Source organism: Anas acuta, chromosome 3, assembly GCF_963932015.1.
Source record: "Anas acuta chromosome 3, bAnaAcu1.1, whole genome shotgun sequence".
Lineage (NCBI taxonomy): Eukaryota > Metazoa > Chordata > Aves > Anseriformes > Anatidae > Anas > Anas acuta.
In genome coordinates, this window is record NC_088981.1 from 60,410,527 (window position 1) to 60,482,615 (window position 72,089).

The 72,089-nt window shown below is 38.3% G+C and overlaps 2 long non-coding RNA genes across 2 annotated transcripts; one reads left to right on the forward strand and one right to left on the reverse strand.

Annotated features, from left to right (window-relative positions):
* Window positions 1–1,310: 1,310 nt before the first annotated feature.
* On the forward strand, window positions 1,311–13,140 carry LOC137854241 (uncharacterized). Its single transcript, XR_011095038.1, has 4 exons — window positions 1,311–5,516; window positions 6,713–6,875; window positions 9,096–9,187; window positions 9,605–13,140. It is a non-coding gene; the product is annotated as an uncharacterized lncRNA (long non-coding RNA).
* A 37,644-nt stretch (window positions 13,141–50,784) lies between these two features.
* Window positions 50,785–56,740, reverse strand: LOC137854242 (uncharacterized). Its single transcript, XR_011095039.1, has 3 exons — window positions 55,411–56,740; window positions 53,276–53,393; window positions 50,785–52,323 (listed from the first exon to the last, which is right to left on the reverse strand). It is a non-coding gene; the product is annotated as an uncharacterized lncRNA (long non-coding RNA).
* Between the last annotated feature and the right edge of the window lie 15,349 nt (window positions 56,741–72,089).

The following is a 72,089-nucleotide window of genomic DNA, read 5'->3' on the forward strand; positions in this document are numbered from 1 at the left end:
AGCTGAATATGATCTGAGGCAAAAAAGTGGAAGTACTTCTACTACAGGGAGACTTCATTAGAAGAAGTGCTTCAAAACCACTTCCCAGATCAGATGAGAGAAGCAGACCATTATTAGATTGAGATATGTTGTGTTAAGATTGAGGGATCTGACTGACAGAAAATGGCAGTGCTTTCAGGGACTGAAAACAGACAAGCCAAGGAACCACATTTAGAATTCAGGCACCGTCAAAGCAATTTATCTGCATTTATCTTCTTAAAACACCTGTGAACCCAGCCTGGATTCTCACATAGTCCAAAACTGAATAATCACGTTGAAAGACGATGCCTAGACTCAGCTGAGATATGGTCACTAGCCAGATACGCATACTTAGTGTTGCAAATATGAAGCATAATTAGGTGTTTTGTCTCACCCCCCAGATAGCATCTTTGTAGCACATTAGGTCAGGACACTAATGACCAAAGATTATGTCTGCGCTGAGGAAGAGATTGCTTACTGAATCAAGATCCTAGACCTCAGCAAATGCTAATATAAGTGTTTAACTTAATTCATGTTAATCTCACTGGTTGCTTGAATCAAGGAAATTCCAGTTCAAGCACATACATAAGCATTAGCAGCAAGGAGTTAGGCCATAATATATTTTGGTTCAAATTTATCCAGAAATGATTTTCCATTCAAGGACCATAGCCATCTAATTCACTGATGCTGAACTAATTTGAGCCAGTTTGCACTGAAAAAGAAAACACTTCAAAGTGGGAGGATTTTCCATTCCAGCTCCTCTCTCCATCTGACCTGCATGCATCCAACAGACTCTGTGTTTTCAAACACAGACACACGGTAGGGAGGAAATCAGGCCACCATCCTCCTATTCTTGTAACAACACAGGCTTTTCTAGCAGTGGCAGAATGCTACCAAATACATGGCCAGGTTCCTCATACAGTAATAGTGGTTCTCAGCTGCCTCTCCCTCCTATTACACTCAGTATCTTGGTTCACAAACTCTGTGCGCAGAGGATCTGTTTCTGTACCACTGACATCCCTAACATATGGGAAGGAGATTAGGAAAGGAGGGCTGGAAAGTGAGATATTGCAGTATCTACAACTTTCATCTGTTAAAAATCAGTGTGTTATGGAATATTGTAGATAGTTTTGATGTAATGGAAAAGACCAAGTATGTGCAGGTAAATGCAGAGAGCTTACTTACCTTACTTAGCTTACTTAGTTCATCTTCTGCTGTTTAGAGCATCATCCTCCTGATTTCCAGTCTCTACTCCTTTTTGTTCCTTGAAAGATAACCATCTCCTCAGCACTCAAGTGTGTGTTGGCTGCATTGTACTCACTGCACTGCAGTCCACAGCATGTTATGGCTGCTGCACCAGTAGCACAATGAACTTGGACAAGGTGACTGGTATGGCTAAACACAGTTGGGACTCCAAGTACATAAAAAGCTAGAAGCAACCAAATTGTAGGAGTAATTTCTCATCCTCAGTCTCATGAATCTTCTGAGCGGAAAGTACAAAACCACCTTAAAGCTTTCTATCCCTGAAAGCAGGGCAGGTCCACCTGTAAATATGCTGTGAAAGATCTGGTAAAATTAACGAAGAGGCCAAATGTTCTTGCATTATTCAAAGATGGTTATTGGCTACTGTAAGGAGTTTCTTTTTTGACTAAACATAAAGGCTGAAAGATCTTCTTACATGTATCTGAAAGATGACAGCTGATGAAGTGATTGACACACCTTTTAGCTTTAGAAGTGAAAGACTAATTTTGATTTGATGGGAATAAGTTTTCTGTTTTGAAGAAAAATTTTATGTAGTTAGAAGAAATTTAACCATGACTTCATGAGGCCAAGATCTTGCCACAGTCATCCAAAGCACTGTAACTGTGCTGCTGTAAAATCTAGTCTTTCAAATTATTCTTATGTTTTTTGTAGTATTTTATAATAAGTGAGGCAATATTTAAAAAAAAAACTTTCCAAATGGGTTTTTATTTCCTCGCATTCAATTGCACAGACTGAAAGATTGACACAAGTGTAGTTAGAAATAGGTTCCTTGGCCTTCATGCAAGGAATGGTTTTATTTTCCCAAAAGCTGGGTACCTTACAGTTGCCTCTGGAATGACTAAGTCAACAGGAGATGCCTGGATTCCCAGTGCTCATGAAATTCAATCTATTTCTTTAGGTGCATAAGTAAGAATTCAGGGCTCATACACATGATCTAATTATGTGGTTTAGCAAGTTGATACTCATCTTATGATGTGTGATAAACTGTCCCTTCATTTAACACAGCTCAAATTGGCCAGAGAACTCAGAAAGTCTTCTGTCACAGATATAAATGACAGTGGTGCCACTGTCTCGAGTGGAGTAACTTCACTACAAGCCCAAGATGTTTTACTTCATGCTGTATGTACATTGACATGCCTATACAGTGCTTGTTCTGGGTTTTTCATCTTTCCTGAAACTGGCATTTGTGCAAGTCTACAGATGCATGCTCTTTTCCAGCTGCAGCTGTGCCAACAAGAAGGTAAGTGCCCCAGCCTGCTCCTCCCTCCACTGCTGGAAGTTACACCCTCTGTGATCTCATGAGGCTCCTCATGTGACTTTCAAGAACTTCTTTCAGTCAAAATAAGCTGCTGTAACAGTGGCCATTCTTTAAGTTCTTAAAATTGACTCATCTCATTTTAGTGAATGTTGGTTAGAGGCCACAGAAAGAAGTTGACAAGTGCATAGGGACGAGGTGCCACTTCAGTAACCTCTTCAGCTGGTGCAGCTACAGCCTGAAAAGGTACATGTCCACAGCCTACATGCAATTGTTAATTGAATTTCCTGTTGTCAAGAAGCATATTCTGGGAACAAGCTGTCTGAAACAGCAAACTGTTTACATGACCCTAGGAATTGCTCCAGGCAAGATGAATGATCAGACTGATGAATGTGCTAATATTGGTCCTTTCAGGTTTTTAAAAGTTCAGTTAAAGAAAGGTAAGGGAACAGAAGAAGGAAAAGGTTGCAGTAGAACAAGAGGTAGCTTCTGGAAAACAGATGTGTTTATCCTTGAGGGTTTTTATTTTTGTGTTGTTTCATTTACACTTATAAAAAGTCAGCATCAGTCATATTTGTCTTGGTTTCTGGTGACCATTATTTTAAACTAACTGTGTACATTGTTGGAACATACAAAGAGCACTTAGTACAGAGAGCTTTACCTGGCTGATGACTAATTTCACTTTTAGTTCCTTTCCGGATTACTTTTTCTGACTAGCTTCAATGAAGATTACAGTTTATACCTACGGTAGTCAAGAGAATGTTTTTGTATTTCATTTGCTGTTTCTTCCTCCACTTCCTCTTAACCTGTGAGGCAGACTTCTTGGAATTCTAACTTAATGAAATTCATTAAATCAATAAATCCCAGCATTAGCAAGTGACCCATGCTAATCTTGGATTCACAATAAGACATGAAGCAGAAAGTCAATAGGCTACTTTTCACACTGCTGCTTGGTGAGAGTAAGACTGAAGTAAATAAAAAAAGTGTCTTTTCATATGAAAAATCCTTCCTAAGAATGAAGAAAGACCCCAAACGTCTGGTTCTGGTGGACTGAGGGGGAGGATGAACGTTTGGTCTCTTGTAGGACCAGAAGACAGGGCAGTGCCATATCAGCAGAACTATTTTATATCAAACTTTTCTTATATAATAGTACCCATCAATATGGAGGAGTGGGTAAGGGGTGGCAAAGAGAGGTTACCTCCATAGATCATTGCTATCCATTATTGTGTTATGGGTATCTTTTTTTTTATATGAGTATATCGCATTATGGGTACATATGGTTATGGAAACATGCTTTGCATCCAGGGATATTCTGAGGCTAGAAATGGGTTTTCCCTCTCGGTGATAATCATGTAACTAGAGGCATGGTAAGGTTCATCCAAAAGTTCATCTAAAAGTTCATCCAGAAGAGAGGTAGTTTTTATAGCAGAACCTGACAATGAATTTAATAGCTCTTGTGCAAAGAATGCTGCAAAGAAAACTTGAAATGGGGCAGTCTGTATTATTGCCCAGGATTATCAAGACTGGTTAACATTACAGTGTGGAGCTGACAGATCAAAACAACAAGGCAGATTTTGTTGTTTTTCAGGCTGAGTCATAATTATGTATGGTGCACTTTCCAGTAAGAGTTTATCTTTCATCCTTACAGACAGCTGACGCATAGATTACCATTCATCAAAGAATTTGGGGTTTCTGTGAATAAAGATAACTGAAAGGCACTATACCAAAATAATTTGTGGTCTGCGCTTAGTGGGGAAAACAATGACTGATTGCTGAATTACTGATCAGTTAGCCCTGATAAAGGCAAAGAAACATATCAAAATGAATATTGAAAATAATTTCCAAGTCAAAAGCTATAATCTCATTCCTGAAACTGATGTAAAAAATATGGTCCACTTCATTCTCATTCACCAACAGAAACAAGACTAACAATGATGTTTCCCAGCAGTCAGAAGTGTGCAGAATCTGGCTGAAGGTTCTGGCCATTTTGCTCAAGTAGTGCAATATTCTTAAGTCATGTTTTTAAAACCTGTTTTGCTCTATATTGTCTAATCGTCTTTTTAACCTGGAGGTTTGCTCTGACTCCTCACCATGGCTCTCATGGCAGCATGTTTCAGAAGTGCACTGCCTTTACCTGTTTTAGACTGAGCCCTGTTCTACTAGTCGAGAATTTGGGTGAACATCTTCTTCCTCACCTTCTCCACTGCCTTTCTGGTTATATAAACCTAAGTCATATCTTCTCAGCTCTCCCAGCTGAGCCCTCCCAGCCTTCTGCATCTCATAGCCCTGCAGATATTTTTAGCTGATCTCTTAGGCTTTTAATTCATGGAATATAAATGTCTTATGCAATGTAAAGCAGAGTTTTTGGATAAACTGTTTATGCCATAGTAACAGCCTGAAGACCAGTAGATACCTAAGGCTGCCATGCCTGGTTTTGAAATAATGAGCTGGCTCAACATTACCATGAAAAAATGATCCACAGACTGCCACAGTAGTGCATAAATGCACACCTTGTTGCTGGCTGGATGTTTTGAGGTATTTTGTTTTGGAGGAATTTAGATCTGGTGGTGAAATCAAGCAGCTGAAGCCCATGATTCTCCATGGTATTATTATATTTCCTCTTTTTCAGGAAAAAGTGGGTGCTCTGAACTTCCAGCTGAAAACAGCCTGCCCTACACAGCTAAGTAAACTGTTATTGTCAGGAATGTGGGCACTCTCCATTTTATGCCAGGCTGTGTGCGCGCTCCCTGCTAAAGCATTTCCTTTAGCAAAACAAATAAGCACCACAACGACAAATACTACAACAATCGGTCAATTGAGAGACTGAAACACTGCTTTGCCACAGTGAATTTTCCACATGAAAAACTCAGGGCCTGAAGAGATGCTTTTCCTGCATCTTATGTCAGCAGCATATTTTCCCCGTGATCCAGACCTCACAGGCATTGCTTCTTAAATCTCAGGAAACAGAGAAGTTTTTATGGTAACGTATTATAATATGTTTAAATCTGCTCTCATTCTCTCTTGCATGACATGAACCAAGAATCCTATTGTTTTCTCCTGGTAGAAGCATGGTCCTACCTGAATAAGGCAGCAGGGTATTTGCTCTGATGGTCTTTCTAATACTTTGCAGAAGAAAAGCATCTCAGATGGAGATGGATGTCTTGGAACAAAACAGAGATTTCAGCCCATGAGCCACTGCTGCCTAGTTTGTATCACTCACTTAGAAAATGTTACAAGGCACAAGGATATTTTCACTCTCTTAAAAGAAACGCACATAAAAATGTTACATTTTTATGGTACAGTGAACAACCATATGAAAAAAATGTTCTCTCCCCCACTAGCAGCAGTGGCTGTGTGGTCATTTGGTCTTCTTCTGTCTAAAAAAGTATAGTACATTCCTTAGTCCCAGCCACCTTGACCGCTAGCTGTTGTGCTTCCTATGTCAGAGGAGATGAGATCATTTATACCAACTGTAATGATGTCTGCAGAAGCTCCTCTTTTGTGCCAGGTCATAGTACTGGTCTGGATGAACTACAAAAAGGATCTACAGACCATTTAAATTGCTTACTGTTTTAATTGGCTATAAGATATAATCCTTCACTTCATTTTTTGGCTTCTTCCTGATAAAAGAAGAGAGAACCCTGTTGAGCTATCTTGGTGGAGGAAGATTTCATGAAAGCAGAATTTTGCAAAAAAATCATTAAAGAGAGAACTTAGCAAGAACTGAGAGGAAAAAAAAAAAAAGGGAAAATAAAATAGAAATCTGAGTGGAGAGGATGAAAAGGTAGATCTGCAAACGTAAGACCAGTGGAACAGAATTTTATTCAAATTATATTTTGTCATATCTTTGTCATCTTCAAGAGAAGGGTGACCATGTCAAATACTGCTGAAATAGATAGAAGATAGACAGGAATGATAAGGCCATTATGTGATTTATGTGCTGGAAACTGATTTTGCCATCAGTGTGTATAGCAATAAATTAGGTTTGTTGACCTTAATCTTTAGGAAACAAAGAAAGCAGACAAACACAGACAAACCTGCCAATTTATAGATAGTACATGAAACACCTAGCTCATTCTCCTGTGCAGTGCAGAGTTTGTTTGCCTTAAAATGAGTAATGATGTGGCTGCCTTTGAAAAGCAGCATTGAAGGCTGATATTTAACTCTTCTACCCAGGAGTGTCTGAAAGAGGCAATTCAGATCCTGGAACAAGAGAAACAGCTGAATCCCAGGGGGATGGCTCCTGGCAGTCTTCATGGAGGTGCTCTGATGAAATCTGTGGGCATGATGCTTCAGATGATCCGTGGTCTCCTGAAAGGAGCTGCTGCATCCTTGTGAGGTAAAAAATAATAGCAGAAACAAAGGATGAACTATTCTTTCATTTCCTGATGCCAGAAAGCAGAATGTTACAGACAACAAGCTTCTACAACATAGAATGAGCAATGGGAGTCTCACTATTTTAATTATCCCTCACCTTGGTCCTCCAGCTCAAGAAGGATGAGTAAATTTAGGAATAACTGAAAAAACTTTTCTGCAGAGGGTGTTTGTGAGGAAGCTGCCTAGCAGAATGAAGGCTACTTGCCAGTGTCCAGTCAGCCTGAAGAGGGTCTGGAAACATCACAAGGACTAGACATGATGAAAAATCATTTGAAGCAGACATATTATTATTATTTTTTCATTAACATGTGTCTTCCTCATTTACAGTTCAGTTAACACATGCACTGTGGCACCCAGGAGGAAATGCTGTGATACTCCAGGATACTGGTACAACACTGTATCTGGTGCACTGGGTTTTGGCAAAATGCTTCTGAAATACACACTGTAAAAAATGGCCAACAAAATGGTGTTTTCTAAACTCAACCTTCCTACCTTCTACATTCACCAACACTCAATACAGTGGTAATCAGGCTGTAATCTAGCTGAAAACCAAGTGCTTAAACAGATTCAGTTGCAAGATTTCACATACTGTCTGAAGACATGGGTTGCTTGGAACTTTCTGTTCCTTACACACTTTCTGCAAAATAAAACCTACAACAGCAATAGTCAAATGTTCTTACAAAATTTTCATGGATTTTAAATTATTCTTCTGTTTATTCTGCAATGCATTATTTTCTAATACTTAACATGATTTTTTTTAAAGGAATATAACAAGTATCATCTGAAGTGCTCAGTTTTTTAAGGTCATGCTGGCTCACAAGTTTTACTTGTCAGAATGTACAGCTTTGCTTCTGTGGATGTGGCCATCTGTCTTTAGTTTGAGGTCCAAATTACCTCTCAAAATCTGATTCATAAATACAAATAAGTGTTGTTTACAGCTGGATCTACTCTAAATGATGCTTATCAGCTGAACTCCTGGCTCTTGTACAGCTTTTAAAACTTCAAAGCACATAAAAAACACAATCTTGTCACTTTCTTTTATTTTGTTTGCCAATAGCATCTAGTTGTTGACTGGGGAGCTAGGAACAAAGTACAAGTGATAATGGAATGATATTGATAACAATGAAGAACAGCAATACAAAAATCCCAGTACTGCCCATGTGTCAACCAATGCACAACAAATAACCTGACATCTGGGCACTAAGTTCCCCATCCTTCGTCATTTTCCAGTATACTCCACTAAATAAGTCATGTGCTCCTCCCATTAATTTCAAAACTACTTGAATGTAAGCAAACTTTATTTTGAAATGTTTATGATGAAAGCTGAAATGTAGCAAGCCAAGAATTTTCTAGGATATTTACTTCAGCAATTACATTTTGAATTGCAGAGGTTGGGATTTTCTCAGTATGAAACAAATCTGTGTTTCTGTATCATATGCTTTTGTGAGATACCTGTAAAAGTAAGTTTACTGGCTTCACAGAGAGCTATTGATCCTAGTGGAAGTGGTTTTCAGTCTACCACAGGGTTGATGGTGATAAACAGGACTGTATTTAATAGTAGAAGTTTGTTACTACCCAAAACTCAGTCAAAACGATGTCTTGACAGAAAATTGTTCTTCAGACAATGGGAGGCTGTATTTGATATAATCAGCACAAAAGCACATTGCCCTCTTTCTGGTAATCATCAAATGTTTGGTTTCTTAACTTGGAAATAAACAAGCCTCAAGGAATCTGAAAATTTGAGGTTTCATACATTTCACATACTGGTTTGTGTGGTGTTTTGTGTTTCTTTGTGTGTGTGTGCTTTTTTTTTTTTTTGTTGTTGTTGTTTTGTTTTTTCTTTCTCAAACCTAGCTAAATTTGCAAATACTTTAAAACATGTGCAGCAAAATTCCATTCCAGTAAAGAATGGACATGGAATGGAATGAGAAGACAATTTATTTTTTAGTTGACTTAAATTCACTCTAGTTCAAATGAACTAGAATTCAAATTCAAATTCAAGTTCAAATGAATACTTGGGTGCAAGAGCTGCCAATGTTGCTTGCAGGACTACAGCACATTTCAAAAATGAGGTGGTCTTTAGAATGTGACAATTGAGCAATAACATTAAAGGCTCACATATATTATTCAAGCATCTTATATTATCAACCTTTAGTCTCATTGGTATTGTTTGATTTCACAGAATCACAGAATTGTAGGTGTTGGAAGGAACCTCAGGAGATCATCGGGTCCAACCCCCCTGCAAAAGCAGATTCCCTAGAGCAGGTTGCCCAGGTAGGTGTCCAGACGGGCCTTGAATATCTCCAGAGAAGGAGACCCCACAACCTCCCTGGGCAGCCTGTTCCAGTGCTCTGTCACCCTCACCATGAAGAAGTTCTTTCACACGTTGGTGCGGAACTTCCTGTGGTCCATCTTGTGGCCATTGCCTCTTGTCCTATCCCCACAAAACCACTGAAAAGAGGTTGGCCAAATCCCACTGTCTCCCACATTTAAGATATTTGTAAACATTGATAAGGTCCCTTCTCAGCAATCTGTAATTCATTTTTGTTACTCTTTGCCATACAATGTTGCATAGCTTTTGTTGCATGTCTTGAGGGATGGCCTGACCCTCTGCTAAGCATGGAGAGTGTGCAGCCAGCTGTATGAGTGATTGTGCTGTGCCAATTGACACAATTTTCCCTCTAATTGCAGACGCTGGTGTGGATTTTCTTCTGAGTGCAATGAATGTCAGACCTTAAACTGTTTTCTGCCACATGGAAATTGTGTGGGGGCCTGAAGAGAGATTCCAATGGAACTTAGTGGTAATGCAGGCAGGCCTTAGGTGTGTGAGATCATCCATAGGCTAGTGGAGTATCATAGGATGACAGGACTCTGCATCCCACTTCAGTGGAACCAGCTGCATGAGACTGATGGTGTGATGGGAAGTATGCTGCAACCTTCCTGTTTCCAGGAATATGTCTGGAAATAACCTCGTGATTTGGGAGATGTCTCTCAACATCTCCACTGAGGATATGAAACCAATATGCAGTAAAACACAACAGTCCAATTTTAAATGTGGATTTTCCTCTTTGCAATGATTTTTTTGAAGCTGTTTGGTGTAGGACTGTGGTTAGATTTTGTAGTTCACTAGCTAAACACAGTAGAAATTCTCTAAATGCTAGGAAATCCCATTGAAAAACTTGCTTGAAATGTTAAGATGGCAATATCTGTATCTCCATCATTAGTAAAGAACAAAGTTAAAAATCTCAACCTACCAACGTTGGGGCTATGCTGCTAGGGTAGTTTGTGGGGCTTTGATGTCAAAATTGGGCAGGGACAAATCAACTGCTATATAAGAGTACCAGTACAGGTTGATTCTGTTTTCATCAATAGTTGAGAAAGACAGCAAGAGAGCTAGCTACCTCTTTGACAAAGATTATAAACAAGTTTACAGTTCTGCAGTGCACTCTGACTGTACTTACATCCACAGATATTATCCTCTGAGGCGCTTGCCTGTATTTATATGCACAAGGTACTAGCATCTTTGAAATCCCATCTGGCTTCTCAATGGGCTATTGCCTAAACTGAAAGACATGTACTTTATTGTCAAGTCAGTTTATAAGTCCTATGCTGTTTGGGTCCCAAGAAAAATCAGAAACCATAATTCTTACTATGTGCCACTTCATTTTCTGGACTGTTTTTGCTAACAGTGCTTGGACTTAAGTTCTGGAACAAGGGGGTCAGATTATTTCCAGTAAGGACATTTCTCTTTGGTCATCTGTTTCACTACTTAAATTAACCCTAAGGATGTCAACTTGAAAAGTATGATGAAAAGGCTTCATATCTTCAGGGAAATTTTCTTGGGCATGCTGACAATAGAGTGACTTTTGTAGCAAGAATTTCAAACTATTTTGGTGCTGGCTTATATTACCTATGGTGTATATCATTCTGTGTATTGTCTGTAGATGGTCCTCAAAGACTGCTAAAGTAATACTTTCTGTTAATACATGAAATTAATGTTTAAGCACAGATATGAGCTAAACTAGAGTCATTCATGGATTATTATTATTATTTTTTTTTAAGATGGATGTGTTATTATCATTTATTTGCTTTTAAAAAAATGATTTTAAGTGTGTTTGCAATTATAACTGATCAGTAATAGCTGTGACTTTGATTAAGAACTCTGTCTCCTCCTGAGACTGTTCTGTCTTTACTCCACTTCTCTAAAACTATTAGTAGAGGACGTATATAAACATAATTCAACAAAGAAGTGTGCTAAGACACTCAATACAGCTGTTATCAATTGCCTAATGAATACATCCATCTTCCCAATAATGGGTTGATTTTTCCATTACTGGTAGACAAAGGGTAGTTTTGTATTTAAGGCACAGGACTTCAGTCAATTAAGTAAGGGTCAAATTTAGGCTTGAATAAATGGGCTTTCAGATTCTAGTGGGAATTGTGCACATTTGAATTATGGTCTGTTTTGTTTCCGTACTTGGCTTTATCTTTCACTTCCTCTGTAACACTTGGACAAGTTAGTTCACATATACGTGCCTCAGTTTCCATGTTGTAAATTGGGGACCATGCAGAAAATTAGCCCACAAAGCATTCAGAACTCAGCTTAATTAAAGGTTGCAAAGGCAATTTTGTTCCTCAGAAGAGAGGCAGCTTTTTATTACAAACTATTATCATAGCTATTATAATACACTGTAGTTACTAGTGTCTATTTACTTCCCCTTGTTTTCTGCCAGTGTAAATTATGTAACCTCCACGAAGGTTTTCTTGATTTAAAGCAAGGATGTTGGCTACATATCAGCTGCTAAGTGTCTCTGACCAGCTGTCACTCAAGCACTTCTCAGATTTTGAGAGGCATTTTGAGTCTCCAGCACTAATTTTATTTTTGTTTCAGTTTGCACAAGCTCATTGTGTTCGTTTAGAGAGGGCTGCAAGCAGTCTTGATAGCAATCAAGAGGAATGGCAAAAAATATGGTCCTCTTGACAAGCACTTATGGGAAACACAAGACTTGTAACTGGGAAATGTGAGATATTTCACTGTGCTGGAATGTGAGTAACAGAGGAGAAAGAGTCTCTGTGTTTTAACTCCCTCCTGGGGCTAAACAACATGTCCCCTCAGTAAAGGATATCAAAGGCAGCTGAAGGATATCTTATTAGAGCTAAATTGCCAGGGAAGGTGGGCAGGAATGAGCAGAGAAAACTGTGGGTTTGGATTCCTGCAGAATAACAAACTCCTGATTTCCTCTGTTGCTCTCTCTCTTGGGGATATTTTGGTAACTGGCCAGCCTCATCCTGGTGGTGGCCGAAAGGCAACTGGCCAAATGAATAGTCCCGATGATATGAATAATGATTAAAAGGTTAAAAAAGCCCCATGTGACTAGCTGGAGTCACAGGAGCATGAGTAGGCCAGGTATGCCAATAAACGCATGGCAACACTTCTACTGCAGTAATTAGATATATACACAGCATATAGGCTTTTACCCTATTTAGTACTTCAGTGCGCTTATCCCTCGTTGCTGTAATATTCTTTCATCAGCCTAAGTAAAAAAATGCTATTTGCTTGAACTGGGTGAAATAAAATAAAACCAAATCCCAGACTAGGAAGTTTTTCTCCAGATTCTTTCCACCTTCCTTGGCATCTTTGATGTGTGACCCTTGCCACCCACCACCCTCTCTTTCAGCTGGCCGTCCCTGTAATAGCCTCCGAATGAAATGATCGTCCCCAGGACCAAAGAGGAGGCTGTGGTTTCCATAGACGACTGCCCGCTGCAGGCACTGCTTACTTGTGGTGTTTATTTCAGTCCCTCCTAGCTACGATGCCTGGAGCTGGAAGGGTCAGTCTGCAGTTTGAATTGGCATATTTTTAAGGTCTTTTCTATTATGAAATATTTATGAGAGGAAACAAGGTTGGACATTCCTGCAACGGGTCCAGTGTAAGAACGCTATGTGCCTTCCTCCCCGAACATGTAAATGCAGTCAGTTATTTAATAGAAGACTCACATACCTTGTTCCTTTACATTTCAAGTGAGCTGTCAGAGGAATGTAAACATTTATTTGGAGCAAGCCCTCAGGTAAAGGATTACCATATGCCGCACAAGGAAATTCCAGCATGCCCACCAAAATTTATGCTGTGGAGAGAGCTATGAATAGAAAGTTTGTACACTGTTATGAATATGGATAAAATACATCACTCATGGCCGGGCTATGGCACGCAAAATTGAAAAACACATATTTTGGATCACACAATATTTTCAAAAATATATTTAAAAGAAAATAAACATGGGATCTTGTGTGTTCATTTACTGTTTGAAGTACCTTCAGGGAAGAGAGACATCAACAATTTTTCTTCCAGACCACTCACTTCTCTTGATAAAAGGGGGCTCTTTGGGAGAAAGGCAGTAGGCTAATTCCTGGGATCTCTTTGTTTCTTTAGCCAGTGACCATTTATTGGGAGTTTATTTGGTGTTCAGAGCTAGCAAAAGCAAATGCATTCAGAGGGCTATGTTCAGTTTTAAAGGTCAGAATTCCTCATTCTCAGCCACCTCACAAGGTGACCTTTTCATAAGTGTTACATGACCCTTGTTCACCTTGCAAAGAAGTGTAATTAACATTTTTATTACTATTATTCTACAGCCAACCAGTCATCGCTGATGTTTTGGCGTGGTCAGCATCAGTTTCTTTTGAAGTGAAAGAACTTCTGCTAAACATGTTAAAAAGAGATGTTAAAACTTGCATCCGTGAGGACAGCTCCACTATGCAAACCAATGGCTTCTAGATACCTCAGCATCTCTAGGTTACACTATGTAACAGTCATGTATGTGTTGTAAAAGCTTGCTAGGATGACCCCAGGCCACGCAGAACTTGTGCACTCCAAATCCTTATGTCAGCCCCCCTCTAACTGCATTTACAGCAGTGCTGCACAAGCTTCTTTCAGTGGGAGGGACTCACCGGGGTGATCTGCCCTCACTCTGAATATCTGTGGTTGGGCCAACTCATGGATTTACATTCAGGACCCTCCTGCTTCCTGCTTACTGCAACATCCCTTTCCTTCACAGTTTCTTTCTGCATATGTGTGGAAGTGACAGGAGAACAATGCTATACTTAAATGAGACCAAGTAAAACTACCTTGTTCTTAATGAAAGAGAAGTGTGAGACAGAGAAGAAAACAGTACTTGGCAGCAACAACATTTAGTGTGGCACCAAGCCCAAGATGTCCAGATTTATGTTGGTGCAGAGGAAGGGAGGAGTTTGATGTAGGATATCAACCTGCTTTGATTATCTTATACTTTTACCACAAAATTGGGTTTATTTTAACTGGAAATTTCACCTGACAATTGAATGAGAAACACTGAACAAAAAGTTATTGATTTAAAGTCTTAAGACTCCTACAACTTGAGAGATGGCAGCCCAAACCTAGCTCAGGGGTAGCTATGGCACCTATGTTCAAGCCGAGCATCAACAAGCTCCCCAGGAACATACACACACATACACATACATGCACACATGCACATGGACACCCCTACCCTTCTCTCCAGGCTGTTTATACCCAGACCAATTCGATCCATGAGTATCTTACACACACATGTCCCTGTCATCCTCCAGCACCCTGTCCAAGCACAGTCTCCTGTACTCATTGCAGGGGTACAGCAGAGTTCCTCCTTCATGGGACACTCTGAGTGCAATATGATACCTTAAGTTATTGTCAGTGAGGGACAACAAGATTTGTTTAGTGATGAAACAGCAAGGTACAGCTAAAGATGAACAACTTTGTTAGAGTATAACCATTGAGTAAATGCTTTACAGCAGTGTGGGTGAGTTGCTAGGTGAGGCAGAAGTGAAAAACCAATCTCAGTCTTTTTGCTAAAAAATCTACATCTTTTAGAACAGGGTTGGGAATACAAATTCTGAAATTATGTCTAAGAGCATTTTCCAAATGCTTCTTTAACTCCATCAGGCTTGGTGCTGTGACCATTACCCCAGGGAACCTGTTCCAGTACCCTTTATGGTGAAGAAGATTATTAAGAGCAAATATTTGGAGGCTAGACTGTGGGCTTATAAAAAAGATGGAGAGCAACTTTTTGCTTGGTCAGACAGTGGCAGGAAAAGAGGGAATGGTTTTAAACTAAAAGAGGGCAGATTTAGATTGGATATTAGGAAGAAATTTTTCACTCAGAGGGTGGTGAGGTCCTGGCACAGGTTGCCCAGAGAAGCTGTGGATGCCCCATCCCTGGAGGTGTTCAAGGCCAGACTGGATGGGGCTTTGGGCAACCTGGTCTGGTGTGAGGTGTCCCTGCCCGTGGCAGAGGGGCTGGAAATAGGCAGTCTTTAAGGTCCTTTCTAACCAAACCTGTTCTGTGGTTCTGGTTCTAAAAAACCCTAATGGTTGGCTCAGAATTGATACTTAAGGAAGCAAGGGTAGTGTTCAAATGAAATACAGTATCATAACAATTAAGGACTTCAGACTATTCAGTGTCATGATATTACTTATGCATATCTCATTTGTTGCATCAAAAGATCAAGGTGTTATTTCCGTTTTCTATCTGGGAAAACTTAGACAAGAAGCTTTTAATGGTGGCGGCACAGATAGAAACCAAAATCTAGTGTGCTCACTCCCAGGCTGCTTTTTGAGCTGGAGATTTGAAACCAGTTTGAACTCTTAACATCTGATGAATTTTTAAACATGCGGCTCTACATGAAATATATCAGTCTAGCAAACAGGATAGCCAGTTTGATCCTAAAGTGCATCAATCATGTCATTGTAGGTGCTGAAAAGTGGCATCAGAGTCCAGCACCCACATTTAAAAGCTGAGTGCAGGAGCCGGGAACAAAGAGACTTTCTATCCTTGTGCCCACTTGCACAAACATTGCAGTGCTCTGAGTCTCCATGCTCTTAGTGTGTGCCTCTGTGGGTGTAAATCACATGAAAGAGATTCTTGGAAGCACTGCCCCAAGGAAGGCTGCAATGTGCCCGCAGTTCCTGGGTGGCAGGCCCCTGGGTGAGGCACAGCCCTTCTAATTATGTCCCATGAAGATCTTTAGGGTGGACCCAAAGTTATTTTCACAGTTTGCCTGGAAAACATTGCACAGATCCAGCATACTCACTCTGTGGCATGAGGGCTGTCATTTGATAGGGGACCCTTTTTGTGGTGTGACAACCCACAAACACCCTTGGGCCACTGCTGGCAACACGCTTGGTGAGGGAGAAAAAGAAGGCACTATCCCAAAAGGCTCCTGACCTGCTGACCAAACAATGACCAGCAGTTGTGTTCTTGAGCATGAATTTGGCTATGGATTTTTTCTGAAAATTGTTTCTAAAAAACTGGTGTGCCATACAATAATTTACAGGCAAGCCTAAATCCCCAGGATCACAGTTGTTTCACTTGTGGGATGGTATATTGAGGTATATTCATAACTTTAAAAGGTGACCTAACTACAAGGTGACTGATGTCTGGTTCATGTAATTTGCTGTGGGCTCCTTGCAGACAACACGCATGCACATGCAAGTTGATTCCTCTCTGTTTGTACACCTAATATACACATTTTATCTCAAAAACTAAAGCCCCAGGGAGGAGATTCTGTTGGTGCTAGCCAACTTCTGGCCAGATAACAACCTAAGCTCTTTTGAGGTCCATTACAGCAGCTGCTGTAACAAAGAAAGTTGCGTTTGATTGCAGCTACAAATAACTGGCCATTCCGGAAGCATACTTATATCCATTGGGGGGCAGGTGAAGGTAAGTGGCAGAGAAAGGGCTTCAAGGCAAAGAGACAGCAAGGGTTTTACAGAGGGCACAAAACTCAGGCAAGGCACTTGAAACTCCCAATGCAGTATGTAATAATCCTTAATAATTTCTTAATTTTTTTTTTCTTTTTTTTTTTTTTTTTCCTTTGGTTCTTTCGCTCTTAAATAAATAAATAAAACCTTAAGATTTTTAAATTAATTTTTTGATTTAGTGACAGGAATGGGGTTTTCATTTATCATTTTTTAATGTTTAGAATATCATATTTATTATTATTGTATTATTATAAATTGTAAATTGTATTATTTAATGTATTTATTTGAATCCCCATAGTTGACAGTTCTCAATGGCAAATTCCAGGTGCACCTGTGGATCACATGGTCTTGTTTCTTCTTGTTTGCATAAACATTACTGTTCTTCCAAACAAACAAACAATAAATAAATAAATAAATAAAAAGGACTCAGAAACATCTTGCACAATAAATATATGTGCAAAATTTAGTATGTGGGAATGACAGATATTTCCAAGATCATGGAAACAGATGTCAAATAAGAAACAGTGTAAGTTTATACAGCTCAACAGTCTCGAATAGGAGAGGAATTGTAAATCAGATCTATTTGTTTTGCTCTTCTTGATTACTTTTGTTTTTTCCTTTCAGCAACTATGAATAACAAACAGATTGATTTTTGTGAAGTTGTTTTAACATTAGCACATGATTCAGAGAGTGAGCAGTGAGAGAAAGGTATCCTGCAGTAGGTAATAATTAAGGTAACACAACCTGTAGTTTTATGGCATTATATTGGTTTTTATGTACTTTCAGACCAGATTTGCAAATGCGTCAAGTTCAGATTGCAAAGGAAGGATGATCCCAATCTATTATTTTTATTTTTATTTTTATTTTTATTTTTATTTTTATTTTTATTTTTATTTTTATTTTTATTTTATTTTTATTTTTATTTTTATTTTTTTCCCCAATGGTATTTGACACCTTTAAAGCTTAATGTAATTATTATGAATATGCATGTTTATTGCTGGATATATAAGATACATATTAGGACATACAGCTCTTTCATTACTGAATTAAAGGCCTCAAAGTAATTTATGAGTAATGAGATTATAGTTGTCACGCTTTTGTCAAAAACTTGAATCCATTCCAAGTAACATTTATATTATGAATATGATGCAATTATCTTAGCAATATTATTACACACACTTTTTGGGGGGTTTTGAGTATAGTCATGTTTAAAATACTGTTTGTGACTACTGGTGACATGCTTTTGTTTTGTTTGGGTTGTTTCTATTTTTCACAAGGCATAGAACATTTGTTCTTACTTTTGCTGGTAATAGTGGCTATACAGTTTTCAAGGAATTGAGTTTGAAATGTGAAACTGTACGTGAGTGCCAATAATTGTATACCTAATATATATACACATAAATCAGCTAAATGCAAGGAACAAAAGACAGTTTAGAAGTACAAAAAAAAACTTTGGGCTTTATATGTTTCTATAGTGAAGATGCAGACGGACATTTTATGGTGAAATTCCTCTGACAGTTCTATAATGTGTGCCTTGTATGCTGTAAATGCAAAGGCAACCATGCTCTGTTGTTAGCAGTTGCAAAATGTTGGTTCTTTGGCTTGGCAATATGATATTTTTCTCTCTGAATCTGTGTCTCTTCAAGAGCAGCTAAACCTCTCAGTTGCATTTGCATCCTCTAAATAACAGTCTCCTTACTGGAGCCTGGTCGTAGTGTGTCAAGGAGGACTTTGCTGATTTACCATCTTGGTTGTGAATTCTCTTGGTAAGATACCATGACTCACCCTGATGCATCCCTGCTGTGGAGAGGTTTTACAATGGTTCTGGGCAAATCCAAAGCTCTGAAGTGTGCACACAAGAAATCTACTTGCACTGCTGGTTTAACATTCTGCATTTTGTCACAGGTCATACTGATCTGTGTTCAAGAACTGAGACTGTAGTATAGGTAAACAATGAATCAGACAACTCCAAATATGAAAAGATTTATTTTCTATAAGGTGCATCATGAATTTCCTGGCAGAGCTAGTCTAGAGTTCCTAAGTCTTTATAGGATATGACTGTGGTCACAGACTCCTGCAGAAAAGTTTTACAGTATAGAGGTGAGCTTGGAATAAGCTATCACTGGTCTTTTAATATTATACACACAATATCTTCAGCCAGCAGATGCTCCTGATGAGAACTCATATCTTCTCCTGAAGTCATTGTAGAGATGCTAGCTCTGACATGGAATATAATACTCCTGATTTCTGTAGATATTTATTCTTAATCACTGGTTTGACAGACAGCTTGTCAGAACAGAAATTATGATAAAGGTAAAGTTTATTGCTGCTAGAATAGAATGGTTCAGTTGGAAGGGACCTTCAAAGATCATCCAGTCCAACTGCCTGACAACTTCAGGGCTAACCACCAGTTAAAACATATTATCAAGGGCGTTATTCCAAATGCTTCTTGAACACTGACAGGAATGGGGCACAAATTGCCTTGTTAGAAAGCCTGTTCCATTGCTTGACCACCCTCACAGTAAAGATGTACAGTCTGAACCTCCCCTGGCATAGTTTTGTGCTGTTCCTGAGTGTGCTATCAACAGCTACAAGGAGCAGAGACTAGCACCTCCCTCTGCACTTCCCCTCCTCAGGAAATTGTAATAAGATCACCTCCTGGCCTCCTCTTCTCCAGAGCAGACAAACCTAGTGCCCTCAGCCTCTACTCATAGGGCATGTCTTCCAGCCCTGTAACCAGCTTTGTTGCCATCCCCTGGATACTTTCAAGGACCTTAGCGTCCTTTTTTTACATTGCGGAGCCCAGAACTGCTCACTATATTGCTGGTGAGGCTACATCAACACTAATATAGGGGGAGAATCACCCCTTTTGACCGCTGTGCTGTGTTTAATGCACCCCAACATGCCATTTGGCTGCCAGGGCACACTGCTGGCTTGTGTTGAGCCCACCATTGACCAGCACCCCCAGTTCCCTTTCTGCTGAGCTGCTGCCCAACCACCATCTCCCAGCCTGTGCCTGTGCCCAGCATTGCTCCATCCCGGGTGCAGCACCTGGCGTGTTTCTTCATTGAAATTCATGTCATTGATCACTGTTTTTCTACATATATTTCTACCTTCCCTGTTAGTTTGAAATCAGATATTTAAAAATAAAGACAGAAATGCATGCTTAGCATTATAGGTCTTCATTACCTCAGAGGAAGGAACTGATGACTTGAACTCCATTTTTGCCTATGCCACAAAGAGAACACAATACTGTTGGTCTCCTAAAAAGTCCATGTAAGAGTGAATGACATACTTAAAGCAACATGACATCCTAACCGAAGACTTTCCTAGAGTAAGAAATTAGACAATCACTGGACACCTTGTACTCATCTCTGATGTCACTTTTCCCTGAAGTGTACCAAAACTTCTAGTATATTGGAATGTCTGGTACACCAAAAACCACCCCTAGATAAACAATAGCTTTATAAAGTGTCATGTTAAAAAGCAGATTGAATTTTACACAGATTTGCAATAGTTTGTAGCTTTCCCTATCATGCAGAAATTAATGCTGTTATCTAGAAAGGGATTCCCCTTTGATACTGAGACTGCACAGAAATCTCTTCTTGAAAAGATAATCATTGCAAAACTGTGCATTGACTAAGAAAGGTGAATTATAGAAGAAGACAAATATTATTTTTTTTTCAACTTTTCTTTGTTTTAATGAAAATTCATTTTAAGCTGAGACCTGGGTCATTTCACAGGTTCTTGTCACTTACCTATGGGGATTATGTTAGGAGCTCAGATACCTTGCAGCAAATGAAGGAAGATTGACTTATTCAGAAGATGGCTCCTGGGTGGCCTGAGTCACTTTCTAGAGCTGCCTTCTTTTATGGCCTATAGATGTAACCAGTGACAGCCATGCTCTTACCCAAGGAGTCCCACATCGGTGCTGGAAGCCAGAGGGTTGAAACTCAGCCATAGGCCTCATCCTAGCTTCATCACGTATCATCTAGGGAAAAAGATTATTTTTTTTTTTCCAATGTGATCTGCATTTATATAAACTTATTCTGAATTTGCTCATTGTTGCTGGAATAACATACTCCCTTTTCTGTTAAATTCCACAGTCCTTCCTGTAAAACCCATTCTTCAGCTCTGTGTCATATTTCTCCTTGGTGGATCGACTTTCACAAGGATTGGACTAGAAAGATACCAGCAAAGAAGCAGATGTGATTTTATTATAAAATCATATATAAGCAATGTGATTTTTTTTTTTTTCCCCATTTTCACAGGATTTCTTCTGTGGCCATGTCTTGAGCTCTGTATGTCTGATGCTCCCAAATTCTTAAAATACCATCTAGTGAAGCATTGTGGCACACCAAAATTCTTTGTTACACAGAATAATGCATTAGTTAAGTCTCCTGAAGGACTGGAATTCGTTCCATTTAGTCCAAAATAAATTATAACTTTGTCCATACTTTCTACACATTTGCAGAACATGTTTGCATGTACATTCCAATAGCTTTATAAATAATTATGTTCCATGTATGATAGAAAATTTCCAGGGGAAGTATCAGGATTATTATTGAAAAAGTCTTGGAAAGGATTAAGAATAAATTAATTGGGTCTGATTTACAAATATTTAGTTATATTTTTCTAAACTCTGTGGAGGAATAGGGAGTATGCTAGGTATGTCTAGTACTGCAAATACAGAGTGCTTTCACTGTATTATTTTTGCCACTTAGTGGTGAGAGGCTACATTAAAATGATTTAGTAAAATTTAGAAACTTGCAGAACCTCAGTTAATGAGAACTCTGTTCATTATTTTTGGACCCGGCTCAGTTTACTATATGATGTGCATGTATCCTGAAGCTGTGATCTAACTATTGAAGTTGCTGGGCATCATTTTCAAGTTGGCCTTCTTTTTTATTATTTTCCAGGAAGATGAACTCTGAATTAGTATATATTTGCTTAATCTCTTTGCTATCCTAATTTCTACACCTATATCAGAATATCTTAACCGTATCTACCCTAGTATTCTAATGACTGCTTCCTCTGCAATAGACACCCATCCTTCTTTTTTTTTTAATGATTTTATACTTGTAAATATAATTATTAATTAATCTTAGCAGCGACTAATTGTATTTACAGATCTTGCAGGAAGACTCAAAAAAGCTCTACAAGCCATTTTCTTTTCCCCTTGAAGTTGTGCCACAACTTCAAAGAGAGAAAGAAAATAGGATTTTATGCATTTGGAATAGCTAATACCACAGTATTGGATTAGTACAGAAGCTAGTGAGGATATCTGAAGAATATGGAGGAATATTCTTTCTTTGAATATGCATTAAATCACTGATCTCGTTATTCATTTCTATTTTATAAATTGTAATACCTTTATATTTTACATTTTTCTCCTTTTTGAAATCTAGTAGGCCTCTGTTGGAAGATGTGGGCAGGGCTGAAAATAGACAACTGTATATTAACCACAATGCTCTACTTCAAAAGATGTCAAGACGATGTGGTAAATTGCAAAAGTAGCAGGTCCAGCTGCTTTATGAAAACCCAGATCTTCACAAATATTATTAATTCTGTAATATTTTCACAAAACTTCTTAATTTATTGCAAAAGGAAGGAATGTGATATTTTACTAGCATTTACTCAAAGCAGCATTATATTTTTAATGGCAACATTTTGAGAATAGTAAGTAACAGTCTTCTGTCATGCTTTTCAACAGCCTAGCACTGGCTTTGCACCAGAGTTTTGAAGTTACACCGTGTATATCATACTTCTATGTCTAACTTTGTCTCTTCCTGCTATGTTACACTGTACATGTTCAAGAGCAGCTGGGGTATGAAATCTGTCACTGAGACCAAAGGAAGGTGAGCCAGACTCCATGTATAATAGAAATCAGTGTCTTTGTTCAATTTATATGCAGCTTCTAAGAGGCACAATTGACCTCATAGTTTTACCCAAACTTAGAGATGCTTTGGGGTATAAAGCCTGCCTTGGGGAGTGGGAGAGCCTAGTATAATGTAGTAGAGTAGAGTAGGATAGAGTAAAGTAGAGTAGAGTAGAGTAGAGTAGAGTAGAGTAGAGTAGAGTAGAGTAGAGTAGAGTAGAGTAGAGTAGAGTAGAGTAGAGTAGAGTAGAGTAGCTCTGCTGTACTCTGGAGTTTGAAAACCTTCTGCAGATTAAACCCTGCTTTCTGAATACTTCAAATCTGTTTAGTTGTGCATAATGTACCAGTGGGTTTACTTTAAACGAGCTCCAATTAACCTGTAGTAGTTACCCTGAACAGATGAAAACCTCTAATGAGGCCACTAAAATATACAGCAGAAATATTCTCCAGAACTTTGTGAAAACATATAAGAATGTGATTCTCTCCTATTCCTTGCTCTAGTGAATTTGGTGATGATGTAACGTTTTTTTTGTTTTGTTTTGTTTTTGTGATGGTATTTCCCCCCCCCCCAAAAAAAAAAAAAAAAAAAAAAAAAAAAAAAAGCAGGAATATTTTTAATAGGAGAGCAGCAGTTTACCAAAAATTGAACAAATAGGTTTTTCTGAATTTGGGAGTTCTGTTTACACTTCCCATGAAAGGAAGATGGTGGTTAGTCACCTTCCAAATTACCAAGCCAGCTCTATATCTTACAGCCATTGAGTACCATATGGTTCTGTATTGTGTTGAGTTGCATGTGTCACTATGGTTATGTATAGCTCTAGAGCCCGTCTGAGAAAGCAGTAGTCATCAGATAAAATGATCTATACAGGACATGTTTTTTTTTCAACTCATTCTCTGAAGACAGAATATTTTAAAAACTTGGATTTTCTATTATCTCTTCGTAATACATCAGGAAACGTAAGCTGTTCCCAGCAACGATGAAAACATATTCATTGAGTTAACAGAAACTAAAACCAGACACTTCCCCAAAACAAACAAACAAACAAAGAAACAAACAAAACAAAACAAAACAAAGAAAGGGGAAGGAAGGAAGGAAGGAAGGAAGGAAGGAAGGAAGGAAGGAAGGAAGGAAGGAAGGAAGGAAGGAAGGAAGGAAGGAAGGAAGGAAGGAAGGAAGGAAGGAAGGAAGGAAAGGAAGAAAGGAAGGAAAGGAAGGAAAGATGAAAGATAACATTCATATAAATCTCAGGCAAACCATATCAGTGATACAGAAAACACATCAAGAGCTCATGAATATCTTGTCAACACCAGAAAAACCACATCAAGCATATGTACATAGCCTGAGAGATGTCAGACAAGGGGCAGGGTTTTTCTGTGCCACAATTATATAGTGTCAAAGTAGACGTCCAGGGTTCACTATTGAGACTGAGAAGACTGAATTCCTTTAAGGCAACTCTTTAAAACTCCCCTCACAATATTTATTTATCTTAATATTCTGAAAACCTCTTATTGACTACTGATAAGAAAAATACATATTTCAAAGAACAAATACAACAGAAATTGTGATTATTTTTAAACACATTTACTACTGGGAGATAATTCAGGAAAGAACTTAAATGGATTACCCACATGCAAGCCTATTATCTGTAAGATAACGTTATCAGTGCTTCACATTGTAAGTTAACACCATAAAGCCTATGAATCATTTAAGACTGGAGTCTAAAGCTCTTCAGTAGAGAAAAGATATGTATTGATGCAGTATTAGGTCCTGTTCTCACAGGAGACTTTAGGGAACTGTACCTAACAGAAGTGTTTTCTGTGTTTATGCCACAAATACCATTATCAAATCTTTGGACTACTGGAATCTAGTATGGTGGCTGCCATCTTAATACAAGCTATCCATCAGGATTTGCCTTGAGATTTCTGCCACGATTTTTAGAGAAAATCTTAATAACAGTTGGTGTGCTGAAGCCCCTGTTTTCAAATACTGCTTTCTCAGTTTCTTGTGCACTACTGCCTGTCTACTTCCTTAAAATATAAAGAGGGACGGTCTTTTCACCCTGTATTTGCATTGTGCTTGCCACAGGGACAGAAAGTTTTGGGCAAGTAAATGCTCTTTTTATCTTTATTCTTTCTCATTGTTTTTGCTTTTACTTATTAAAACAATTATTATCAAATAGAAATGGCTACATTTTGATTTATTACTACACAGAAAGGACTGGAAGACAAATCTTCCATCTGTTCCATCAATAGAGCCCAAATATAGCTGCTGTGATAGTCCACTATTGATTAGAGAAATGCCAGCTCTATTTCCTAAAATACCCAAAGGCTCCTCTAATGAAGGACTTTTCATCTTAGCTGGTGCCCCAGTAACTCTCTTAGTTTTTCCATTAAATTGTTTATGCACACTCTTAGGGATGGCTGTAAAGTTCTTGCTACATATGCGTGACTACATTTGCTATCCTGCTATTCCCAATTAACAAAAATAAAAACATTATAAATCTCATATCAAATTTGAACATTCCTCTACTTCATGAAGAGTTGATCATTAATGGGGGACAACTAATCATGTGAAAGAGTGGGCTTAGTAGGCTTAAACATGAGCTGAAACCCTGGGAAACAGCGATACCTGGGTTTGCCGGGTGACAAGCCCTGGCGGCTGGTTGGTTGACAAAATGAGACACAGTTGGGGTGGAGTAGGGCTAATCCTGTGCTCCTCAGCACCTAGAAAATGTTACTTTGACATGATACCTGGATCATATAGACATTTTGTCCCTGTTGGACAGGAGAAACGAAAAGGCAAGAGGGTAATTGGAGAACAGGTTGCCTACTTTGTGGTGGGCAAGTGAAGAAACAAACCAAAGCAAGGGCAGCTGAAGCAGCAAGAAAAGGTGTAGGCAAGGGAAAGAATTGTTCCTTCTTACTGGGCTTAAAATTCCAGCTTGGTTTTAGCCACCACAGGGATTTACTGCCCTTTCAGTTGGTGTGATGAAGCCCAGTGGGTGTCCTCTGGTGACCCACTTTTGGGTCATGCCCCAATGCTTGTAAGCCTTTGGTCTGTCAGATCTCTGAAATAGGAAGTTTATTCTGATGTGGTTCTTGCATGTTTTAGGAGATGTTTTGGAGGGAGGTTTGATGTAGGTCATGGAGCACTGATGTGGTTTGTCTGTGTTTTTCCATCTGTTTTTGTTCAGGGAGGGACTTAGTTTGAGTTCTTTTCACCACAAGGCAAGTTCCTCATTTCACAGATTTTTGCATGATTCCCCTGCATTTTAGGAATGTCTAAAAGCCAAGCTTGACAAAACGTAGGAAGTGTCTGATCCTAAAGAAATGTTGGAAAATTCTCGCCCAAGATTGCATGCCACCATTAGCAGCATTGGCTAGTTTTCAGCAACAGTGGCTATTTTTCAGAAGGCATTGTGTAACAAAACTTTTCCTTGGGTTTTCAGAGATGCCTAAGCATTTGACCTGTTTCTGTATATTTGAAATTCCTGTTGGTTGCTTTTTGGACACCAATGAGGATTCAGTGTAAGACAGGGACGTGCACCATTAGCTTATAGCAGTCATAGCTGGGCAGGTGAGTGCTGGGTGAATGGAAGTGCCTACCATTTCCTTCTGGAAGAGGTAAGTACCCTCTGGAAGTATACTGTCTTGTTGTATACAGAACTGGGGGAACACTGAAAGGAAGTTGTATGGGTCCTCTAAATATACAGAAAATGCATCTGTCTCTTTCCAGTTACTGAATAAAGAGATTGAACATATAGACTCAATCTAGTCCCTGAGAGCATTTTAAAAATCTGATCTTAGTTGATGAAAGGACAATTAAACCCGTTTCCTTCAGTTTAAGATTCAGTGATCTCTACAGAAGAAGCATTTAAAAGTGTTCTTTTTTTTTTTTTTTTTTTTTTTTTTTTTTCCTCCTAGTTATTCCTCTTCTATTTGTGTTCCTGAGTGAAAAAGCACAGTTCACATTAACTTAGAAATTTTCACATTGATGTAAAATATGGCACAAAAGTAACTTCTGGTATATTAGCAGAAAATCCATCCATCAGGTTCACCTAAGAGATGAAGTGTACAATCTGGTGTGTCCGGTAATGACAGAAATAGCAGAAAAAAATAAAGTTAGAAAATACAGACAACAAGGTTTTCTTCACTTTTGGCACACCAGCTGCTGTCCTTATAGTAGGGCTGCAAAACTGGGAGAGGAGGTAGGTTGGGTAGTATGTGGTGGCAGAGGAAAGGTATGAAATAACTATAATAATTATCTAATTTCCTTGGTAGATGACTTAAGAACTCGTGACTTGGGCTTTCCATGATGAACCAATCAGTGAATTTCCTAAAGATATTTGTAGGTACACACAGTGACATGATGTTTTTCTTGTCTTTGTTTCTTATTTCCACTTGTACAAACACATCACCCACTGCTTGGGTCAGAAGACCATTTGACTGACCTATAGCTAACCCTGGCTGTGGCAGATCTCACATAATTTGGCTGATAGCAGAGTGAGGAGCTGGAGAGGAAAGGCAAAAGATCTAATGGTAGCTGGTCAACCAGATCAAAAGGTCATTCATTTTCTTTCTTGTAGGACATTTCAGGGACAAGGAACAATGACTGTACCAAGAAGTAATATTAGCAGATAACCATGGACTTTCTTTTCCATAGTTTAGAAGTCATAAAATCAAGTTGGAATTATGTTACAGCTTAGTGTATTTGGGGATGGAGGACTGAACAGGGTAACTGAGGAGAGCTGTTTGATCCATGTAGATAAGAAGTATAATGTGGTGTGGTGTGTCAGGAACAACATACAGCTTAAGGTAGATGGTGTAAGTTTACCATTGTCTAACCTAACTAACTAACCTTTGCTATGCACCAGGTTCATGCAGCACAAAAAATAACTAAGTCCCTAAATACCAAAACAATCCACAAGAATCATGGCCATTCTGTCATGCTTGTGCAGAAGGCTTTTGGCCCATCTGTGGTGTCAGCAGTCTTGAAGAACATGTAGACTTGCAACATACACAAAAAAAAGACTTAAATGACAGCCTTGAGGTTTTGCCCTTAACTGCTGTAGTAAACCACCAAAGGGACAATGGTTGCTTCCTGAGCTAGACTGGTCTGTGCTAAGCTATGCTCACCTGATTGTCAGTGTATGATACTGGCACAATATCACCAAATAGAAAGCAGTACTCAGAAGCCATTTATGAGGCCGAAGAATCAGTACAATCAGGAAAGAATGTCTTGGCAATCATACTTGAACAATGTTTCAAGAGCAAAACTGAGACCAATCGTGCTTCCAAATACTGACTGTTCAGAGACTTTTTTTGAAAGCAAGTTAAATTTATTACAAATTATCTTGTGTTGATCCCTCTACTCTTATGCAAGATGATGTTTAAAATTGGATATTAAAAAACAACAACATAACATACAAACATAAAAACATAAAAACATAAAAACATGCTTATGAAAAAACAAGCAACCTGAGAAAAACGTGTTCCCAGATTTTGTTAACCACTGCTTAGAAGTGTTTTTGTCATGACACAGTGTAATTGCTACTATAGGTAATGGTACCAAAGTCTTTATTTCACTGACTATTTTTGAAAGAAGTATGGAACTATGTTTAACAATTTTTTTTCTTCCCAACTCACACATTTTCTATGCAGTCTGTGAGAAGAAACAAAAAATAATATATATATATATATACAAAGTTAGTACTGTTGGTTCAAGAGGTATCAAACCATAATCTGTCAAAGGAGGCGGGAAATACTACTTTCTTCCTCTGCTCTTACACTTTTTCCTGTTTATCTGCATTGAATAGTTGGAAAGGGTATTGGCTATATGGACCTTTGGTCTGACTCATGAGTCGTCTTATGTTCTGTCTCAGTTCTGGTATGGGAAGTATAGTAGTAAGAGGCATGATGTAAGATATTGCTGCTTTACTTCTCACAAAATCAAATACTGATGGTACTTATACCTTTTCAAGAATACAGAAAAATTGGACTTTTCTAACCTTAGATAAATATAAAATGTGTAGCATATGAAAACCATGCTGTCATCAAAGCCAATATAATGTTCATTGGCTGAAATAAAGGTGAAGTGATAACTCCTTAATAGTAGAAGATGGTTATATCTGACCACAATAAAAGGTCTTTTCTTTTGTAAAACAGACCAAAATGAAAGATATTTATTAATTACCCAATAATCCTATGAGGCAGGTGGTATTTCCTACCAGCACCTGACAATAGCAGGGACACACAGCTGACATGCTCCTATTTATTGATTTGAGCTAAAATATGAAAAAAAGGGCATGTAGGGATGAATTTTAGTTTTCCGTACTGTGACAGTTTCATCTTTTTTATCATTCAATCTTCATCTAGTTTAGGAGGATTTTTAGCCTGGGTTCTGTAGCAGACTTTCCTCCTTTAAAGAACTCCAGCTAATGTTATATTTCCCTAACTTAGTAAGATCAAAGACACTTAGTGTACATAGTTTTTGAGTCTACACACTGTTTTTGTCGTTATTCATATGCTATTTCTGTGCAAGCAGGATGCAGAGGTCTCAGTCACTCATATGCACCCATCCATTTGTTCAAAGCCCATAAAAGAGAAACACAAAAACTGAAACTGCCCTTCCTTGGAAAACTATAGCCATTTTCCGTGGAGTTCCTTGAACAGAAGGAAAGTCTAGATAAAAACATATACAACCTTTAGGTATGGTGAGCAGCTGTAGGATCACAAACTTGAACTGGGTTGAAGTGTGTAAACCTTCAATGGTCCAATATGCATTTGCAGTGATTGTAAGTTCCCAGAATGTTGTAGGTATTTCCATAATTCACAACTGAATACTGAAATGATAATTAAAATACCTTATAACATTACAGAAATGGTATTATTTTCAGTTACATTCTGAGGTCTTCATGCTCAGAGGTAAACTCTTCATGAGGGACAATGCTTCAAGAAATACAAACTCTACAGATATTTCCAAGTTGATACTGTGCGTGCTCCATAGCTGTACATTTCTATCCGTTTGACTGGGCTGGCCAAGGCAAACATACAGTATCTTGAACAAGTTTCTGCTTCCTCCAACAGCATGTAATGGGTAAATAAAATTCAAGCTAGTGGGAATTTATCTACATTTGAGGTTCTACTTCAGCTAGGATTTGGTTATGACTGATTATGTTGCACACGTCAAGATCACTGCTAATCTTTGGCATGAGGAACTGATTAAAAGGGATTTATTTTATTATTATTTTTGTTAACGTCAATTACATTTTCTTTAAAATCTTCCTACAAACAATCTCTTGGCATCACAAAATGTTTTCTAATCATTGATGGAGGTTGGACATAAGCAAACATTTTGACTGAGAAGATGCCAGAAATTTTCCTAAGTATGATGACATTCAGATAATTATATGCAATCTTTTTTTTTCCAATCTGTAAGAAGGATAGGTAATGTTCTGTCAAAACACTCACCCATACACTGTTTACACTTTTCTGAAAAGATTACCATACTTATATTTGCTCTCACAGATGCTGAGTATATTTCAAAAGAAAAAAAAAAAAAAAAAGAGGAAAATTTGCATTGCTTCTTCTACTGCCTATTTTCTGAGTGGATTCGTAAGAACCACTCATCATAAGATGGAATCAAATGCGTTATGAGGCAGCCTTACTTTCCCTGCCCCTTCGTCACCTTTGGAGCCATCATTTTGCAGCTCACAAATAGAGCCTGGCCCAAGAGCCAGAGACACTGTGAGCCATTATGCCACTCACCTTAAAAAGATTTAATACTGGTAGATGAAAGCTCACAGCATATTTCAGAGTTAGGCTCTTGTACTACTTTGGTGTAACAGAAAAGGGAGAATCCATGGTTTGAAACTGACAGTAAGAAAGGTAATGAGAGAACAGTGATGTCTTTTTGTGGGTGTAGGAACACAGAGATGTCCTGAGGGCTCAGGCATATGGGCAAGAATAGCCCTAAATAGTTCCTATCACTTTTCGGCAGATTCTTGCCATTAAAAAGGAATTATTTTGAAGTGAAATTCTAAGTGAAATATATTGTCATTAACTCTGCCCTTGGGGTTTATGACCATCTTGTAGGCTTTCTCCCTCCACTTTCCCTAAGACACCTGCTGTTCTCTGAATGAACTGATAACAGGTCTATCCCAGACTTGCTTGGGAGACTGTGCCACAGCATGTGTTAAGTCTAATGTTTCTGCTATTGCAAGTTTTTTCACTAAAGCAAATTATCACCACCAAATTACAAGGTTCATCTGAATATGAGGCCTCCCCTCAGCCTGCTCTGCTCTGGGCTGAGCAAACCAAGGGACTTCAGCTGCTTCTCATATATCTTCCCCTCTAGACTCTTCACCCTCTTTGTTGCTCTCCTGCAGAGTGTAGCACTCTCTAATAGTTTTATGTCCCTTTATACTGTGACACCCCAAAATACACACAGTACTGGAGGTGAGGCCACACAAGCACGGAGCAGAGCAAGATAATCTCTTCCCTCGACCAGCTAGCAACGCTGTGCCTGATGTACCCCAGGACATGGTTGGCCTTTTTGACTGCCAGAGCACACTGTTGACTCATGTTCAATTTGTCATTGACCAGAACCCCCAGATCACTTTCTGCGGGCTTCTCACCAGCCTCTCGTCCCCCAGTCTGTATGTATAGCCAGGGTTGCCTTGTTGTAGTTGAATCTGGAAATTTCACTTGTTAAACTTCAAATCACTGGTGATTGCCCCATCCTCTAGTTTTTCAATACCTCTGTACATGACCTCTCCACCTTCGAGGCAGTCAACAGTTCCTCCTAATTTAGAATCTGCAATCTGAATCTACTTTCTTAGTATGCATTCAATTCCAAAAAGAAAGTCTTAAAAATAATTTCATTAAGAAACTAAAGAAGTTTTAAAAGTATTCAGATGCTTAAATATGGAGTAATTTTTTCTTTACTTTTTTTTTTTTAAATATTTTAGTTGACATAGCATGAACTTCATTTACCATTTTTATTTGTCAAATACTTGACACTGATGTCTTTTCATTTTGGTTTTACTCCAATAATTACTTTTGTTTATATTTAATTCCAAGGGACTGACAAATCAATTATGTATGATGTATTGGTAATAATAAATTAGACAATCTGTTTAGTGGTTTCACTGCTAAAATAAACATGGCTAATTAGATACAGATGATACCAACAACTTCTCTAAAGCTAAATAGTAATCTAGTGAAAAGGATGGCTTTGTGATATCACCATTTGGTCAGGGCTTGGAAAACATGAGTTTGATTCCCAGTTTTGCTAGGCAGATCATATCTTATAACATATTTTGTCCCATTTAAGCTCATCACCCTGGCACAAATAGACACCTCTGAAGTTGAGTTGTTTTTCCTGTGTTAGATATCTGTCTAGGTTAAGACCTTCAGTGGATAGTTATTTCTCTGTACTGACTACAGAACTGCTGAGATTAATCCCCCTCTTTCTGGCTCAGGCAAGTCATTTATAATTGTGAGAAGAGAGCCTTCAGACAAAGATCTATTTTTCTTCAACACCTTCCAAAACTGGTTAAAGTAGTCTGCTCTCTGTCAGAAAACAAACCAGACTTTGTGAAGGACAATGGTGTTGTGTAGTAAAAAAGGGTATCAGTGTGATTACAATGGAACATCCTAGCCAACTAAAGAACAGTGATATAAGTATTTCAGAAAATTTGCCTACAGAAGATAGAAAATATCATTGTTAATATACGTTCCTTGCTATTCACTTCTTCTATGCTAAAAACAATTTTACTGCTGTGTCCAGAACCATGCATGTTTAAATCATAATATTGGACTTTCTTGTACATTTATTCTGATGCCTTTGTTAAATCCTTGCTTGGCCATGATGGTTAGCCTGAGCCACTGCAGTTGACAGGAAGATTTGCACTTAAGGTCTGGAAGAAGACATGTCTTTGGGATCTATGTGCACAGTGACAATGAAGTTGCATTAAAAAAAAAAAAAGCCAAAAAAAAGCAGTTCAGTTAACTACAGTGCCAGTGGTGGGGTTTCCAGTACTGATAAGCACTGATATTCTTTGAGGTTCTTCCTATAGAAATGTTGTGCAGGTGACTAAAGACTTGTTTCTTATGAGAAGGAAGCAGGCAGCTTGTGAAGGGACTGGAAGATATCACAGCCTCATTTTACAAGAACCAGCCTACCTGTGTTTACCAGTTCACCTTCTTAGCCCATCCCAGAGACAAGAGCCAAATATCAGGAAGAAGCAAGTCTACTTTGGGACTGCAACCTTTAGGGCCACAGCATGAAAGAGCAATTACTTTTCCATCATCCAAACCCAACGTGTTTCACACAGAAATAAAACTGCACTCTACACTCATATTCTGGATTAAATACTCAGTATCCTCTCCTGGAAAACCGAAAAGAAGAATTATTCTCACCTAACTTTATTCTGCTAAAAGATAAGTATCCTGTCCCATCTGGTTGAATGTCCATGTTGTCCATGCTGTTGAGTAGAGAATGATTGACACCTATGAGGATAACGTTCCATATCCTAGAAATGGTGTAACAAAGAAGTCTTCATACAGGCTAAATATAGCATTGTTTCTCTACGTTGATGACACAGGAAACACAAATGACCTGTTTAGACTAAAAATATTCCTCGAAGATATCTGATGTTAGGTGAGATAAATCCTACTTTCAGCAGTTTCAACCCACATACAGTCTCCACCTCATTCTCCACAGTTACAAAATGCAGTTATAAGACATTTTTCTAAAATGTACTCCCTCAAAAATGCTCTTGGTTTCAACATTTCAAGCTGTTGCTGCCCAAGGCTCCTTAGTCTGGGAAAAGTGATCCTAGCAGTTCTCAAAGATCTGGGCAGAATTCCCACAGATCATTGTTCTTTCCAGTCATTATTTCATGAGCTGTTCTTGAGTAAGATTCTGCCCTCATATATGGCACATAAACATAGTCAGTCCCATGCATGCATTACAGGGCAGAAGTGTTACTACGGAAAAAGTAAAAGCCATATGAGACCAGTAAGTAAGAAACACTTTACTGATTTCTGGCATCATTACTGATTAGGAGAAATTTGGGGTTTGGGGAAGGGTTTCTAGTTTGGCATTTCCCTACTTAAGTCCTAAAATCCTAGCTCACCCATCACAATTATATGGTAGCCTTACTACTCAAGTGATTGGAACTTCATTTTATTCAAAATTACAGCTGTCTCAACATGGTCTGCACAAATTGGTACAATGTCAAGTCAGTACACCCAATGCAGGTGCAACTCCAAGATATTGAAGGCTGAGGCAATTTGAGACTCCCAGTACACAAACGCCACAAAATTAACTACTACCACTTTTACCCTTTTACTTTTATAATTGCCCACATCCAAAACTACCTTGGGCATCTGTTTCTCCGGAATGCCTTTCCTGGCATCTTCAGCAGAGAAGCTGAGAGTTGAATAGCCACAGAAACTGGACTGTATTATCAAAGGTAAGGGTGCTTCCACAAGAGCAGACTGGAAGCATATTGGTAGTATGAGAAAGCTTGCACATCCATTGCAGGTGCTTTTACTATTCTGGGAGTTTATAAAGGACTTAATGGCTACCACTTCAGGCCTATTTCTGAGCACAACATTCACTTTAAATTATGTGTATACCCACAAATATGTGTTTGTCTACTGAACAGAACTATTGTCATTGCCTAGAAAGGGGTAATGTAGTTCAGCAAAAATAAGAATTGTTCCAGAGCTCAAAGATTTTGAAGCTTGGAAGATGTATATAAACACACAGATAATAACAGCTTTTTATTTTTTGGACCATTTCAGAGCAGTCAGAGACATAGGATACCTGGAATGTGTTCAGGAAATCCAGATCTGATGAAAATGCTTGCCCATTTCTTGACCAACAAGGCTGGTAAATGCACCGAAGCTTTCAAATAGTTAACTAAAACTGAACTTCTTTAGCAGTATGCCCATTAATAATGATTGGTACCATGTGAAACACTCATTGTGAAATTCAGAAGGATGAAAAAGTCATCTGGTTTTACTACAGAGTTTAAACTCAGCCCTTTTGCGCTGAAAAACATACATCCTTTTTTAGCTCTAACAGCCAGGGGAAATTATACCTCCTCACATCCATAATGACAACTGCAATAGTTCCTTGTTAGAGCAAGCCCAGAGAAGGGCCATGAGGATGATCAAGGGGCTGGAGCACATCTCCTGTGAAGACAGGCTGAGGGAGTTGGGGTTGTTCAGCCTGGAGAAGAGAAGGCTCCAGGGATACCTTATAGTGGCCCTACAGTAACTAAAGTGGGCCTACGGGACAGCTGGGAAGGGACTTTTTGTCATGATGTGTAGTGATAGAACTAGTTGAAAATGTCTGGCCATCACATGGAGGGTGGAACTAGATAATTTTTAAGATCTCTTCCAACCCAAACCATTCTGTGATTCTATGATAAGGTGAATGTGTTTCAACAAAGCCTGTTTCAAAATCTAAACACAGTCCTTTTTTATTATTATTTTTTTTTCCCCCCAGAGGAATGGCAAGTTGGAAGCAATGGAATATAAAAAAAATAATATTTACACGAAATGTTGAATGCTGTATATTTCTATCCCATTGCCTCTCATCTTTTTACAAACAGCTTTAACCTATTTTCACTTACTGGCATTTTCAACATCAGCAGTGGTTGCAGTATTTGCATAAGTCAGATCATGTGTGGTCTTTGTCTTGTTCTCATTAACTGGAGGTCAGCAAGAACTTAGTGGTAGATCTTGCAGTTCAGATGAGTCCTCATAATAAGTTAGAAACTGTTGAGCATTAGAGGAGAGAATTTGAACAAAAGAGAGCAAGTCCTCAAATAAAATAAGGCATGTGGAATAACATTTTCTGGAGTCTCACATGAGTGCTGCTCCTTGTCAGGAACTGAAGTTCCTTGTACTCCTACACCTCCTTTAGTAACACCTTGTGCACCACTACCCCATCTTCCTGAACTTCAGGAACTCCCTGAAGATCTGACAGGTTCCCACAGACCAGACAATCTGTTGATATTCTGTTGATTGTTGACAATCTGTTGACAATCTGTTGATTCCTTCTTCCTGCTGAGGTCCTCTCTTCTTCCTTCTTCTCTAGTACCCACCACAAGAGGCACCCTGGTTCCCTTATGTCTTTACATCTTTCAGCATCCTCTGTATATCAATAGGCTAACATTTTGGGAAGACAGTTAGATATGGGATGGGAGAATTGAAATGTGTGAGCATGTTAATAGCTGTAAATTTATTTTGCCTAGAGACCAATGGAAATTGGTACCAAGACTAACTGCTTCACTTGACTACCATCAAAACCATTTAGGTTCATCCCACTGGCATCCAGATTATTTCAGAGTTGATTCTACTTACTGAAATATAGAAGTGTTAGGAAATGGAGATTAGGGCTGAATTGCATGCAGCCAGTGATTATTTCAGCATTCAAATAAGAGTCTTTAATAGAAACCTGATAATGACAGTGTAAGACCCTGGCTACCGCAGAGGCTCTTGGTATGCACTGCTATACATTGAGCTTGCGGGATCTTCTTTCACGACTTTTTTTTTTTTAAACTAAGAATTTAAATTTATATCCATTCTGAATTTTTCAGGACAACAGCTCAGCTTAGCCTTGGCAGTTCCTTTCCAGCTCTCCACAGCAGTGGGTCCAGGTGACACCCCAGATGGACACCCTGAAAGTACCCTTAGGAATCTAAAAATGTTTTGAAGGGACTCATTCTCTTCTCAAAAGTGCCTGTGCAGCATACCACCCCCTTCAAGTTCTGCTTCTACCAGTGCAAAATGGTCATCCTGCACAGAATCTTCTACAAATGTTTCTGTTCTTATAAATGACCAAATAAAATGCAGGGGAAAAAGATAGGCCCCTGGAGCAGAGGGATACCTTGGCAGTGCTATGTCCCTGGTTTCACTTCAAATACCCTCAAATCTCCCAGAGGGTTTTTGGGGAAAATTATCTCCATTTCACAACCTACATAGTGTGTGACTTTTCCCCTCTTTACTTTTTTAGAAGTAGTAATGAATATGTATTAGTCTAGGTGCATAAAAATCAGCTGCTTGATGTAACTGGTGTGCGTCCTGGTGGAGCAGAGACTCCCGGTGCACCCAGCGCTGTTTGCTTACCTCTATTCCTTTATATTCTTTTAATAAATCCTATTTTTTTATTTAATCCTAATTTGAATCCTGAGCCATTTATAACATTTGTCTTCCCACTTTAGCACAGGAGGAAGGTGAGGGTGCTGAGTGTCCTGGCAGGTGTGTACATGTATGTCAGTGACCTCTGGCTGCATGTGACATCTGGGTGAGCAGGACGGCATTGTAATGAGCAAGTGTTCCCTTCTGTTTATAACTTTTTGGTGTGGCAGCCCCGTAAAAATGCAGACAGGTGAACACTAGATGGAGACAGATGCTCCTGCCTTTGGGTTTAGGAGATTTCCTGGGGTGAGCTGACATTTCCTATAAAAGAGCTAAAGCTAATGAGGTGCTGACTGTTCTGAAGCAGCAGAAGGATTTAAGCATTAGAGAGGTTTTACTCCTTTCACGTCATCTCAGACCTCAGCAAGTAGCTTTCTAAGGGCTAAATTTGAGCTTTGCTATCATGTGAATGTTGTATTATTTCACAGCAGAATATATGGGATGTTGCATAAAATGTGTAGCTCCAAAAGGGTGACTTTCATTAACCTCTTTCTACTTTGTCTGTGCTTGCAATTGGTGATCTTTACCAAAACCAATGTTTTATTTAGTGTTTGTGACCTAGCTTCACTTTTTCTTAATATATTCTGAAGATATATACACATTGCAAATCTGGAAATAAACCATATAAAAGAATATGTGGGTGAAAAGTTTGGAGTTAGGATGAGACACACATCTGGAAGTTTAGAGATTCATCAGAGCTTCTCAAACTATCCACCCACCTGAAACTTTCAGCAGTCTTGATGTAAAATCCAATGTAAAAAAAAAAAAAAAAAAAAAAAAAGGCACTATAGAGGGAGATATATTAGTAGCAATTCGCATTATAGAGGAAAATATGTTAATAATATTTCTGGGTTATAGATGTCCTTGTCTCTTGTTTTAGTAATTGATAAACAACTGTGGAATGGTCTTTTCTGGAATTGCACAAGAGCTGGCCTGGTGGAGGCAGCAGAGCCTGGCAAGGGAAAAGTGGGCTGTTCCAGGACATGAGCCATGAGTGCGAGTGACTCAACAGCATATATATCATCAGCCCTGGCCACACTCTTTCATCTTGATAATTGAGCAGTAGCTGGCATCTACATTTGAAAAAGGGAGATGCACTAATGGGCAAGGATGTAAAGCAAATAGGTGTCATCTGCCAGCTGACACCCTTTCTCACCTAAGAAGGTGTCTTTGTGCCTATACTTGGGCCTCTGAGCTCTGAGCTCTGCCCTGGCCCTAATCAACAATGGGACTTTGAGTAAATCTTTTCACTAAGATGGGCGTTCTGTTGCCCAGAAATGGAAAAAAAAGAAAAAAGTTAAAAAATGTCAGTTCTGCCTGAATCAAAATGAAATAAAAATAAAAAAAAAAACCACACAAGGATTTCTCTTGAGGTAAATGGAATCCCCTGAAATGTGGTAGAAAATCATGGCGTACCTCATGACAATATACATGAAATACATGTATACAACAGAGGGGAATAATTCACAAAGCTGAATCTTTTTTCAAGTTATTTGTATTTCCAGACACACTTGATTTTTTTAATTTTCTTTTTTGTTCTCTCTCTCTCTCCCTCTCTCCCTCTCTATCTATCTATCTATCTATCTATCTATCTATCTATCTATCTATCTATCTATCTATCTTTCTAATCTATCTATTTCTACGGACGGGGAGTAATAGCATGAGTATGCATTTACGTAAGCATGCTTAAAGCACAAGATTTTGGAAATCCATCTTTACCTCATAAACAGGTGATGCTTACCTCACAAACAGGTGACAATAATGACCAGCTAAGAAGAAAATGATGTAATGGGGATCAACTGATAATAGAATTGGTCAGATTATTGAAACCATTGTGTTTCATGGAAATGAGACCAATGAAGAAACACAGCCTAGTGGAAAATACACTACTTGGAGGTACTGAGGTTAAAGTCCATTCTCTGCCTGACTTGAAAACATTTGGATTGAAAAACAGGTCTGATCCAAACAAAATTGAAGACTTGAACAACTTAATTTTCTTGGAAGTACTGTGAAGATTTGGTTATCTTTCCACTGCACAAAGCAATACCTTCTGGACAGTTCCACATGTTTTTGACTCACCTATTCCCTGCCTCCCCCATTTCCTGGCTCTGCAAGGAAAGAAAGTATGGGGAAGCTGTCCACAGAACACACTTGTTCTTTGGAAGGAGCACTCCGGTTCCCAGGAACACCTGCAGCTCAGCTCTGAACTTTATTCATGCAGTCAGTAAATGACTTCTGTAGCACTTGTGTTGTGAGGTAGGTTGCTCTGATACAAAAAACAAAAGAAGGGAACTGCAATGAACATGAAAGTAAACTTAGAATCAGAAGATTTACAGTAAAATCCTTGCACTGTTAATGAGTGCCAGCAGGAGAAAAGTCAATGGATCACTGCCCTTCACAAAAAGAGATTTTAAGAAATGTTTCCCTTTTTTGTTGTTTTTTGTTTGTTTGTTTGTTTTTGAGTACTGAGAATTTTGTGAATTCTCCTGAGAGAAGTAGAAGAAAATAACTATTTTTGTATGTTATATAATATGTTATGGCATATGTTATATAATTTTAGAATGTGCAATGAGAGTTGGGGCAGGAACTTTGGATTTCAAAAAGGTCAAATTCATGTATAGGCAGTCACCTGCTAATCTAATCTGCTACTTAATCCCATAAAACAGGATGTTTGTTATGATCATAGCTTCAAAAGTAGAAAATTATTATTTTAAATAACACATCCCATCCTTTCTTCTTAAAAATGCACTGATATATATATATATATATAATATATATATAATATATTTAATATATATTAAAAAATATATATATATTAAAATATATATATAATATATTTAATTTATTTATTTTTTTCCCATATAATAATTCTCTTCCTTGGAAAATTGTATAAACCTAGCTGAATTGGCTTTAGCTCATGGGACTAATTAGTTCCAATAGAGATAGTTGAAAGTCTTCTGAAGTTTAACAAATATTTAGAAAACTGTTGCTTTTTTCAAAAGTTTCAAACTTGTCCAAACTAGATGAAAGTGTTTGCCACAGAAATACTGAAAGACTAATCTTGGAAGCCTTTCACTAAATGCTTAAATGACCACCCTTCTTGTAGTAAGAGATGCCTGATTGCTACAAACAGCACTGGAGAGTATTTGCTCACTTAGCAGTATTCAATGTGTTTATCATTCTCTCCCTTGCCCACATTTGCACAGATTTTTATTTTTTTTTCCCCCTCTCATGTCAATGTTTGAGAAATGTCAGTCCTTCATTTGTGTCTATAACTGGAAAAGGGTGCTTAAGCAAAAATAATTAATTTCCTTAGAAACTTTCAGCAGAGCAGTCAGGGAACAAAATGTAGGGAACAGATCCCACACTTGAACAGTGAATGCTGAACAGGCAGAACCAGTATTCATGAAAATCCTAATCAGAGAAACAAAACTACTACCGTGTGGATTACTATTGCCAAATACATATGCAGAAACTGAGATTACTACAACAGTTTTTTTGATCAAAAGGTTTAAATAAAACAGATTTTTTTTTCTCACTTTTTTTTTTTTTTTCATCTTTGGTAATTCAGACCTTTACTTTAGCCCTTCTCTGAACCTGAGACTATGAAAACTGTAACAAAGGAGGTTTAAAGGGTGACTGTCACTGTTTTAGTTTTCTGTGCTTTAAATCCTGCCTCACAATGCCATTCGTTGCTCTTACACTTTATTTTGGATTCTCAAAGGACATACGTATTTTTGAAAACCATTTGTCTCTGACAGATTTACAGTGTCAGGAAGAGTCTTCTCTGATGTTACTGGACCAAAGCCTTAGAGAAATGCCAGGGAAAAGTGTTGAGCCACAGCAGGTCAGCTAAAAGTGCATTAGTGTAGAAAGACAAGGGCAGGATTTAAAATTTATTTACCCCACCTCAAAAGCAAAATAAGCCAAAGACTGTGGTGAAAATACTCAAATTTCCATGAATTCAACTGATACCAGAAAGTTGGTCCACTTAATGGGCCAGTTGTTGGAGTCTCAAGGAAATGTTGTATGATGTTGCTGTTGGGAAACAAGGCAGCGTTAGGGAAATGCCATGTCTCAAAAGACAAGCCCCTCTGTGGGTCAGGCATGCTGAGGGGATCCTGCTGTCACAGTGCTACCTGCTTGAGGATGGTGCCACCGTGACACTGTTCACAGAAGGGCTAAAGAAACTACTGTCTCCTCGAGTCCTTTAGGGCAAGTCCTGGGGTGATTCACACTGTCTCCTGTCCTGGACAGTGGCTAAACTCATAAAGTGTGAATAAGCAGTAAGACAGACAAAAGAACAAATGGACTGGCTATTTAAACTACAATCAGCGCTTATTCATAAGTTTGTTTTTCCTTACAGATCCCCCCCTTTTTAGGTGCAATGAGGCACTCCAGCTATTTGGCAGAGAAGAAGGGGAGCATGGTTTGTAAATCAGAGAACCTGCTTCCTTCCTGAAGCTGTGTGTCATTGCCTTGGGGGACTGTTACTGTAACCAAGCTCTGAGCAAGTCAGTCCTGCTGTCTAGCCACAAAAGCTTCTCTTAATACAAATACCACTGCATGCTGCTCCTGAGCACGGCAGATGTCTGCAATCAGCTATTGACTGACTACTATGTTTGTCTCGTCAGCTGGCCAGTACTTTTGGTTGATAATAGATATCTAGGCCATGAAGTAATGCTGCTGAGAAGAAGCATATAGACATGGAGGTTGGTACTGTCTCATAGGAGTTTACTAATCCTTTTGCAGCACAGTCAGAGACAGCAGACATGAAATCAGCAGTAGGAGTAAGCTCTGGAAGATTTGATTATGATTAATCTTTCACGGGGGATGAGTATCCTTCTGTAGCTCCTTTGCTCCTGTGTAGCTTTGATAAAAACTTCAGAGATATATTAAAGCATTCCCCAGCAACCTGATAGACTATTACCAGCTCTAATAGTTTCAAGCAAAATACCACACACCTTATCCAGTTTCCACCCAATCTTCCTTTGGAGCCAAGAGAAGTTTGTTTGAATGGGATCAAAGAACCTAAGTATCTTGCCCTGCTTATCCAGGGGCTGTCACCACCAGCACCTGTGAGTGACTGCAATGTCACTGATGGCAGACAGCTCACATTCAAAACCTGCTTCCAGCTCAGCTGCCTTTCCCATTAGCCCCTGTTGTCATTAACATACCGAGTATTGTATTGTCAGGACCTTGTGCAAACTGTGGCAGAGCAGAGGCTGCTCTGGTGGCAGGTGCAGGGATTTCGGCAGCACCCAGTTTACATCAGCAGCATTCAGCTTACATCAGCAGATTTCTGATTTTCTGATCAGATTTCTTACATCAAGCTAGATTTCTCTGTGTCCTCTGTGTTTTAAATGTATTTTGGTAGCTGCTGAATGACCCAGACAGGGTGTAGGCCCTGCTGTGTTGCAGCTAGGCAGGCAACTTCAGTCTTCATACTGCAGAAATTACCCTAATTTGTGGTTACTTTCTACATTCCCACTCACTGTATTTTTCTCAGCAACTGAGTAGCTTGATGTCTTTGCATTGTGCAGGAATCATTCAACTGAGATAAACTTTGGCTGGTGGAAGCTATCACAACTCCACAAAAGGTGGAGTTCTGTAACCTTTTACAGGAAATGAAATCCTTTTACCTAGAAATATTTTTCCATATAGTTAGAATTATTTTTCCACACGAAAATTGGTGTTCCATCTTGTGAACAAGCTAAAGCTGTTTTACTTCAATTTCACCTTGTTTCTAACAGTAGGTTACTCACTGCAATAACTGAAGTAATATCACAGGATTTAGCTAACCAACAAGGAGATTTCTGAATAACAAATGCTAAAAGAAATGTTTTTCCATGGAATATATTGTGTGACTTATGAATGAATCTTGTAGAGTAAATAATGGGCATGCTGATGAAACAGAAATCTGCCTTACACAACGTGTGAGCAGACAATAGTGTTAGATCAAATAGATCAATAAATTATCCAGCTGTTGCGGAAAAATATTAGAGATGCAGGAAAAGGCCAATATTATGCTTTCAGCTAGTTACATTTGTTTGACTTGTTCATTTCACTGTTATACTTCTACAAGCACGGAGTGTGCTTTTCTGGCTCCAACTACCCACTGAGGCAATTGCAATCCTGAGCACTTTGTGTGAACAGCTGACCATGGCAAGACAGCACAGACCCTCTTGCTCCAAACACAGGTGATCCCTTTAACAGGCTGACTGATACAAATTCACAGGACACAGTTGACTACAAGATCTGCATGCAGCTTGTGTGCATGTATCCAACAAAAATAGTGGAAATATTGAGAATAAGATGTGAGGCTATTGATACACCTGCAACTAGAAAGATTTTGAGGCTCTGCACTATGACAAAATTCAGTTCGAGTCAATTGATGAAATACGGAATTATTCATTAGATGCTCAGCAATGATGTCAGGACTAAAAAGCAGAGGATACTTGTTTGACCTACCTTTTCCCAACTGTTTTGTTCTCATACAGTCAAACTCACATCCCTAAAATGTAATTGGTCATTTTATGGTTAAGTCGCCTTTTTTGATTGGCATAGAAATGCACAGTTATCACAACAGGGCTGTACAGGCACACGGTTAGATGCACTGAGTACATAGGAACAAGAAGTCTCTTCCTGCCAGAGGTGCCAGAGAAAAAATGAAATAAGTGAATTGTCTCACAGGTTAAACACTGTGCAACACGTATCCAGTGGCTCCTTCTAGGTCTTGCCGCTCACAGAGCATGTTGTGCAGGAAATGGTAAGATCATTATGATAAGGGCTGGATGAGCTCTACATGGAACAGTTTGGCATGATAGCTTTCCAGATAAATCTAGGAAACTGCTGGTCTCTGTTTCAGAATGAGGTGGTCATAAACCAAAATTAGATCTTATGGTTTACATGTAAAACTGAGCAATACAATGAAGCGATTTCTATATCCTTTGTTTGAGGGAAGTGAGGAAGAAAACAATGAAGGTGGACAAATATATGTACAGTGAAGTATGAAAATTAAGGGTAACAAGAAGGAGGGAAGTTAAGAAGAGAGAAAGGCAGAGAGTATATTTTCAGGCAAAATGCTTTTGGGATAGAAGCTTGCAAACAGTGAGCAAACACTCTTTTATCCTGCTGTGCTCCAATATATTCGAAGAAAAGCAAGACTTTTTGTGCACTTTCTTTCTGAAGGAGTTGAATCAGAGAAATATGCATCTCCATGCACAAGCTATGACCCACAAGTTCTGAGGAACTTCAGAAGTAGGCTAATTTATCAAGTCAGGAGTGGCAACAGTATGTTCTCAGCATGCAGCATCCTTTTCTGCCTCTTCTCTCATTAAAAACAAGATCAGTTAGAGCACACTGCATAGGAGACCTTTTAACTTCTTAATGTATCCATTGCCTTTCATGTAGATATTTCCTGTGCTGAAAATGTGCCAGAAATTTCTGAGAAATCTCCATCTGTTGTATGACATGCTGAACACCACGAGATAGCTAAATCCATTATCCACTCTGACTTTGCCAGGGTGATGACTCTGCATACAATATGTGAAACTGCATGGGCTGGATTTCTCCTCCAGGCACATGGCCACTGGAAGACAGCTGCTTTCAGATGAACAGGACGCTCCATGGGATAGCAGACAGGCAGTCCCTCCTTGTATCCTTTGAGTGACCTGGATTTGCACTCGGCAGTCTGGTATCAGTTATATTTTTCCTGTCTGGGAGAAGTTTTACAAGGTGAACTAGAAGGGTTAAAAGTGGTGAGCCAGAGAAAAATATAAGAATATTTTTCTTTTGGACATGGTCCTAGGCAATCTGCTCTAGGTGGCCCTGCTTGAGCAGGGTGGGTGGACCAGATGACCTCCATCAGGAGGTCCTCCATCATTGTCCCTTCCAACCCAAACCATTCTGTGATTCTTCAGGAAAAACTGCCTCTCAATACTTGCTTGTCCATTAGCTAGTGAAAGAGGACCCTGAGCCAGATCAAGGACTTTGGAGTCCTACTACTGGTGATCAGTAGTCACATAAACTCACAATTATGAAAACAGTGAGGCACAGCTGCTCCATGTCCTTGAAAGGTAGTTAAGATGTTTCCTTTGAAAGATGACATCAAGCAGACATTAACACGAATGTATCAGATTTTTTTTTTTTGGTTGAAAAATTACAATACCAAGACAATTTCAATCGTATTTTTGCTTGCCTGAATACAAGAAGAGAGATTTGAAAATATTGGCCTGGATACTGTCAAGTTCCGCATATTAAAGACCACATGAGATACAAAATGCACTCAAGATTTGCTGCTATTATGCAGAGGATTTCCAGAAAACCCAAATAAAAATATAGCCTTGTATCACACACTTTAATATGTCTGATTCCTTCCTTCTGCAGCTGGGTGGTTGTCTCACACAAATGCCAAGAAACGCAGTACAGTATGTACTGTACCTGTAGTTTATGCATCTATTATTCGTGCAGATTTTTTCCAGGAGTAGATCATTTTGGGCAGGAATTGTTTGCCAGCTAGGAGAAGAGTGAAGGAAAAACAAAATAATGTCCCTTAGGGTGGGTGGTACTGGTAAGCAGGACGTTATTGGTCTGTGCAGGCAGCAGGATCTGGGTTTGGTGGTGTCACTGACATCTTCTCTGAGCATGTCAGTAGAGGAGAACTATTACAGGAGCCACAAGTCCAGCATGCAATTAGGGTTAGGTAAAGGGATTGAGTAATCCTGCAGTGGGTACTGTTATATAACTTTTAAGACTGTGCCCAGGAAACAGAGATGTAACTTGACACTACAGCAGCAATACTTAACACTGTGACTGCCAAAGGTTAATTGCTATTTCCATTAAAAACCTTGTTTTGCAGCTAATTTATATCCCAGACACTTTAATTAACAACAGGCTAAAAGTTGGCATAGATACTTTTTTTTTTTTTTCCATTTGGAAAACTTATATTAATTATATAATAATTAAAAAAAAAAAAAAAAAAAAAAAAAAAAAAACACATTATAGTTACTGTTATTGTTAATTTAGATCCAGAGCATTGGAAACAGCAAAAGGAGCTTAATTGCTTCAGACTTTATTTTCTTCATTTAACACAGGTTCAATTTATATCTCAAAGGATATATTGAGTCAGTCAGTATACTGGAAGCTTCTTCCTTTGCAGTCTATTTGCTATCTATCTATCAGTCTACTTAACATACAATTAATTTACATCCCCTTAATTAATATTGAATCTGATACATAAGTTCAAGTTCTCAGTACCTAATAATGGAGCATTTGAAAGAAGCACTATTTTTTGTTGTTTTGTTTTAGAAGATTGATTTTTCTCTTTCTTGTTCTACTTTTTTTTTTCATGCAGGTTATCATGTTTGCAGTGTTAACCATTATTTTGCAGCAAGACTTTTCTTTTTTAATTATCTAGCTACATATCTTTATTACAGTCTCAGTCAATTATAGAAATTCTAAGTGCGTGGAAAGACTTAAATTGGGTGTTGACTGAATTTTCCTTTATAATGTACTTTTGCTATGATTACTTTTATTACTTTATTATTTACTTACTTGGCATCTAGCCAAGAGTAAAAATAGGAAGTTTTCTGAACTTGGCAATCCTGGATAAAGCAAAAAATAAAGCTCATCACACAACAGGAGATTAGATTAAGATGACAGAACTGGATAAATTGTATAATCATTTAATTCAGATGGATTACACCTGGTCTGTGATCCTGAGCAAAGCTACATGGTCATGGGGGAGGTCTAAGGGGTGGTGTGTTCCTCATGCCCAAAGGTAGGCTGTGATTTCCTGTGGGCACACAACAAACGTGTGGTCATGACAACGGATCTACCACAGCTGGATCTGGAAGCCTTAGTTTTAACCTCTCTCTTCTCCAACCACACCATTTGGGAAGATCAGGTATGGTCAAGGAACAGACTTAGGGATGCTATGTGACTAATTTTGTGACTAATTTTCAAGTTAGTCACAATACTGACCCCAGAAAATAATGTCCAAGGACATGGCTCATTAACCCTACTCTTTTGAAAAATCGATGGAACTGCATAGAAATCACTTGAAAAACATGGAAATCCAGAAACTCATCAGTCTTTACTGTGAAGAAGTTAGACTTTTCTCCTGTTTCTCATATTGAACAATGCCCTGTCTCAGTAGGTTCAGGGGTACTTTTCTTTGAAGACACATGGGGGAGGACCATAGTCTGTGTCTGGTAGCAGTTCCAGGATAAGGCCATAAATTACAGACCATTATTGCACATACAACATTTTGGTTGAGTTGGGGTAGCTCATTTCATTTTCAGTTTTTTTTTTATTATTATTATTTTTTATTTTTTTATCCTTGAGAATTATTAAAAACAAAATGAGCTTTCTAAGCATGACTGGTGAACATCATCACAGTATGCAGGGGAAGATTACATGAAGCTAGAAGGCTATCCCAAATCATATTATGAAGGTTCCATGTTTATATGAGTTGCATAAATTTATAGCCAGTATCTTCACAAGAAAACATGCAAAGGATTATTTATAGATTCATTTGCTTTCAAATGTGCTTCTGTGATAGTGCTGTACTATATCCCCCATGCCTTAGCAAAATGTTTTGTTAATAAGATTTTTCATGATGTAATTATTTAATTGGTGTGCATGTTTTCACATGGTATTCTGTGATTTACAAAATAAGAAAGCCAGGCATTCACAACATGAGAAACAGACTTTGAGTGCTAGGTACAAATAGCAAGGGGAGATGGAAAGTGAAAAGAGTTAGTCAAAAGCTGTTGTAATCATTTGGCCCCAGGAGATATTTCATTTGTTTTTTGTTCCTATTCCAATGTATTATAACATTATTGAGATGACTTCATAGTTCAAATGTCACTAAGAAATTGTATGTTTTACTTAGCATACTGAGTTTCAAACCTGTCAGAGAGTCAATATTTATCAGAGACACTCAATTTAATATTTTTATTTTCTACATAGCTTAATCCGTACTCTAAAATTGGGAACTCAGTCAGTGGTCCACTCAGTCTTCCTTATCTGTAACAGCATGTACTGATTCGAACTGCTTGCTGCTAAATGTATGGCAGAGCTGAAGAGTTTTTAAACTACTGTTGTGTTGTGGATCTGCAGTGTATATATTACTAGACATGACCAGATTCAATTTCTGATGGTGTTTTTAGTCCTATTTTGGGGTTTCCAGTCTGGAAACTAAAGAGTCTACAAGTGGTTTTAATATGCATTACTAGGAAAAAAAAATGTAAACTATTCAATGTGTTTCATTACTTTAATCAGGTGCATTTTATTTCTTTGCTCAGGCACAAAAATAATAACAGAACTTCCTTTAAAATCTACTGTGATTTTGAAATGAGTCATTTTTTAGGGGCAGCAAAACCTTCTAACACTGAATCCAAGAACAGTCTGAATTGTCTTCATCTTGGTTTTCATTTGGAGTTCCATTTCTTGGTTTTAACTTACCTTAAAAATGTTAGAAAAGATCAAGTCAGAACACAATTCCAAGACTTCCAGGTTGTGGTCGTTTTACCCAACTGGGCAGGTGAACTCGAATACAACTGCTCTCTCAATCCCCCTCCTCAAAGAAAAAGGGGGAAAAATACAATCAAAAAGAGCTCAAGGACTGAGATAAGGATGGGGAGACCAATTATCATCATGGGCAAAAAAGACTCAGCAAAGGGAGAATAATATAATTTATCACTTACCAGTAGTGGACTAGCACTGTGAAAAACTAAAAAACAATGACAAAAAAAAAATTTGTTTGTTTGTTTTTTTCCTGTTCTTAAATATGCTCTCCCAGAGTTACAGACATCATTTATTCGGCTCTGGACAGTGGTGAGTCCCTTTGGAGCTGTCAGACTCGGTTTCTTATCAAACATGGGGCAGCTTCTGGGCTCTTCTCGCAGAGGCCACCCCTGCAGCCTCCTGCTACCAAAACTTTGCCACATAAACCCATTATACCACACGGTGAGAACTAGAAATCTCACCAAAATGCCTGCCCAATGCGCAAGCACATTTGTGGATTAACTCTTGCCATTACTTATCCAAACCAGATGAACTTCCATCTGAAGTCCTTATGGAAAACTAATTTAAAAGAGTGACTTGTTAATCACTCATTTACTCACAAGCCCCTACTTAAAGTCTTATATTGTCACTAGGTTGAACTGCCAATAGAGCTGTTTCCACTTTCCTTGAAGTTAGTGTTTTGACATTTGGGATTCTCAGAACCCAGCATGAAGATCTAAATATAAAGAATTTTATTTTATTTTCCCTCCTGGTGAAACAGCCATGTATTTTTTCCTTCTGACTTCACAATGTTCAGACTTAAAAAATTCTGCTTTTAGCAACTGCATTTAAGAGCTATCTTTGATTGTGCAATGGTAGAACAGCAAGGGCTTTTAGGAGATGGACACCACACAGAAGCAAGGAAAGCAAAGCCGGTATGGAGTTTTGTTGCCCTGATCCAACCCTTTCATTGATATTTTCATTTAGTGCCAAGATGCCCAAAGAACAGAGAAAGCCATCGTTATGGAAAGCCATAAGTTTCTGCTATGTTTTTAATAGGTGTTATCTGATACCACTCAAATGTAAGAGTCAAGGGCAGGAAAAGAGGGTACAAGGGTGAGTCATCAGACAAACTTGCCAGCCTTCCCTCCGATCATAAGAAATACTCTGAGGTCAGCCACACAAACCCTCCATCTGTATCAACAGCTACAGAAAGCCAACAGTACACAGAAAGGGCACAGGAAGGACTGCAAATTGCACACGATTCTTTCTGAAATCTGTCAATACCTTCGTAGACAAAACAGCACTTCAATTCTGAAGAAGACAGAAACTTAGAGTCTGCAGCTGGTGACAGTAGTTGTTAGAGGCAGTGTCTTTCATACGAAACAGTGAAGAGAACAGGAATGCTGAGCAGATGTGATGGTGGTTTTCAAAACATGGGGAGTTATAGAAAAAGCATGTGCACTCTTATATTTAGCCTTTTTCATAATACAGGAAAGATGGAGGTCCAATGAAATTGAAAGGCAGCAGATGTGAAACAAATGGAAATATTCTCAGAGTTACTGATTAACTTGAGGAACTCACTGTCACTAGACATCATTGAGGTCAACAGCTTAAGCCCAGGCCAATAAGAAAAAAAAGTTATACTCTCATCTGTGGCTCCAGGGGGCCCCCATCCTGCAGAGTGCCTCTGCTCCCTTTAGAATTTGAACAACAAATAGGTTAAGATATTTCTTGTAAATACAAGTAAGCAAGGTCATACCTGCTGAATGTGATCTCCAAATAGAATTAAAACCACACTTTAGAAATTGTTATAACTGACAAAATTATCTGTGACAACTGTTTTCAGCACTTTGCTATCAAACATTCATTGGAAATAGCTGTTGGAAACATTACTCTGATTTCCTAGGACAACCTTTGTCTTCTTATACTATTGGATTTCAGGTAAAAGAAGAATGTTTCTGCTGCCCCTTGCATGAGTCTAGAAGATTAAAAAGCTGGGAACTGCACAGACATTTACTAAAATCTTAAGAAAAACAAGAGCTGAAATCAAAGTTTAATGTTCCAGCTGTCTGCAGATTGAAGAATAAAGTAAAAATTTAAATGAGCTCACCAAAAATAATGAAGTCTGGCTGAAAACCATCTGGGCAAGAACAGAGTTTAAAATCTGGAGTTACTCTGAGTACTGAATCTGATTCCAGTAAAGCTTCAGTATGATTCCAGCAAAAATCTAATTTCCCTGCAGTTGTTTTCTCTGGGAACTACTTTTTAAAACTAGTTGTACCCATGCCACCCCTTCCAGAAAACAGTTTGAATTGGCTATAAATAAGGATAAGATTTTGACCACTATTCTCCCTTTTGAATGTACTGATGATTGGTGTAGGTTTAAAGAACATAAGAACCCGTTTCCCCCCCTCCCCCCCCCCCCAAAAAAAAAAATATATATATATTATTAATAATCAAAAACACGTATCAAAATAAAATAAAATAAACACTAGTGTCTAAATAGCTTGCAAAACTGAACTACTTTGGGTTGTTTTTCAGTGAAGTCTGGGCCTCCACAACACAAGTGAGTAGACACTTCCCTAAGTACATGTTTCTTTTAGACACTGTTTACTGCAGAAGCTTCCTACTGAAGGTTCTTGCTCCATCAGAAAGGACTTTTATTAGTACGTTGACACTGTAGTTGAGCAATTAAAAATGACAAAGAGCCTATAAAAGTGGCAAAGATGGAAGCGAGTAAAACTGAATAATGCTAGAACCAACGCAGAAGGAGCACAGGTGACGACTTACCTGAAATATATTTTACCTGTAAATGTGCCAGAATAACCCAACTGGAACAAAGCTGAATGCCAAAGCCACAGTGTCCTGAAAATTTTCAGGTGCATCAGAGATACTTAAAAACACACTGCATGTAAAAACACAGAGTTATGTGTGCAGAAGAGAAAGTACTTCGTAAGGCAAGTTGATGTGATGGAAACTTCTGACAACTTAGCAACAGATTGTTTTCAAGAAAGTCCTATTAACACAATAAAGAACTCATTTTTGATGTCCACAATGCCTGAAACTGCTAGAAAGTACCTCTCAATAATTGCAAATCAATATGGCATTCAATAAAGATTGCAGGATGATATGAAGTTCTCCAATAAGTTGTGAAAATTTTAGTAGAAAATTTTAGTAGATATAAAAGGACATTAAACAGAAAAGCAAGAAAACAGAAGTCCTTATAATTTTAAGATTTCATAGCCAGAGTAGTAGTATAATAAATTCTTCAGTAATAACAGTCAATAAACTTTTTATGGAAAATCATTTGACATGTTGTAGGTCAAATGACAAAGTCTGCCAACACAAAGTACAGGAAAAGAAACGCTTGCCCTGTGAAAATAGGAGAATGTTACAGTTTCTTAAAGTCAGATTAGCAGGATCAAATAAGGGGTGGAATTAAATCGCCACACTGGAAAGGAAGAAAACCTTATACAAGTAAATGGCTTTGAAATATGGAATTATTGAGACTGTTACCAAGTTGAAGAAAAGGTGACATGGAATACTTGCACAGACAGAGCAACTGTGGGATTTGTCATTCTGAAAGCACGCTCAGATATGAGTTGACTAGAGAATGAATTCATTTTGTTCCAAACTAAATGAATGGCTAGTATAACAAAAAAGACTATGAAAATGAAACATTTTTGATAAATCACCAGTGCATGTTGTTGATAGATTAGACCATATGCTCACTCAATGGAAAAACATTGCCAAGAAGTATTTAAATTGCTACCATTACATCAGCCCCAAGTTATAAAAAGAGCCTAGTACTTTTTACAGATAAAGTCATTTTTAATTCAGCAGAAGGAAACAAATTGCACAAAAACATTATTGCAACACAAAACAGGCTTTTATTGCCCCCCCAAGGTCTTGGGATTTTAGCAAGGATTTACTGAATACAATCACAGAACAAAAATGTGAGCAATATCTTTGCCAAGAAGTATCCCATTGACATTGCTACCAAATTTGGAGATGGCCTTGGAGCGAGAGCTGGAAATTTGAAAATAAATTAATATATAAACAGGAAATGTCAATATTAAAAATAAAATGCATGAAAATATGTGCCTGATTAGAGCCACTGAAAATACTTATAACATCACAAAAATTCACTAAACATCAGAAAGTGAAGGTTGCTTCTGAACCATATATTTTTTACATTTTAAAGCTGTTTTAGAGAAAGGTGGTAAAAAAATAAACAAATGATGCTGCATGTGAATACAATATAGAGAGATTTTTCAACCTGAATTTTGGCACATTTTCAACAGAGAAGTGAAACTTTCAGCTTCATTAAAACAAAGATCTACAGAAATTGTATTATTGTCTGTGGGAAACATGAGAAGGACTAAAAGTCTTGTAAATTTCTTGGCTGTACTGATAAGCTCCATGGGCTGTGGGCTACACAACCAGGAATGAAAACAGCTCAAAACATGGCTCATTTTCCCAAATGCATTTTACATTTCTTTTCACATCCATTTTACTTTTTTTTTTTTTCATGAAATAGGCAATGATGTTTTAAATGTTACTCATATTTTTCCTTCAAAAATTTTCAGAATTTTGTTTGCATCTGGAAAAAAAAATTTTTGGCAGGAGGAAATGTAAAAGAATTTTGGAGATAATTTCAGAAGCTATGTAGACAAATATTTCATACAATGTTATGGGGAGGTAAAATGGGTCACTTAAGTCCTAGGAAATTGGGAACAAATTTAAAACTCTTATTTTCTATTAAATACTCAAGGAGCACTAGCAGGCATGCAGGAGGTACATTCTGTTCTGTTCCCAAAGTAAGTCAAATCACTCTTGCCTGCTTTTTCAATAAGGATCATGTGCCTTAAGACAGGACTTGGTTGTGGTGAATTTATACATCTGTCCCAGAAAAAAAAATAAACAAAAAATATAAAATGCATATAAAAAGCATATCAGAGCAATAGAGTAATAAAGGCACCTTTTAATAGTTCTTCCACGTGCTAAATGTCAGGTGTTCAATTCCAAAGATAAAAACAATGCATTTGCATTGGCTATTGTTGTAGTGCAGTTGTCTTCATCACACATTTCTGAGATCCCTGTAGAGGGAAAATCATAGAGGTATATGCAAAAAATACCCTGTGTCTTACAATAACTCATTGTAAACTATTTTATCTGTGAAAAGCAAAAGTAGCTTTCAGAAGATGACATCATAGTAGGCAGCAAGACGAGATCACATGAGAAAACAGGCATTTTGCTGCATTTTCTGAAGGACGTATCTGTGCAGAAAGCAATTTGAGGAGGATGAGCTTCCAGATGACAGAAGGATAAAGGTGGGATACTGATCTCTTCATTGCCAGTGAGAGAACAGAAAATGGCCAAAAACAGTTGGAAATACTCATGTTAATGGACTGCAAACCTTGAGAGCATTTTGTAGCCTACTATTCATCTAAAGAATAATTGTATTTGTTTTGTCTCATTGGCTCCTCTGACAATTTTAGCTGAAACCAGTCCAGATAAGAGATGGAAGCTCATATGTAGTACTTATAGCTGTCTTTCTTACGGACAGAAGAGCAAAAACAATAATAATAAAATAAATAATAAAAATATAACAATATAAATAATAATAAATTATTAATAATAAAAATATAAAATAAAATAATAATTAAAAAGGCTAAATTCTGTCAGCAATATTTTTGTTTATTTATGGACTTGTTTGTTTGTTTCACAGGTGCTACTCAGTGTACCCATGTCTCACCATCAGAAAAATACATGAAAATAAAAAAATAAATAAAAAAGGACTCCTGCTGAAGGAAAATAATATATTTTTTTTCCCTCTCAGTAGGGGATTTTCTGTGAGGCCAGCCAGGTAAGTGGGACTTTTTGTTTTTCCCACAGTATTGTGCTTTGCTTCCCTTTAACAGGAAATGTTGCCTTCTGTAGTAGGAATATAACTTGGTTTGGAAATTGTAATATAACTAGTGTCTTGAATCAGATTTTGTTTGAATTAATGTAAATCTAAAATAATATCAGAAATAAAAGTCTGGAAAAAATACAGAAAACAATCATGTTTTCTACAGTTTGGAATGCTCTCTTCATCACTTGTTATTTACTGGTGATATTTATGCCATGTGTAAACCTGAGGTAAAAATCATCAGCAGATACTGCTTTTTAAAACCACGCATAGTGACTTAGTTTAGTAATCTCAGCACTAGAGGGTCTCTAAAACATTCACCATCTCCATGAACTAAATGTGTGTTTAAAATACAGGATCTACAAATATCAACAAGTAATCATCACAGAATCACACAGAATTTCTAGGTTGGAAGAGACCTCAAGATCATCGAGTCCAACCTCTGACTTAACACTAACAAGTCCTCCATTAAACCATATCACTAAGTTCAACATCTAAACGTCTTTTAAAGACCTCCAGGGATGGTGACTCCACCACTTCCCTGGGCAGCCTGTTCCAATGCCTAACACTTTTGGTAGAGAAGTTCTTCCTAATATCCAACCCAAACCTCCCCTGGTGCAACTTTAGCCCATTCCCGCTCGTCCTGTCACCAGACACGTGGGAGAACAGGCCAACCCCCACCTCTCTACATCCTCCTTTAAGGTACCTGTAGAGAGCAATAAGGTCGCCCCTGAGCCTCCTCTTCTCCAGGCTGAACAAGCCCAGCTCCCTCAGCCGCTCCTCATAGGACTTGCTCTCCAGGCCCCTCACCAGCTTCGTTGCCCTTCTCTGGACCCGCTCAAGCACCTCCATGTCCTTCTTGTAGCGAGGGGTCCAAAACTGAACACAGTACTCGAGGTGTGGCCTCACCAGAGCCGAGTACAGGGGGACGATCACCTCCCTAGCCCTGCTGGTCACGCTGTTTCTGATACAAGCCAGGATGCCGTTGGCCTTCTTGGCCACCTGAGCACACTGCTGTTTCATATTCAGCCGACTGTCCACCATCACTCCCAGGTCCTTCTCTGCCTGGCAGCTCTCGAACCACTCATCTCCCAGCCTGTAGCTCTGCTTGGGGTTGTTGTGCCTCAGGTGCAGGACCCGACACTTGGCCTTGTTGAACTCATGTTCAAATAAGAATAACAAAATACTAGCACTAGATTTACCTGGATTTAATAAAACATTTGTAGCATAGAAAGCTGATGTTTTTTCCACAGCCAGCTAGCAACAGTGTGTACTGGATGTCTGTCTAACCAACACTATTTCTAAGAGAGGATATGGTCTCATCTTAAAGCTTTTTGGTGAGAAAGTGTCAAGAAAATTTTTCAGGTGTTCCAGCCACATGATGCTCTGAGATCTTTCTTGGCAGTCTGGAAACACAAATAAGAAAGTATTTATGAGAGAATAGGATAGCTGCTCTTGCTTTTTAAATTCTCTCTACTACACATGACCAGTTTCCAATGTGTGAAGCCAGCAGCAGGCACTACAGGAGTAACTGTACTCTACAGAAACACAAAGAAAAGATCCAAGGTGCTAAAGTGGTCATAATGGAAACCATAAACACTCATATTCTCAGATGTGCTCTAGCTGAGATAGCATCTCCAACAGAGCAAACAGATCAATTATAAAAACGAGGACACTTTTTAAATTGCTGCATCAGCTTGCCAAAGGTTTTCTTTCATACATTATGCTGGTCATTACTTTTATTATACATGGTCAGTATTTTCATTATATACTCCCCCTCCCCCCCCCCCAGGGTCTAGGCAAGGTTTTCCATACATCATCATTTGGAACACTTTATCATACATTTTAAACTAATACATTTGACATATTTTTCACTAGTCACTGAAAGAGATCAGTAAAGATCAGTAACGTGGAAGGCACCTCTTTATTGTAAAAATAAGCGAAGATAATCCAAGCACTAGAAAAATCATACTCAAAAATAGGGCTTGGCTTTTCCACACTACCTTGAAGTTCCCTTTCCCATGCTTTTATACCTCTTTGAGCCTCCTTGGAGGCCCTTCTTCTCCCTTTGTCCTTCCTGGAAACAAGGTAGCATTTTTCTCCATGTTCCCAGCATCTAATTTATATTTTAGCATGATTCCTGCCTCTGTTTTCATGTGACAGCTATTCTCCACTCTGCTTGTGTACACAGTGGGCACACCACAAGTGAATTTACACTTGTAATAGTTCCTGAAGTACATGGGGCTTAATTAGTTCCCTGTTTGAAGCCCCAAAGAGGACAGAGCACATTAATGAATCATCTCAAGGTGTCCAGTTCACCTATCCTCTACTTAAGGCTGGACAAATCCTGTGTGTGAAGCAATTCTGAAATAGAAAGACAACCAGACAAGCCCACACACCCCTCCAGGAATGTATGACCATGGTCAACCATTTCCCTGGGATTTAAAGAAAACTCTTATCCTCTTTCTCTCTTTCTGTATGGTTCTGAAAAATCTGGTAGCTTTATGAGTTGTCCTTTTTTTTTTTTTTTTTTTTTTTTAAACAAAGTACTGAAGCAGTCCTTCCTCTATTCTTTCTCACTAACAGTGTTGGTTTTTTTGTTTGTTTGTTTGTTTTTATACTTACACACCAACGTTAATGTGCTGAGATCAGGTTATTTTTTTGTTGTTGTCATTAGCTGGCTATCACTTCCTTTTGTCCATTGCCTCTGTCCAATTTGTTTTTGTCCCAGCTGTGCTTGCTAATCAGAAGTTCACTGTTAGTGGAGTTTTCTCAGCCAGCTCGAGCAGAGGTGTGCAGGGTCACGTTTAACATGCTTGCTTTCTCTTTACCCAAGAAAATAAGTTCAGATGACCAACCTGTGACACATCCTAACATACAGAAGCTAGCTTTGTGTTCAAAAAAGCTGGTTCAGCTCATGAATTTATTTTAGCATGTTAAGTATATTATGCTGATGTTCATTCATGGAAGATACGTTAAGTTGCCTCCAGAGTTTCAAGTTGAAAGCTATATAAAGCTCGTATTTCTAGATATTTCTCTGTCTCACACACACACACAACACAATGTATTTAATGTAATTACCAAAAAAGAAAAAGAGTAAAAACCACACATCTGGACAGAGTTTAGAGCAGTTAGACTAGAGGTGAATTTGGACCTGATTTCTCTGGGGAAAACTAGTGATCAGCAGACAAAGTGTGCTCCGTGGATGATTTCTGTGACATTTCATTGCACAGGCTGGCTATACAGCTCAGAAAGAAATTCCTGTTTAAAGACTAACACCAAATTTTATTCTGTTCTATGAAAAAGGTGATGTTTTGTGCAAGTCATTCTTAAAATATAGAAAGTTTAGTAGAAACCATGATACTAAGAAATCCCATTTTTATTAAGCAATTTAAGCATTTATGTAAGTTATGCATATGCAATATGTATACAAAACTTGTCATGCATACATTCTGATAGAGGCAGATAGTGCTTTCTGCTTTAAAATAGTTTGTCTGACATTTCTGAAATACCAGAATGTTAAAAAGTGTTGCTGTTATCTGATTTGCCACAGGAAGTAGTAAATAGATGCAATGCCCTTTTCCTAACTGTTGATTATATTTATTTTGTGCACAAGGTAGAAAGAAGCCTGTTTTCAAAATATGATAACAGCTTTGGAATGGAGTTCCACTGCTAGTCTTGCTTACTGTCTGAAAAGGGTTTTCAGTCCATTTGATATAATGATAATAGTCAGAGGTAGGAAACCATTTTTCTCTCTCCTAAATATGTCTTAGCACCAGCATGATTTTAACAAGACAACTCTTCGTTTTTATTTCTTTCACTCATTCCTTGGGTTTGTTGCCAAGAGCAACACAAAGAATGTACCAGGGTGTCATAATAATCCTCCATTAAATCCCTAGTATTTAAATTTTAATGCTATAATTCAACAGCTGACAAAAGCCCATTGAGCAAGTCTATGAAGAGGAAAAGAGCTGGTCCCATTTTCTCAGGGGTTGATGCTATAGCAACATGGAATGAATTTGGGGTCAGGGAACAAGCTGTCTCCAAGCTTTGTTTGCATTTCCTGGCTAAAAGTAGAATCTGGTGTTATAAATTTTACCAAAATAAGTGGTTATTTGGAGCTACATGAAGATAGTTCACTCTGTAAAAACCTTTGCCTTGTTAAAAAAAAAAAAAAAGAAAAAAAAAAAAAAAGAGCGGAGACAACAAAACCAGCAGCCAGAAAGACAACAAACTAACAGACTATTTTAGAAAGTGCCAGTCTAAGAATTATTTCAGAGTCCTTCTTCCTCCTCTAGTTTCCCTACCTTCCAGTGTGAATCCTGCACCAGAACTTGGAATGATGCAACACATTAATACATTTTAAAGGATAACACAAAGACAGCAAAGTCAATAACTGTGGCACAGAGACCTCTTACAATCATCAAAGCCCCAGGGAAAGTCTGGTATGTCATTTGTTATGCTTAGCTGTCCCTACACTGAAGGCTTTTGTGCTCTGTGGAATGTTGTTCTGTGGAGACAAATGAATACACCTGGAAGACAATTGTCCATTGTGCGCAGTGCTGCTCATCGGGCACAGCACAGCCCCGGTGCCTCCCCACTCCCTTATCAAAACCCCCAGCTTTACGCAGGGCTGAGTTCTTAGGGTGGCTGCTCTCAGCTTGGGTTTTGGTGGAGGTTAAAGCTCAGGGTGTATGTAACAGAGTGTATTAGCAATTTCTATTTGTTTTTCACTGTATAGTGAAATATATTTCAAAGAAGAGTGTTGATGCATTTAAAAACAAACAAAGCAAACATTAATTATATAATAGTGATATAAAAGGTCAGATATAATGATATGCAATTCTCTGGCTGTGAAAAAAACTGTAAATGCTTTATTACATTTGAAATGACTTAGCTTTTTTCTCTGTATCTCCACAAGGAAATCCATTGCTGATCTGCTGCTGGAGCCTGCTGTAAGGATCTCTCCCAGCTGGCACTTTTGCTCAGGCTCTGAGATCAGGCACATGACAGCACAGGAAATATGGGTGTTAACAGCCTGATGTAAGGTGGGTGGAGAGTGTTTGGTAGGTGAAATGCAGATGGGATGGATGAAGGAGGAACTGATGTGACAGTAGGGTGGAGAAGTGAGATGGATGTTTTGGTGCCTTTGGGAAGGTATGCGTATAGGAAAGGGCAGGATGAGTAGGAGCTGACAGAGAAGCAGCTGAGAAGCAGAGAAACTTCCTCTTGCAGCTGCTACATCTGCTACATCTGCAGCTGCTTGTTCCCACAGGTGTTGGTGATGGATCACCAAGCCACCTGGAGGAGGGTGGAGGCTAACTTGAACTGCAGTGCCTGCACATCTCACTGATGGGGTGACGTTTTCTGTCTTTTTTTTATGGATCCACCTGATTAGGTTTTGGTGCACAGTGGGTGCAATGTAGAAGCCTTCCTTCTTCCATCCTCACCATCCAGAGCTCAGTAACAAACTTACTACAAGAAAAACAGAGATACATAATGTCTTCCTCTGTGATTTCCAGCCTTTTCTCTTGCATGCTTCTGAGTGGGGGAAGCCTCTGAGAAGGCAGTGAACCACTTCTTTTCAGTGTATTGCTGTGACAAACCAGAATGTCCTCTGCTCTGTCAATTAAATCAGTATAACAAATAATTGTTGTGGGTTTGTGCTTTTTTTTTTTTTCTTTTTCTTTACAAACTTGCATAAGCTTACATAGGCTACACTTGTACTAGAGATGCCACATGTAACGTATGTGCCTGTTGCTAGGCTCATTTGAAATAGTACATCCATTTCTGATCTGCATAGTGTATGCATCCATTTTCTGCTCACTATTATACCGATATTATTAAGCTGCTCATTCACAGCCCTGTAAGAACAGAGCACCTCATGGCTGCATTTTCTTTCCCATGTGTCTGAATTGCTTTCTAGTTTAGATTTGCTGTATCTATGATGAACTGATTTTATGAAAATTCCATTCTTTCACCCTATAAAGAACTGATTTTCAATAGAAAAGCTGTGAGCACTGGAGTCCCACTCCAAAAGAGTTCAGCTCACTTGACTTTGGGGTCTTTAGAGCAGGAATGATTCCTGTCACCCTGCTAGAACTAAAAGGGAAGCAGTTCATGTGCAAACAGATTTCCATCATTACCCTGTGAAGAATCCCACTGGGAGAATAAAGAGTAGCCATAGGAGAAAATTTTTGCAGTAATGGCATGTCATTCCCTTGACCCTCTGCTGATGTGTTCGCTTCTGTTATAGCTGAGGCAAGAAATATGACATTTTATTGTCTGAGATTTCCAGGCAAGCATTCCTGAATGGGGTGCAGTTCTCATTGGGTAATAATCTCCAGGACCATCCAAGAGAAAACAAGAAACTTCACTGTCATATCTTTAAAGAACAGAAAACTATAAACTGTGAAGATCCTCTCTTAGCTTTTTTTTTTTTTTTTTTTTTTAAATTTGAATGCTTTGGAAGACCATTTCTTTTCTGAAATTGTGAATTCTGTGGATAAAATAAAAATCTGACAGCATGAATTAGGAGTTTCTGATCTTTCACAGCACTCAACTCTTGTTCTGGAAAAAAAAAAAAAAAAAAAAAAAAACAACAACAACAACAAAAAAAAACTTTTATTTGTTTCCCTTGCTGCTTCTTGCATCCCATATGTTATTGTCTTGTGACTGAACAGACATCAGCCTCTGGCAGCAGTTTACAGGTATGCAGTAATGGCACTGTCTGGCATTTGCTATGAGGCAATGCTTCATTGAACAGCATTTCACTGTTTAAGTGCAGATGCTGTTTTGCTAGTCTTGGTTCACACCAAGGTGTTTGGAGGAGCAATGTGCTCAGGCCACTAGCATGCCAAACATACATATGTAAACATGCACTGAAAATGCCAGTCATCAAGCCTATGAAAACCGCTGTTGGAAGACTTTCTTATTTTACAGCACTGCAGTTGCCAATAGTTCTTAGAGTCAGTGAAATACATGGCTTCCATATAAACTGGATATACATGTGTTGGAGAGGGAGAGTCAAAGGCAAAACATAATGGACCAAGCTGAACTGACACTGAAAGCAGGGCTCACTGCTTTTATGACACTGGATCTGCCTATGGTTGTTTTGCACACTAATTTGTTATGGCCAGACATGCATCAGCCTCAGTCTAAACACACCTATTTTCTGAAGCACACTGGTAGTGTGCTGCAGCTGCAGAGCTGAGCTCTGAAACTGCAGTGGCTGTATTTCTATTACCTCCACTTCCAGTATACATGTATGCAGGGTAAAAATATCCTTTCAAGATAAAGATACATCTGCTCCTCACTGTCTATGTCCCTTTCCCATCCCCTGTTGGACTGATATAAATCCACTGGATTACTGTTAATACTGTTTAAGAATCTGCTTAAGTATTTTATTGTTTTATACTTTTTGAAAGACACAAAGTGATGCTTGAGGCAGCATGTTCAGCTAGGAAATCAAAGTGGCCACAGTTGTAAAAAAACATTATGTCTTTGCCTCAGAAATGTAATCAAGTAATTTACAGTAAGAAAAAAATAAAAAAAAATGCAACTAATAAAAAATAGTTATTAATTTCAGTGCAATATAACACTTGAATAGGTAAATAACTATCACTAATAACACATTAAAAATGGAGAAGTAGATGAGACAGTTCCTGGCCCGATGACCAGTCACATAGAAGAAAGGCATAAAAACTCAAGCTTACTGTGAGTGCAACACTGCTGATTTCTGCAGATGACAATTTTCAAGTGTTAAAAAGTCTGGAACTGTTCTCCTAGAACCTAAGGGAAAAAAAAAAAAAAAGTATTGTTCTTTAATCATTTTCTTCAGTGCTAGCAGAAGGCTCCAAAAGAAAAGGATGCATTTCTGAAGCATTTCCAAAATGCCTGTTACAGATCCAGAATGCTCACCAGGTTTTTGGCAGCCCCTTTGATGTGCTAGCTCTGGGTCTAACTGTTCTCAAAGGTGTTCCTGTCAATATAACCGGTTTCCTTTTTGACAGACCCAGTCTGTTTACAATAAAGTAAGCCTCGGGGAAGACAGTGGATGGTATACATATGAAGAATATAATGCACAGAATGAAGTCAGAGTTGGAATTCACAGTGAAGGGCAACTCAGAAGTCACCTAAACAACTTCCTCCAAGTTTCATGTGGAGTATTTTCTATGGACCACATACATGCTTATCAGAGAGGAATCCTCTTGGTAACAAATTCCAACTGCAATCAAGTCTGTGATCACAAATAGATCCTTGCGCTTCCTCCTCTTTATTTCATATTTTTGTGACAGGCTAACTTGTTTCTTTGGGCAGACAAGTGTGAAAATCTTGTTGGGAGGCAAAAAGGGATCTTCACACTGAAGGTGTTGCTGAAGTACAGTGGATGTTCCTAATGAAAGACTGTTCTCCTAGCAGTGTGCTGATACTCCTCAGATTCCCACGAGGACATCTGACATAGTCTAACCCATGAACATCATGGGTTATAACATGGGTTATTGACACACGAAAGTGTCAATAATGCCTTTTGAAATTAGTCAAAGGAAGGAAGCTGGTAAAATCAGGGGCAGAACACATAGTTAGTAGCATATAGTCAAAAAATCTGTGGTGCCACCTTGCTCTTTAGATGTATTGGATTCACGTGACAAGGTTTTGGTAGTGGGGGGTTGCAGGAGTGGCATCTGTAATTAGAGGCTAGAAGCTGTCCCATGTTAGATAAGGGCCATTTTCAGATGGCTCCAAAAGGGACCTTCTGCTGGTCAGAGCCAAGCCAATAAGCAATGTTTTTTGTGCCTTTGTGAGAGCAGATTTAAGGACACAGCAGTTGGAAAAGCAAGGAGTGAGAACCAGCCCCACAGACCCCAAGGTCAGTGCAGCAGGAGGGCAGGAGGTGCTCCAGGCATGCAGCAGCAGTTCCCCTGCGGCCTGTGGAGAGGCCCCTGGTGGAGCAGGCTGTCCCCCTGAAGCCCTTGGGAACCACATGGAGCAGATCTCCACACTGCAGCCCGTGGATGTGGCCTGGAGGAGCTGCCACCCATGGGGGACCCATGTTGGAGCAGTTTGCTACTGGGGGATGTGGTTCTGAACCATGTGGAAGCAGTTCTTGAAGAGCTGCTGCCTGTGGGCAGCACCAGCAGGCTCAATTCGGGAGGGACTGCATCCCGTGAGAGGGACCCCATGTGGAGCAGGAGCAGCGAGTGACCATGAAGGAGAGGTAGGGACAAAGTGTTAGGGACTGACCACAGCTCCCATTCCCTGTTATCCTGCACTACTCGGGGCAAGGAGGTGGAAGAAGGTGGATGCAAAAAAGTTTTTTCTCAGTTTTTCTTTGTCTCTCACTTCCCTACCTTGTTAGTAATAGGCAATAAATTTTTCTAATCTCCTTACTCTGAGTCTATTTTGCCCATGATGTTAATTGTTGAGTGATCTCCCCGTCCTTATGTCAACCCTTGAACCCTTTTCCATCGTATTTTCCCCCCTTTCTCTTTGAGGAGGGGGAGTGAGAGAGCAGTTGTTGGTGGAGCTCAGCTGCCCAGCTGAGTAAAACCATCACATTAGCACATGGACCAACTGAGGAAAGTCCAGAGTAAGAGCTATTTGTAGTCTTCTAAAAATGTTAGATGTAAAAATATGCTGAATATTCTTACAATAAGGGTAGTGAGAGACTGAGACAAATTATTTGGGAATTTTGGGAAATCTCCATTAGCAGAGGTCTTAGAGAACATAAATGTCCCTCTCTTGAGACCACAGTTTGGACAAGGTGACTTCCTATGATTGTGGACTCATGTTTTATTTTTTAGCTTCAGCACTGAATATGGTCTACATTGTTTAATGGCAGGCATGTAGCTCAGAATGCTTCATGCTTTCATTTAAACAGAACAGCCTTTCTCTGATCATTTTCCCACCAGAGCTACTCTTCTGTCTTAACTTAGTTCCTCGTGTTTAAGGCTGGAAAGAACACTACCCTACTTTCAGCATCTTAGTGGTTACATAAATTTCTGTATTTCAGGAATGAATTGGGGACCTCCCCATAGCCTGTGGATGTAAAACACATAATCCTGATCCACTTCCTAAGCCATCAGAAACCATTTTTCAGGAGAAATATGTACACATTTTTCCCAGCTAGAGATGAATAATGGTAAAGGAATAGGGTATAGGATATTTCAAAGAGAGAAAGAAATATATTAAAATATATTACTTTTTTTTTTTTTTTTTTTAACAGTTTGTTTGGAATTTGTTGGTGGAAACTGTGGCCAGTTAAATAGCAATCTCCTAATGTTATTTATCTGTCAAAGTAAAGAAAAGTTATTTCCCATGATGAAATCAACAGATGTCAGTTGCACCCTGGAAAATGAACCTCAGGGTCAAACAAGCACTTCTTGAGAGTGAACAGTACAACAATTAAAGCAAGAACAATTGAAATTACATTTATAATTCAAGAAAAGCTGGGATTTTTTTTTACCCTTTTTTCAGAGACAAAGCTCTTATTAACTGACAATAAGTTTCTGTGAAGGAGATATGAAGTTGTTGCAGCATTGAAGTTATGCAATATTTTGCAATGTGTTTGGATGAGCACATGCAGACATGTTAATGAAAGCAAATTTGGTTCCTTGTCGGTGTACTGAGAAGGGCAAGCATGGACTCAGGTCACTTCTAATAATGATTACTTCAATGTGGGTACAGAAAGTACTCCCATATTTCCATCTGGGAAATCCTGAACATATATATGCATGCAATACACAGATGGCCAACACATGTAATCAGAAACATTTTTGGGTGCATCAGACTAGATGCAAAGACTGACTACGGAGTGTATGTGCAGTGAGCACAGGGTATCTGTAGAGTCAGTTCACAACAGTGCTCTTGTCACTGGTCCAAGACCTCTGCACATGCAGGAATGTATCAAGAGCTACTGCTGTTGCCTGGTCTGGTAGCAAAACATTCCCTAGGCCTTCTGGACATGGGTCACATCCCATTTGCCCAATCAAATTACTTTTTGAGCTGTGTTAAAAGAGGGAACATGTCAGAAAATAGGGTGGCTAGTCGCCATAGACAAAGAGAAAAGAAAAGGCTGAATTTGTGTTTAGCTCCATTTGTTTCAGCCTACACAGTTAACTGTCATGTGATTCAGGTTGAAAAAAGGTCCTCTGTTCACATGATTGCACAAATGTCTACATAAACCACGTATTCCTTGGTTTTCTTTGGAGCACCATTTTAAAGACCAATTAGCTGTTTTTAAAGAGAATTAGCTGTTTTTTAAAGAGAATTTTTAAAGAGAATCAGAATAAATGTTTCTATCTTAAGTGGTGAGTATGTCTTTGCAACTATAGATCTTAACCTAGCAAGGAATAATATAGCTGAAAATGACAGGCTTAATTTGTAAGAGTCCATCCCATTCGCCCCACCTTGTCTAGAGGTAGCAAAAGAACTGGGGCCTCATCTCCACTTGTAGAAGCACTGTAGGAACATTGCATGCATCCTACTTAAGCTCAGTAGTAAAAGTAGTGTTTGCTGCTCTGTGTTGAGAAAGTCATTGTGACAAGTCAGTGAACCTGCCAGAAATCTAAGAGAGTCTATTCCTGTGATGTTGCCATCTTTAAAGCCAAGTGATATATTTTCCTTCAGTTTGGTCAGTCCAAATATCAGATTTTAGGAAGTCTTTAGATTGTAATTTTTAAGCTGCTGTCCAACCTTTGCATGTTTGCCCTTATGTAGAGACAGTTGGACAGCATCTTCTGAAATGAAATTATGAAAGGAATAGTCATGCCAAGTCAGATTCCAAGGTTTAAGGTTTCAGGGTTGGTTTCTTTCTTTTTTATTTTTTATTTAAAAAAAAAATATTTTCACACACAAGAAAAGATGAGCCACACACAAGAGCTGTACTCTGCAGCTGGATCTGCTTCCAAGTCTGAATCTGAAGGTGGGATATAGACTCTGGATATTTTTAGCCACAAAATATGTGAACCACAGAAGTATGTAAACTACACACATATATTTGTCTGTTCCTTTCAAAGGAATTCTCTTCATTGCATTAAAAAAAAATATTGCCCACAGAAAGTTGGCAGAGCAGTAGCCCATGTCCCAGCAGATGCCTATGGAATGTTCCTGACTGCTTTGCATGCTAAAATGTGCAGCTTTATAAATAGTGTTAAAATATTCAACTCTATTTAAAATAAAATAAAATAACATGAATATATTCCCCCAAAGCACATGTAGTATGGACAACAAACAATGTGCTAATAAACTAGTCATTCCCTAAATGCTTTTCTCATCTGCAGTTTTAAAAATGCAAGAGTTTGGCAGCTTTTGGCTATGAAAGGTACTTTCTAGCACTGAATAAATTGTGACCATCACGCCCACGCATTTTGAAACTACTCATAACTCGTTGTTCACCAGAATGGGCCCAATTAGGTCAAACAGGACTGTTTGCTAATTAAAATAATACTTGAGGTCAGTGTGACTGATGCAGTTCAGTGCTTATTCATCATCAATTTTGTATTTAATTATGACCATAGGTCTAGATTCTGGTAAGCACTTAGATGAAAATGTACACTAGTTTCTCTTCAATATAGTGTATAAACATATGCTGTATTTTAGCTAAGTCTCCATGCCTGTTTTCTCCTATTAGCTAATTCTAATTACTACTTTCCTTAACACGTAATTTAAGCTCTTTGAGTGATTCTTTAAAGCACTCTTAGTTCTAGACATGGAGACTTAAGCAGAATTTGGACTGTTTGAGTATTACCCAGAATGATCAACTTTAAGAAAGTACAGTAAACAAATGACAAATGGAGATTTAGGATGTACTTAATCTTGTTATTACATATCTTTCTGAAAATACAATTATTGTTTCATTAAAATAATTATATATACAACTAACATAGCTTTTCATTCTTTAGGTATATTTCATCTGAAAATCTAAAAACATGTCCTAGAGTTGTCTGAATTAAGCTACTAAATATTCCTCTGACATGAATAACTATTAGCCCTGAATGAATAATTCTTTGCAGAAGCATCATTACATTCAGCTTCTCTTTGAGTAGTAATTGAATCTGCATTTTCCCAAATTAGTTATTTGAAACCATTCTGCACTTGATCTGAAGTGGGTTAATCTTTTCCACATCACTCAATAGTCAAGATCCTAAATTCATCTGCTTCCTAAATTAAATGATTTGCTGGTGTCATGTGGTATTTCTGTACCTCAGTGGAATGCATGTCTGTCATAAGCAATTGTCAGCTGTTTGTTCTCCTCTTCTTTCAAAAGCTTTTGTTGCTCACCTCTCCTTCCCCTCTATTCAGCATTTGTATGTCACCATTTGTACAGATTTACTTATTAACTCTGAGTTGACGTGTCTGCTTCAGAAAATACCTTTCTTTTAACTTTTTCCCTTCTTCATCATCTTTCAGATGGGTGATTTTCTCTCTCTCTCTATATATATATATTTTTTTTTCCCCGACTTTGTATCCTGAACAGCTCAAGGCCAACTCAAGCATAGTCTAACCCAAACCAATCCTTTCTATCTTACCTGCAAAACCTTTACCTCTTCCATTTTCTATGGCTGTGAAGAACACCATTCTCCTTCACATCCAAAGACACAACCTTTGATTCTTCTTTTGACTTCTCTCCTCCGACTCTGACAGTGAACAGATACACAGACATTATTTTGTTCATCTCTGCACAGGGTCCAAATCTTTTCTTGAAATTCAAAACTTCGTATAGCTCTGTCCTGCATATATTTTGAAGGCATCTCCTTTAGTCTTGTGCTTAGTTTAGTAACCCACTTTTCAGTAAAATTCCTCATAAAATTATATCTTAATGTCACTTTTAAGAAGTGATTTTACTACAAAAAAAAAAAGTAAAATTGTAGTCATTGTAATAATGATACCAATAAGGATGGAATTAATATATAGAAATTCCAAACCGATCTTCATAATTCATATTATTATTATTACTACTCTAATTATTATTACCATTAATATAAAAAGTCATTTAAATAAATATTGTTAAAGTTTAGGGTCAGGTACATTCTCCTTTTAGTTCAGCAAAGTTCACATGTGAATACAGACAATATATGAAAACCTTTGGCAGCTAGGCTTCAACAGTTCATACCTTTTTGAGAAGATTGCACGCCAATCTATCCATGATGTGGAAACAGCTTTGTTGACTTCATAATGCTTCTTTGTTTCAAGGGGAAAAAGCAACAACTTTGAACTGCCTTAAAAAAAAAAAAAAAAAAAAAAACGTGTTGAAAAGATTTGTGAAGGAAGTAGGTATTTTATTGTTATATTGAACAGGTCAAAAGGTGAAACTGCAACACTCTCAGGCTCTGATTGATAGACTTTGATGTAGACTATCTACCTGCATGATTCTCCAGGGCTGCTCAGCTGAAAAAGTGTTGTGTGATCAAACCTGTTGTTGGTGGCAGGAGTAACAACAAGGTGTCAGGGGATAGATGGTAGCTCACCGAACTTTTATTTGTAATAAATCATAGCTGTAAATTATTATTTTTTAAATGCCCATTACCTGAGAGGAAAAAAACACACTGCTCAATTTGGACCGAACCCTTCTTGAAATTAAATGCAGGCTAAATTTCATTATACTTTTTAAGTATACCTTTTCTATCCAAAGATATGAAAGCAAAGTCAATAGAAGGTATTTCTGTTTCTCCTGTAGCGGAAATCATTCTAGACTGAATATGTGATTTGACCACTATTAAAGCTTCAGTGTCCACTCTTTTGCAGTCCCAGCCACAAACAGGAAAGAAACCTTGACTTTGAAGTGAAGTTTCTGACACTCAATAAGGTACAAATCTCACTGATGTTTCTTGTAGAAACAAGGCGTTCATCAGATCTCCCTTTTGTGTGCATTATACATGTATGGTGTTTAGCTCACCACAGCCTCCCCACAGTAAGAATACTAAAAGTATTCATCTCTCTCTTCCACCTGTGAGATATCTCTTTTCAGATAATCCATTTATAGATCTGCTGAGTTTGGTTTAAATATTATTGGACTGAAAGGTTCTCCCATTTTTCTGCATTACATAAATACTGAAGGAAAAAATGAAAGACTTAAAACACAGACCTGTCATAAACGTTTAACCAGCCAGGTGAAAATTATTTTGAAAGCAGGTTTCCTCAAAGAGATTTCAAATTTAGTTAGTCCAGGTTGCATAAACTGCAGAAAAATAAGGTTGCATTTCCACAGTTTACTGGGTTTTAAGTATATTCTTATTTTGTATTTTGCAAATAAATGTGTAAATTATCAAGGTCAAAGTTAAACAGGATGCTTTGACCTTTTGATAGCTCAATTTATTGGTGTGTTACCCCTTCTACTTGAGCAACATTAATTTCCCTGATCTTTGTGTTGATATTAACCGCTTATTGCAAAAATAGTCACTATGTTTGCTTTATGTGTTGCCAGTTCATTATGAGCTGTTCACTGATTCTTCAATTTCAGTGTCCCAAGAAGCAAAGGAAAAGCAAAGAATTATGCTAGACTCAGATTATTCCACTTGATACTCTGTAAGCTGCATTTCACCATTACCCTGCTTTGTATTATTCCATGCAGATGATTTGGCAGTATAGGTTGCAATCTATTTATGTATCCACATTAGCAAGTATTACAGAGTGGTGAAGTATTTGTAAACATGCTGTATACTCATGTTCATACACAAAATGCAAAAGAATGATAAGTTTGGGAAATGCTTACACCTTTTAGAAAATGTGCCTTAATTCTTTATAGAACTGAACTTCAGAGCAGTTTCTCTGTGGTGTATCCCTTTCCAACATTCTATCAAAACACTTTTAAAAAGCTTTTGTTTGTTTGTTTGTTTTTTGTTTTTTCTTTCCCTTGGCAGCATTTTTCCATGCCATCTCTGTCACTTTATTCAAGAATAACATTTGTCCACACGCATGGATCTTAAGTACAAATCAACCTGAAGAAAAAACAGGCAATATATATCAGAAGGATCTTGGCATTTCCGCTGAAATCAGGTCTATAAAGTGCTGGGCATTCTGTGTATTGATCTGTACAAGTATCTATGTCTTCAAGAGCCATGGACAGTGCAAGTAAAGCCTGGACATTGTTCCCATTCTGCTGAAGTGGGAAATGGAGGCACTGAGCAGAGAACTGTCTAAGGCAGTGCAGGAAGTCTATAGCAGAAGGGAATTGATGCAATTAGACCCGTATATTTTAACATCCCTACTTCTGTGCCTCACTTTAAAACATTTCTGTTTGCTTGAAATGTAGTGCTATGGTTCGAGCTTTTTATTTATTTATTTATTTTTTCTAACCCCAGTCATTATCTCAGGCTTAAATGGTTATACTGGGCACATGGTACGGAAGCCAGACTTTGTGGAATGACAAGCAGAGCAGCCTAATGTGGATATGAACCTTAGATTTTAAGTAGACCATTCTGATGATATGTAAACACTTCTAAATTCATGTGTTTTGTGAAGCTTTTGAGCTTCTACTTTCAGTCTTTTTTTTGTTTTTTTCTTACAGTGATGTTGGGAATGTGTCTTTCATGGTATCTATAGAAAGGAGACCCAGGACCTGCCACTTTTAGTGTCATGAAACTACACTGTACTAATGGAATGATATTTGGACCAGAATAAGCTGAAGTGATGAACGTGGCTTCCAAGTTGGGCATGCCTCATCTTTTCCAAACAACATTCTTGTACAGATTAGAGGATAATCTGACAGGCAGGCCCAGCCAATTAAAACAGTAATTGAAATAGCTGAGAGTGTTTTATTTGGCAAAAGCTGATCATTCTGCTTCATTTTTAATGAACAAACAAGCAGCCTCAATCATAATAGTTTGATTAATTTAAGTCATTTTTCTGCTAAGATAATTTCCTGTCTTCTGTTTCTGAAAAACAAAACAAAACAAAACTAAGAAACCAAAAAATAAGCAAAAAAAAAAAATGCAACCACCTCCTCCTCCCCCCAAAAACAAAACAAAACAAAACAAACAAACAAAAAAAGAACACCAGAAAAGACAGACAGAAAGAAAAGATTATTTTTGACCTTTGATGGGAGACTATAAACATCAGTCAATGAATAAAATCCTGAAATGGTGGTGAAACCTCAGAAACCAAGACAGTTCCCCTTTTGACTAGAGGTAGGTAAAGGTATTTCAGATGCAGAGAAGGGGGAAACCTCAGGAAGCCCACACTCATTAAGGGATTGAGGTTCATTTTCTTCAGTCTCAGGAACATTCAGGAAAAAATAAATAAATAAATAAATAAATAAATAAAAGAAAAAGAAAACTTCCCCTGAAACTTCTATAAAATTATTGAAGCTCTTGCAAAGGGCTAGGACTTTTTTTCATTCTACTCACTTTCTACAACCTTGTACTATAAAGAGAAAAAAAAATCAAGAAAGAAGAACCTAGACCAAAAGCAAAATTTCAGTTAGGAAAGTAAATGTAAGGCATGTTTCAAACAACCATCACACACTGCTAATTAGCAGTTACTTAGTGATTTATAGGAGACAGTTTGTTAGCTTTGGTACAGAGCCAAGTTGTACCCACATCACTGAAACCATCTCAGCCGGTGTTTGGGCATGGATATCAGAGTCTCCTTCCTACTGTCCCAGTTTTGGAAAGCATTGCTATTCATCAAAATACTTAGGCCACATGCTTAATTTTAAGCATGTGCTTTCCTCAAAAGGGATGTATTTAAACATGCTAGGGATTTAAACGTGCTAGAGTTATTTATGGAATTGCTCCTTCCAGGAACAGCATACACATGAAGGCAATATGGGAAGCATTGACTGCCAAGGCAAAGACTCTGTAGCTGTGGGTCAGCTATGGATTTGAGTCCTCAGGCCAGCTAATTTGGCATCTTGCAGAAGCAATTTAAAAATGTGAACTGG